Source organism: Chelmon rostratus, chromosome 21, assembly GCF_017976325.1.
Source record: "Chelmon rostratus isolate fCheRos1 chromosome 21, fCheRos1.pri, whole genome shotgun sequence".
NCBI classification, from domain to species: domain Eukaryota; kingdom Metazoa; phylum Chordata; class Actinopteri; order Chaetodontiformes; family Chaetodontidae; genus Chelmon; species Chelmon rostratus.
In genome coordinates this window covers 7,913,009-7,985,097 of record NC_055678.1, presented here as the reverse complement: position 1 = coordinate 7,985,097, position 72,089 = coordinate 7,913,009, and the positions used below count along the sequence as shown (strand labels likewise).

The window sequence follows — 72,089 nt, the reverse complement described above, 5'->3', positions numbered from 1 at the left end:
TGAGCTAATGAGCACCTTGCAGGCAGACAGAATGCCTGACCTCAATAAAAAACTGAAGCGTTAAGGCAGTAATTAACACGAGGAGTGTTCATGGAAATGATCTTAGAGAGCACACTAGAGTGGCGGAAGCCGAACAGGTTTTTTAAAAAAAGCCTTGTTTTGCTTTTTCTCGATTGGGAAATAAAGATTTCTTAAATAAGTAGCTGCTTTACTTCTAAATAAATGTAATTAGCTGGACTCAGCTTGGTAATTATAAATCATCTTTCTGTGATGTGGTGAAAAAACTGTGAAACCTGACATTTTCTTTAACTGACTGCCAAAATTGTGTTGGAATCATTTAATCTCACGTGTATACAGTAATATTCTGACATTTCTTACGTAAATATGTCCCTAATTGTTTTAAAATAACTGTAAAATTGCTGTCATGCTCTGCGGTCTTCAGCCTAAATCAAACCTGTGTTCTTCCAGTTCCTAGAAGATGGGACTGATTAAAAACTGGGTGAGAGTCATAACGCACTACTGCCACCTGCTGGTCTTCTGGTTCACTTCACCCTCATTTCCTGACAGTCCCTCTAGTCCTGGTAGCTCATCAGAGTCGGTGCAAGTGGACTGACCTGAGGAACGTGTCCCAGCAGGGCCCACAGCGAATCAGCTGACAGGGTCTTGACTCTGGTAAACTCCAGCGTGTCTGTGTCCTGTCGGTTGAGAGCGATGTATTGGCAGCCCTGGTAGTCTCCTTTCAGCTGCTCGCCACAGTGCAGCCGCACCAGATCCCACGTCCCCACCCTCCTCAGGACCTCCCGCACTGACTCCATCTGCCTGTACGACAGATGACCTGCAGGACAAAAACAACAACAAGTTGACCTGGTAGCATTCCTGTCACGCGCCTGTTTAATTAATGATATTGTACAGTGGAATAGGTCAAGTTGTTGAGTCCAAAGAGTCTTACTATCATAAAACAACTGAAAAAATCTTCAACGGCGGTGAGATTATGATTATGTCAAGGATTTTCTTTTAGGATTTTATGTCTTTTTTAGAGTCAGGGATCACAGGAATTGAGGAGGGAGAGAGATGGGATGCAACAGAGGTCCCTTGTAAAACTCAAACCAAACACATTTCGATTCATGATTAGCGTCTTGCTTCCAAAAGTTATCAGCAACAACTGCACTGCACTGCACTAGAACTTGCACTTAAAAACAGCTGGATTAGTACTGAAAACAGGCTGAATTAACAAGAATCAAGTGTCAAGTTTTCTACATGTTAGTGCAGCAGTCTGTCTCCTTCTGTCTGTTTTTTAAAAAAGCTGAAACTGCAGCAGCACATGTTTTCGGACTCACACACAGACAAAACCTACATGCAAAAATCAGAGCATCAGTTGAATCCTTCTAGCGTGGACGCATATATTTTGAGGACCCACTCACCAGAGAGCCAGGAGGGAGTCAGTGCATCTGATATCCAGGCCATGTAGCCCTCCCTGAACGACCTGAGGAAGTCGTCTATCTGGCTGTGGGAGACCAGCTCCCTCCTCTTCCTCAGCTCCTCATCCAGCTCGCAGTCTGGAGAGAGGAAGATAACCCTGGGGAAGAAGAGGCTCTGGCGCACAGACACTCCACTCCTCTTCAAGTGGCCACATAAGTTAGCCGTCTTGGTCTAGAGGGGAAGAATTTGGGGATGCAAGTAATGATTATTTTCATTATTGATTTGTCTCTCAATTAGTTTCGGATTAATCATTTAGTCTGTAAAATGATTGAAAATGAAACGAAGCCTGAGTATCCACTTTCCAATTTCTAAAAAGCATCCATTTAAAGAAATTATCAACTCTAAATTGGCACAGCCGGTCGGGCTCTATCTGCTTTGTGTAGATTAATGAAGTTAATACGACCGACTCAAGCAGGACTATTTAAATACTGGCGTGTGTGTTTGCCGTCAGACTCCGGTCCAAATCGAGCATCTATAGAGATGGAAATGAATGACTCCTACAGACCCAGGCACATAAGGTGACAGCTGTGTTTAGGCACCTGCCTGCTTTCACCCCCCCGCTCATGAACACAATTATGGCCTTTCAAATGGAGAGCAACCACTTGGGAAGTTTAGGAAGCCCTGCTGCAGTGTTTGAAATTTCCATTTAAATTGTTATGGTGACTCAGAATCTCTTAACCCCGCCGCAGCTTGGATGAAAACAACTGATTGGACCTTGGACACGAGTGTGCCAGACAGTTTGACATTTAGGTTTTCATGACGGCATTTCAACATTTCAGCTAAATGTGTGTTTTGTTTTTTTTTGTTTTTTTTACCATGATAGCTTTGAGGGGATCTTCAAGCTGCTCAATGCAGGTATTGGTAAAGTTTTGGTCCTCTTCTTTCACCTGCACATGCCAGTTTTGGTTGTGAGCGGACACTGTTCCTCTCCAGGGTTTCACATCTATGCAGAAGATCCCCTGGCCTTAGGGAAAAAAAAAAAAAAACGTGACTCAAAGTGAAGATTTACAAACTCAGAACTGTATTGTCACACCACATATACTGTAAATTTATTATTTCCTGGATGGGAATTAGCACTGGACAGTATTAACCAGCTCAAATATAGTGATATTTTATATGCACAAAGAAATTCAGTATATTATGTCACAATTAGCGCTTTTGGAACACCACCACCACAGTAAGAAAACCCCAAGTGAAAATATAAAATTAATGATGGCTGAAATTCCTTTAGCTGCTTCAGTTGCTTCAGCTGCTTGCTGGCTCACTGTTGTAGCTTACTGGGGCGATTGCATAAAACCCCGTTAAGTGGCAACACCTGTGCTTTTCCAACTATGACATGACGCTACTATTAAAAAAAGGCCTGTTAGAATGCGTCACTGCTCACCTACATGTAACACAGCCTTAAAGATCTGGAAAAAGAAATACATTTAAAGGTTGAGTGAGGAGGATTTTTGTGACATCCACCTTCCCCTGCGATGGCTGCTAAAATGCGAAAAATGCATAGGCGCCCTGTAAAGCCAGTGTTTGATCTGTCTGCTCTAGGCTACCGCTCAAACATGGTGGTGCAACAAGCTGGACTCCGTGGAAGAGGACACACTCCAACTGTAGGCATAAAAAGCTCATTCTGAGGTAACAAAAAATATTCTTATTTTCAGGTGATTATACACTAATGAAAACATAATTATGAGGATTATCTTCCACTTATGCTAAAAGATACCCCTAAATCCTAAACACTGGTCCTTTAAGATAAACCAAAATTCAGTTAATATTGAATCCTATGATATGATATTAGCATTATATTGATTTACTGCCCAGCTCCATCATGAAATGCCATTTGTTCTCGATACCAACCTGTGAGGATAACAATGTTGATGTCAACTTTGGTGGCCTGAAACTGGTCGGGGACACGCAGGTTGCTGTAAAGATCTTCCTTTCTCAGCCCGGTGAGTTTCCTACAGTGACAATGCATAGAAAAAAAGAAAATATTAGCTTCGATTTTGTACGCAAGAACAATCCATGCATCAAATGTAAAAGTTAAAGCTGTATTGATTGATGTGATTTTGGCCTCTTGGGGGCAGCAGAACAAGCTGCAAATGCCGCATTGACATACTATCATCTAATAAAGTGAGGATAGTGAACATAATGTGAGTCCAGCAGACACAAAGCAACTTTACCATTCAATTGGAGTTATGTTTCTGTCCGATATTCACGCTCTGTTTTAGCCTCCACCAACCCCTGAGGGAAATGTCCTGCTCCTTAGCTAATAAACGCTCTACTCTGTTACCTGCTAAACTTGTCTGTCCACTGCAGGTTAATCATAGCTTTTTGTCAGTGAAAACAGATTGACCAGAGCAAAACTGTGAAATTTAAAAACTCTGGGCTGAAAGACGCTAAAACACCCCCGCAGAGCTAAGGGGAACCGACGAGTTGGGTGGTGTCATTATAAAATATAAAATGTTGAGTTTTATGGTTTTCACAACACGCACCTGACATGTTGTAAAAAGTCAGGCAGTGCTGGTGTCTGACGTGGGCTCTGGCCTTGAACACTTTCTGAAGCTTTGGAGCTGAGGTGAAACAGGCTTCCAAGCTGAGGCATTCTAGTCTTTATCTGAAAAAAAGCACATAAACAGGCAGACAGTTTGTTTACGAGACAACATAAACAGTGAGATAATGCAGCTGAAGGCAACAATTTGTCCAGATACTATGTTTGGCTTCCCTCAGTTACATGCTGCTGTTAAAATGACACAAACATGGTGTTCAAACTACACCAAACATTGTTGTTCCAGCCAAGTCCAGCATGTCTGTGCGCTAGTTTAGCTCAATCCAACACTATTTTACATCTGAATCAAACCTGTAGCTGAACAAATCCGACTGGAAACACTATTTCCACTCCTTCCCTATCGTTGCCATGCTGAAAAAGCATCCTGGAAGCATGCTAGCTGCTACATGCGGGCTTCACAGCGTTGTTGACGCCACTTGAACCTGAACTTCAAGACCCTGCGAGGGGAACAAAGAGCGACGGCAGCGCCGCGCGCGCGCCACTCGCACGAGCTCGAAAACAAAACAGTACGTACTGATGAGGTCTCGCGCCGTTTAAAGAGCCTTTCAAGAGGAGAAATGAGGGAATTCAGCGCGACATTTTCCCGGCGTTAATGTCTCTCTTCAAACGCTGAGCAATGTAACTCTATCCAGGAAAGCTGTTTCACAATTCGACCGCTACCCCCCCTCCTCTTCCTCCTCCTTTCCAGCAGCGCTTCCAACGTTCCTGGAAGAAGTAAACAGCGAACCACGTGCACCACCTGCAGCATCATATTTCGCCCATGGACACTTGACGTAACGATACGTCAGTCAGTCCTGCAGTGTTTACATGCTGCGTTTTGGGAAAAGTTATCATTAGTCTCAGGACAGCAACATTATGCTTTACCCACAATTTCTCTATGTTTGAAACTCTGAGTTGGCAGGGATATGATTTTTATTGCAGACTTACAAAATGATGAAGCTGAATGAAGCTTTCAAAGAATATCGGACTCCTGGTGGAATCCTTCAGCTGATGAGTTGTGGCAACTGGAACCTTTGTTAACACAATTAATATTATAAGTCACAAAGGCTACTAATAAACACAAAGGAATTATTTCTTTAGCTAAAGGGGAAAAAGTTCATGGGGGAAATGTATATATATTGTATAACTCGCCAAATTTCCGAAGTACTTTGAGTCTAGAATTTGAAAAAAGTTTGATTTTATTGGCTACATTTTAAGTTGTTATTTTATGTTTTTTTTTATTGCATTATATTCATCCTGTGTCCTGTTGCCATGTTGCATATACCCTCACCTCACTACTCAATACCCTCAATAGGACATTGAGAGTGGAGTCATGTTTTGTTATCCTTATTTAATGATGACACCTAAATGGTTTGTGTTTATGTCTTCAGTACATGTAAACAAGTATTTGCAGTAGAATTTATGCAAAGTACTCCCTATGATGTGTTGCTGTCTGATGAAAATCTTGTATCTCCAGCTGAGAAAACAGTAACATTGCCAGTTGCCACTGAACAACTGTGGATGAAGATCATATGATATGATCAAAAGCTCCAAAACATCTACTAAATGGACTGTGGTGAGATATTTCTTAACTTTCACTGGGCAAGAAAAAATACTAAAATACCCCAAATGCTTTTTTTTTTCCAGAGCTAATAAAAAGCTGACAGTTAGAGAAAGTTACTCATGTGCATGTTAAGTCATCATCTGCAAAGTAACTCAGGAATTGTAATGGAGTAAAAACTACATTATGAAGAAAATGCTCCCAAAATATTAGCCAATATGCTCATACCAATACCTTAATTTGTATTTATACTGGAGTAAACTTTTAATAGTCAACCATAGTGGGAAGTGCATTCAATATACCGGTTCATCCAGGCTTGTTTGTGCGGCAATAGAGCAAGGTTAGCATAATTCCTTGTTGCGATAAAATAGCTTTTTTTTTCTTGTGTTCAACACCATCATATCTCAAGGGTTTTATCACAGTATGCAGGTGCATAAATGGTGATTTTGTGTTTGAAAAGAAGTTTTCTATTTTGCTTCTGGAGCATTTTTGTTATTTGATTGCGTATCCTGATTTGTAACAGTCCACTTTATCAATAATTGTTGGTTTGGGATTTCTGTTTAACATGAATCATCATGGAATTTAAAATGTTTCACACAAAATACTGCAGTATAACACTAGACTACTATAATCTTTCTATATCTGATCAATATGTTCCTCCTTGGATTGGTAATGAAAAGTAGAGAAGTGATCATATTTTTCAGCCTGGCCTTAAAAGAGAAATACAGAATAATTCAAAGAACTATATAGCTGGTTTAGCAGTGAGTTATGGATTTACAGTATGTATAATCCACTTTATTCTAACATATATGATTAAATTCCTGATATAGCTGCACAGGACGAGGGTGAATTAAGGAATAAAATTATTATTCATGATTATAGGTGACGCTTTAGAGTACAGAGCAGACTTATTACAATAATGTAGAGAGGTTTATCCAGGAGTTGGCTGAAAATAACAAGATTTCACAGCATATGGGAGGACACTGATGAAACATATATTGTAGATAGTCTACTAAGAATTTGCTGGCACATCCAACAAGATTCTCACATCCTGCATGAGCCTACAGAGAGGATATTACAAAACTGATGAAGAATATTTAATTCAGCAGTAAATACACAGTGAATATCTCAATGTGGTGATAAACAATATCCGGATAGCACCAAATACTATGAAAGAACTTAATATAAAGAACAGATAGCCAAATCAGCTCATATGGGCTCAATGGAAGCCAATAAACAGAGGCACTCTGCCTCTCCTGACCTTCACTTCTGGTTGAGATCGGGGCGATAAAGCAGGCGCAACCTCAATAAAACCCATACAATGGAGTAAAATAAATAGATATTAAATTAAAGCAGAGGCAATACTGGCTGAACTGCCGCAGGAATTCGAGAACAAAAGCTTCTTTGTGGAGTTTAATATTGTCCACAATCACCGCCTCATGATACATTTCCAATCATTTCCATCTCTTGCCTTGACGTATCAACACATATAATCATCTTGTATTGGAACTTGCAAATGACTCGTGTGTGTGAGCAGCCACGCTTATATATTAAATGCGCCTCATGCTCCTAGTTTGGCCTTTTCGGTCGGAGTTAATATCAAAATCCTAATCTGTCTCATCTCTGACTGTCCACCGAGGAGGTGGAGTTTGTGGTGTCAAACATTGTCATGAGCGTACGTTTGTCTTGCACAAACTTTACCCCGGCTATATTTTATGTCCCTTTATGCATCAGGCTCAGCAAATACTCACAGTGAATCAAATGAATTAACAACTGCTTGTCATTATATACGCTGCTGCTGAAATGTCCACGTTGTTGTCTTCGGCCTTTTGTCACATGGTGAAATACAGGCCCTCTTCAGGTCCACTGCCTGCTTCAAGTGGTTCCTGAAGTCTTGCTACCTTTGTCAGTGTTAATGTCATTTTCACCTAATGCACCTGAAGAGCTCTGCTGTGTGTGTGAGGAGTTGCTGAGCGCTTTCAGGTCCCCTCTAAAGTGTAGTTAGGCATCAGAGTTCATTATGGGGGGGCTTAGCTATTATTGTATAGAGGGCTATGTGACCTTAGTAGAAAGAAACGAGCATAATCTGGAGAATGATAGCGGTGTGAATTTCATGGATTTGTCAGAACCTGAATAGACTGTCATGTACAAGCAGATGAAATTCAGTTTCTAGTACTGTAAAAAAAAAAAAAAAGATCAATTTTCTCCATATTTCCATTTTCAATCTTTCAAATCAAATATCTCATTTGCAGAAGTAATGGCTACATGACGATCCGCTCACTAATTTTTGCTCATTTCCCTTGAATTATTAATATGAGAGATTCTCCATATGCTCTCTGAGCATTCTTGTCCATTCATTCCAGAGAGAATTAGCATTTTACAGTGAAGAGTATAAAGAGCTTAACTGCCCCAATCAAACCAGGTGATTTAAATCCTGTCTAATCAAGATGTTTAATAGGGGTTGCAGCTGGATGACCTGAAGTAAATGGTCTGAAAATGTTCCGGGGTCTCAATCACCTGTATAATTAGGACCATTTCAGCTGAAAGAGCCTGGGTGCTGAAAAGAGGTTCCAAAATAAGACTGTACAAATGAGGTGAAATAACCCTTTTAGAGGGTGGTTTTTTTTTTTGCTAAATTGTTGAATGCAAAATGACTAACAAAACAGACATCTAACAATCCCACTGATATAATAAACCCAGTTAAACCTGAGCTCGAAAACGAAGCCTGAAAGTGTGAAACACAGTTTTTGGTATCGACCCTGGAGAGGCTTCTTTGTGACTGGTCTGCCTCGGTAATTAGTTATGCCATATGAAGAGGTAATTTGTATGCTAAAGTTTAATTGTTCAATTATCACTGGATGTGAGAGGAGGCCTTGATGCCATTTCATCAGGTTTGAAAATAGTGTTGAACCCCTCGTGCCACATATTCTAATAGTTGGCAATTACAGAGAGAGCCCTCTAACTAAGTTGATGCAGGCTGGCCCTGCTGAAAGGCCTTTGCTACCTGCCTGGTGCAGTCGGCAGCGGTGAAGAGTTGCTCCATTCAGCCCGCAGAGCTCAACCAGCCGGGCTCAAACTGTAGAAAAGGACAAATAGCTGCTGACAGACAGCATAAACACCAACCTTGTAAGTACTGAGGAGGACAACATGCTAAAACAACATTATTACAAAGTAAACAAGATAAGTTGAGCATTCACTGTTATTGGGAAGTGCCTATAAAGACTCTCTCGTTTGCTCACGCTAGATAACAAAAGGAGAGATGAGTTCACATGATGATCATCAGCTTTTTTCATGATTGGCTGTTTGCATTGCCTTCATTGGTTGGGTTGGTGAGGTTTAAGCAAAAGACGCATATACTGGCTCATGTAAGAATATAGTGTACGACGGGTCATCCCTTCACAGCATTTGTAAATTCATGCTCCTCAGATATATAAGACTCATTAGATGAACCAATAAAGCAACACAAATGATAAAGAAATTATAATACTTTCAAAGAGAGACACCATTTGCCTTCTAGGTATTCTGTGGGACACTAAATTGCATTTAATCAATATGTTGCATGTAATAGACTCTATGGGAAGCGAGCAAACAGGAAAGAAAAGCACGTCTCTGTCCGTGATGCTCCTCTTCTGGGAGTTTGGGAGGTATATAATACTGACATTTATCATGTAATTACAGCTGATTATGGGCCATTTCGTGCCTTTCAGGGGCCCAGATGGGAATCCAGGAGACAAAAAGGGGCCCCTTCACTCTCACACAGCAGCTTTTCAAGATTCTCATTAGCGCTCTGAATTGAACCACATGTGTCTGATTTGTAATTAGCTCTGATAGAACAAGAGGTGACAAGATGTCTTTGATGGAGAAAAGGTGTTTTCTGTTAAAGGCCAACAGCAATAACAACACAGGGAGGTTTTTATATACAGATATGGACAGGACTGAGAGTTTGTTTATTTTTTACTTAACTTTTTTAATTTTCTCCTCCTTTCAGCTTACAGGAGGAGATCAAAAAGCCATGTGATCATGACTAATAAATAATAGAGAGTTACAGCCAGGCAAGTCGAAATGTACTACATGTTAAAAAACCCTGTAAGTCTACACATTAGCAATTAAATAACTGCCATGAACAATATTATTAAACAATGCCTGATTTGGGGGCACATAGAGCAGCTCAGCTGTGAGTGAGGACACTAAAAAGTGATGATATGTCAGTCCACTGTCGCCAACTCATTTTAGAAAGCAATATGATGACCTCATTAGCGCTGCACCTCCTCCTCCTGCACCTTACTTAAGCACAAGGTTGGTCAACGTGGCTTTTACAGCCCCCCAAAAAATACAAAATGTCAAAATTATCATCTGAGATCAGCTTGAAAGAAATTCTTGAATCACCTGGTTACAGATTCACCAAGGAAGTCACGCTTTCAGTCCTTTATTGTTTGTCCCGTTCAAAAAGTAGTTCAATTAGCTCCATGCCAGCAAGCTCCAGCAGTAAAATGCAGCTCACACATTCCTGCATCAGTACTAACAACCTCATAATGTCGCTTATAATGAGGCACAGATGCCATTTTTCCTTTTGAGACTCATATATTTTGCTGATTATTCTATCTATGTGGATTTTGAGCAAAGGACTTTTACTTGTATTTCTATATTGTTGTACTGGTGCTTTTATTCAAGTGGAAAAGCTCAGATCCACATTTCTACACATTTTCTGTCTGGTAGTTGGAGTTTGCAGCCTTAACAAAGATAAATGTGTTTTCTAGTCAACCAGCAGCTTCTGGGCCTGAGAGTTATATAATGCTCTTTCATTTAGGTGATGAAATACTACGAACATACTTCTTCACTTGAACAACATGTGGCGGCGACAGAGACAGACCCTTTGATGAGTGATTTGTAAAACCTGGGGTATGACAACGGGCATTTTCAGCTCTTCCCAAACAGAAAATGCTCCTTTCATGTTCCTCCAACTTGGTGCTCACAATGTGAAACAAGGGTGCAATTGTGGTTGTCACCAAACAATGACGTTTTTTCTTTCTTTCACTCTCTAAATTCCCCATATCATCTCTACACAGATGAGCAATTTGTCTGTCATGAGGTCTGGGGCATCGGCCCACTCCAGGCCTATTTCACTGACAACACGGTTATTAGCCGTAAGCCGAGCCAGCGGCAAATGAATCTGTCTACTGTTCAGGAGGCCAGGGCTCTTTTCAGCGATTAATTTGATAAATATATTAATTATGAATCTGGATGACAGTACAATCAGATTGTCAGGCTTCCAAGCTTGGCCTTTGTGATAAGTCGGCTTTGAGATTGGGTCTCCTCGGGTTTCAGGAGCTGTCATCCCCGGGGCTCAGCCTCTTATCAGCGCCTGACCCATTCACTCGGTAATTTCCTGTGTGTTGTAATTAAATGGAGGCTTTCTGATTGCAAGTGACTCTCTTTAAGAGGTGCTTCTTGAGTTTCAGGTGAAAGGGATGTTCTTGGACTGGCTGTCTCCCCTGCCCTCTGCAGGACTCAGCAGGCACTGAGTGTCCTGTTTACACAGCAGTATGTGTCCCTTTAACACATCTGCTTTAATGGGAATATCTTGTTTATGCTGAAGAAGACCTACTTGCTATCTGGGAATATTCAACAGATGAGTAATATACAGGCTGGTTTGTCTCATCATCAAAAAACCCAAAGCAAGAAAAACAACCTCAAATTTTATTTTCTTCTTCTTGTTGCCCCTCAGGTTAACTCATGTCACTCCTACCATATTAAGCACAACCCAGTCAGCTCTAAAACCTTTTTTTTATTATACTATTATATAATATAATATACATATATTATTGAACGATGGCCTTTTTATTGGTATGCTGGGACTTGTGAGCTGCTGCTTCGAAGTGTAAGAAACCTGCTGACGGTTGATTATGGACATTTACCGTAGCGGCTGACCCTGCCATCCATCTCCGCTTCAATACTGATACAGAACTGGCAGAGGGACATCCTGAGGCTGGCATGAGGCCTGCAGCAGTAATCCTCAGTCATTATAGTCTGAGAAATGGCTACAAGGCAATGGAAGCGTTAAAAAAGTAGGGCAAGAGTAATGCTCGAGGAAGCAAATACAGAAGAGTCTGGACTTCTCAGTGATGCACTTGTTGTGTTATTTTGCTGCTTGAAAGAAATAAAACATGTGAATCATAAGAGATGAATGAGAGCTATTTCTTATAGAAGTTAAAGGGTAATTTTCACATTTCAGTTTCAAAGTTGAACTGTGAAGGTCTAAGCCAACAGAGGGACAGAGCTCAGATCAATAAATTGTTCATCACAGCCTGCAGGAAATGGCAACATCAGTCAGTGATTTTGTCACATAAAGAGCGATGATGGAGGAATAACTCTTAAATGGATAAATAAATCTTATCTTTGGTTAAAAAAAATAGAAATAAAAACAAGACAGCTCAAATTTCCACATATTTACTGCATTTAATAATTTCCCATTTTAATTCACCAGAGGTAAAACTCTTTTTTTGCAGAGTGGGATCCAATGAAGGCTTGAATTAGCTCGGCTGCGCTGCCTCTGAAGGCTCAAAAGGTTTCCCCGCTGCCCTCTTTCACTTTTCCTCTCTGGCATCACCAAGGCTTATAATTAAAATCGCGGTTTTTTTTTTCATACGGCCGGCGAGCGCCATTAATTCAGAGAGTAGTGCCATTATGGAGGTTGTGGCTCCCAGGGTAGCACTGGGGAAGAGGTGGGGCAGTGGCTTTTCAACACTAATGCCCCCCGTGTGTGCCTGTTATTAATCTCAACAAGGAGTGAAGTGGCTTCATCCCAGCTGCAGAAGCAGGACAACGCCTCCCAAAACACTGCAGAGATTACATTGAGTTTTGTCTTGGGCCCTTTACTCTGACCTGTGACATTTAAAGAGGTTCTAACAGCAGGCTCACCTTTACTTTCCACTACTTTGCCCATAAAATCAGGAACACCATTCTTTTAAATCGCTTTTCAGCATGAGCAGCCTTTTAATTTTATAAAGAAAAAAAAATATGTGAAAGTAGGCCACAAGTATTTGGACAGAAACTGATACAGCACCCTGTTATGTTTTGTAGAATTAAAGAAAAAAACAACTTGCCAATAATATTTCAGCTTGTCAAACAGCGTCTTGGCTGAAAGCCCAATCCGTAGGTCACGTCTCGTTTACTCTCAAAGGTGTCAAATAATTCACATGTCTGTGACGTGCACAAGATGCAATTTACAAATGCCATTCAACAAGGCCTGGAAAATGACAAAGCAGATAAAAAAAACAGCACTGACCTTGCTTTGCCACAAGGAGGAACCACTGATTAAATGTTGCTGCAGCCATAGCTCATCGCTGGCTCGTGGAGCAACAGTGCGACAGGGGCTTTGAGTCTGTTTGTAATGCTGCAGTTTCTCACTAGATGGCAGGAGCGCATGATTTAATGACTGTGCTGGTGTCACGATGGCAATGAGCTTCCAAGAGAAGCTCTTCAGTTAGCCAAACACCTGAGCAAACAGGAGAGTCACTGTATTCGCTTTTTAATCTGGCCAACAGTGATTGCTAAGATGTAAAACAGGTGTCTATATATAATATGATGTATAACAAGGTGATTATAAGTCATGTTGTTTGGTTGTAAATCCCAAATTTTCATGTAACCATAACAGCCTCCATCTTAATAGATCTTATCCTAGATGGATTTGATTAAGTAATCATCTGCAGAGCATCATATAAATCATATGCATCACAGAAGCAGTTACCTTAATGATGCATTCATGGTTACATCATTGTTTGAGAGCTGCATGCTGGCGAGGGGACGCCGGAGGTTAATTGCAGTCTCCTGCAAGCCAGATTGCACGGCTCCATGCAAACAGGGGTAAAAAAAAAAACAAAACAAATTACACTCTCACATTCATGTAATCACGCTGATATGAAATTAATTTTCCAAAGCCCAAAATCTGCTGTCATCCCCTTGTTGCATTGTGCTCATGCTGGCTACGTTAAGCCGAAAATAAAAGATTAAGGTTTAAGGTTTTCTCTCAAAGGTGAATGGAACACTGATGGAATTTTTTAGGTATTTATTAAATTACTGTGAAATCAAATTAGGGGAGCACATTAATCCTTTGCAGTGAGTTAGATCAGTGAATGAGAAAATTGACTTTTCAACACAAAGCAGGGGATGAGAAGGCGGGACTGGTGTGAAGCACCGACACACTGCAGGCTGCTGGGCTCAGATGATTATCAAGGATGGATGGAAACAGCTCTTGTTTAACTGAAGCTGTCCACATGGGCCACATTTCTATGTAGGTGGAGCGGAGGAGCCATAAAAAAATCCACATGAGCAATTCTCAATTTCATCATATTTGCTTTTTTTTTTTTTTTTATCTCAGAGAGGCAAGACAAGTGCCCTTGGCTCCCCAGTGCACATGCCGCCTGCACCTTGATTTATCCTCCCAGCGACGGGCTGTACCACGATGCCGTTGTCTCCCAACGCTGTATTTTCCAGGCTTTCCCACAATGCACTCTGAAAATCTATCTACTGTTTGCAGTGATGCCCAAAGGTGTGCATCCCAATGTAGTCACATTTTCCTTAGCGCCTGCCAAAGCACTGTTCTTACCTTTTAACATAAAACTGCTACAACTTGAAGATGAGGATGATAAAGATGTAAATTAGCCTCGAGGCAAGACACTGCACTATTGGAGCTTGTATATGGCACAAATTGCAAATTTGGAAAATAGACTTATGCGTTTCTTGTAGGCTTAGATCAGTGCCACTTTTATAAATACAGAGCAAGAGCCAAGAGGCAATTAGCTTAGCATGGCATAAATAGTGGAAGCGGGGGGGACAGCTTGCTTGGCTCTGTTCACAGTTAAAAAACATGGCTTTTCAGCACCTCACTAATCACTATGTATCTCATTAGTCCAGAAAAAAGGAAATTTGAAATGACAAATGCTATTTTAGGTATTTTAGCTAACAACTTCTCCATGAAGAGTCGAGCAGTGACGTCCAAGTTATTACAATTCCTGTTTTGAAGTGTGAAAACTATTGTTACTCTGCTAAGACCGAACAGATTTCATTGAGCTCACCGCATGATTTCCACGTCTTGTTTTGTTTTAGGTTCAGTCGGTGTGTTACTGTGAAGCAGTGTTCACTGTCCACACATAGAGCAGAGTGTTTTGGTCGTTTTTGTTTAATAAACGTGTATTTACTGAGTATTGTCTCCTGTTGTGCTGTCTGTTCACTCTCGATGAGGCGCTCCCAAAGCTCTGTTCCTGAAAGGCATGGCCCTGCTACAGCAATACTGAATTTTATGGAGTTTTTTTTGGATGTCTGTGTTTACTGTCTATGAAGCAGGTTATAGTTTGTTGTTTTCTAGCTTTAGGGGGTCAAACAGTTAATATTGACAAATACTGATTACATTTCCTGGGTCACAAAAATAATTTTCCCTTCAGGTGTAACTCTCATTATTACGTATTTTTTGCTGATCTACACTTTTGCAACTCACTTAAGGTTGGACACAAATATATATATATAAACTCTCATTTTATAGGGATGTGTGGGTCCGTTTTTATCAGGGTCAGATAAAGGTCAAAGTTCAAAGATTTTTAGTCCTTGCTCCAGGCTTTATATCTCGAAGGCACTTGGACTTTGATTATTTGTCAGGTCTGCTCTTTGACTTCTACCCTGGCTGTAAATTGCATTGACTGGCACAACAGGTTTATTAGAAAACAGGATTGCTTTCCCCTTCAAATTGCAGCAATATGATGCATTTGAATCACAAACTGGTGTCAGGAAGAAAGATTTTCATCCTCGCTGCAGTGTAGAGGAGAAATCTAATCAAGCTGCAGCTACATTACAAAAGGTACAGTTTGTGCATTTCAGTACATTGAAAGCTTGTGCCCTGGAAGCACAAGACAACAAGACAAAACCCTCTGTTTTATCTGGATGGTGCTGAATCCAAACCCTGCAGCTTCACAGCAAGTCTGACACTCGGTACTTTGCTGTAGAATCGCTAATAAGAAGATCAATACATTGCAAATTGTTTGCTTTCACTGTCTGATGTAGCACAGGCTTCAAAGAACAGCCGATAATGACACTGTGAACTCATCTGTGAAATAAAGAGATGAAAGACAGAATAGTCTCCTATCTGAGTTGCCATATGACTCGGATTGACGCATTCACGAGCGAATGTGCAAAAACATCTGTCTTTTATTTTGTGATGTGATGAAAATCCCGCTGGTATCAACCTCACTGGCCCTTTCTCTTCTGTCAACATTAGCGAAAAATACAGCTCGTTTCAGCTCTCTCCTGTAAGGTTCAACAGTTTTGCATAATTACACCATAAATCTGACTCCATCCACCAGAGGCCGAATGGCAAATATTTGCAGGAAACTGTCCAGCTGCAGATAATAATCACAGCTCAGTGCTTTACGGTCCAAACGCAAACATGGAGGCTCAAAGCAACTTGCCAACACCTACTGTAAAACAGTGACACCATGCCATACTAAAATCCTTTCCTGTTGCCTGTGACAGTTGCCCATTTGCAGATTTGAGCATCCTGTCACACTGCCAAAACCTCCCAGGATCCTTAATGAGAATAAGCTTGTACCCAATAGTTCAGTGCCTGTATTAACAGTGTTCTGATTAGAAATTGCTGATGGCGAGCTCCGGCCTTGGTGCTGGGTTTCCTCGACATCGCCACAGCTAATGTGAAAAGACAGGGGCCTAAGATTGTTCAGGAGGGTGTCGGTGGTGCGCTGCCCAGCCAGGCATGCAGATGGGGGACGTGGAAAGAAGCCAAGACAGAACTGAACAGAGCCACATTTACACAGAGAGACATACAGAGTGGAACCATCAATCATCATGCTTATTGATGATTACTGATCATCAGTTACATCAGGCAGCAAGTTCGAGGCTTTGTTAGACCTTTGTCACACCACATGTGCTGCACTGAAATACCCATGTTATGGTCATACTGTCCAAAGTCTGAAGGGAAGCCAGGAGGACTGACTACACAAGCCGCCCCTCTTACCTCCTGGGCCACAGCGGCCCCCAGGTCGGCCTCTCTGACCGTGTCCTCACTGTGGCGCTGCTCCAGCTGAAGGCTGATGTTCTGCAGGATGCTGAGCTCCAGGGAGGCCAGCGACCCCACTGGAAGAGCGCCTCCAGAGGCCCCGCCCCTCACCGTCAGCTGGTTGCCGTAGACCAGAGTCCGAACCTCTTGACGGACCTGAGAGACACCAGTACCACATTTACTCAGCTGTCACTCCAAAGATCTGATACTTGCTCTATGAGGGAGGACAGATGTGATTCTACAGCAGTTTTTTCTTCTTTGTGCTCGTTTTGCAGCCATTATGGAAGGACTCTGTCCACTCATGTTTAGAACAAAGAAAAATGCTGCTTTATATCTGTTTTTTTATATTCAGCACTCAATCATTTAACAACACTAGAATAATATAGCACTATCAACGGTCATACTGAAAACTTTATTTTTACATTGAAGTGCAATTTGGAGATAACCTGTACTTTTCAGTGTCACATTTTCAAGATGTGCAGACTTTTACTTTTACTTAGTATTTTCACAGTGTGGTATTGATACTTTTACTCAAGTAAATGATCCGTCCACTGCTTGTCAGACAGGCAGCTGTTATTAATTTTAAAAAAATCAGGCATTATAAGGTTAAGGAGTGGCTACGTTGTGATTGACAAGTCGCGACAGCAGCGTGTCCTCAGTCAGATCCAATCAGGACAGAGGGAGAGCGTTGAGTATCTGTACCATTTTGGTCACAAAAATGTCTTGTTCAGTGTTTTGGATCCACTGAAAGACACTCTAAGGATTTGGCTGCTCATTTTTTTCTGGTAAGTAGCTCCAAATTTTGTTTTAATCCTGTTTTTTTTCTATCCAAAATTAGCATTCCAATTAATATCACAGTCAACGTGAATTACAGATGCCCCCTTGTTAACCAAGCTAGCTAGCTACTGCTAGCATTAGCTGCTAGAAGTTAAGAAAAGTTTTTGTTATGCTAATAATACCTGCTGCACTGGTAACCTGTGTTAACCATAACTTTACTCAGCTAATTTTGGAAGGTAGCTTTGTTAGCTTACTTTGCACAGGAGCCAGTTGCAGTCGGGTTGGTGGTGTAGGTGGGCGCACATAGCGTCCTTGGGTTCTCAGTCTGATCCACCCCTTGCTCCTCCACCACCCTGCCTTCAGCTCTTCCAAATATGGTCATTTCTGGTTCCAAAAAACCACAATGTGTGGGCGAAAATGTCAAATTGAGGTTTCAGAGTCCACAGACCAATCAGTGACGTCGTGGTAGCTACATCCGCTACTTTTATACAATGTGTGTTTCCAGCAGTGTTGACCAGGCTCGTTTTTGAACAATGCGATGGGTACGATACATAAACAGATTAACTACTCCACCTGTTTCCAGTCTTTGTGCGAAGCTACATTAGCCAGCTGTTGGCGGTGGCTTTAGATTTAACGAACAGACCTGAAAGTGATATCATCTAACTTTCAACATGGCGGCAAAAAGGTATATTTTCCAAAATGTTTTACTTTTCTTTTAATGTAAAAACAATCAGCAAGTGTACAAACCATAAGCTCAAAATTTAAACCATAAGATACCAATAAAAAAATATTTTAATCTTACACCAGCTTTGCAATATGATCCAGGGATCAAGCTTTGGTCAAATTAATTGTCCCAATATAGTGTTTTAACATATGTGTGAGCTGTCGTGGCAAACTCTGATCAGTATCTATCAGGTTTCAGCAGTGATGACTGAACCAGGGGTAGCAGAAAGCTGACATCTCAGCATCTTTAGCTGTGTCAACACCTTCCCTGGCGTTCACTGGCAGGTTGGCATTTCACTCTGTTTGTGTAGAGCTTCTTGTCTGAGCGAGTCTCACTCCAGTCCTCACCTCTGAGACCTTTGTGAGCCATAATACTGCTGTGCCACTAGCCATGCAGTGTGTATGCACTCTCCCGAGTTACACAGTAAAGTCTGATTTTCACAAGTTTTCCAACTGTCAAATTTACACCAAATTTCACAAACTTTTTCCTAAAGTGAGTTCCTCTGGACTTGACATAGAAATCCTGCATCACAAGCTGAGAATATAAGTTAAAAACATAAGTGACAAGTCTATATTCAAAAGGTGAGTCTGCAAAACGTAGAAGCTAAAGCATACATCTAGGTTTAAAATTTACGCCAGCCTGCCAATCCGAGGCAAGTCAAGTGTGGAATTGGAGCTGGCAGCAAATTCAAATCCACACTGTCACAGCGAAAAGGAGGAGTGCTGCAGGCTCTCTCTCTCATCCTGCCGTCTCTCACAGTCAAGTCCTGCACTTGTTAAACCTTCTGACAGGAGGAATTACCTTCAAAGTGCAGATCTGCAGACTTGAGATGTCTTGACTTGTCTCAAACGCAGCAAACATGATGGATTCCCACCAAAAATTCAGATGCTCTGTGATACTCAATCCATCTTTGCGAATTTACACAGTTTAGGAGCTAATCAATAATGACGGTAGTAGGAGTTGGATTAAAATGCAGCCAGAGGTGTGACCACTACACATCCTGAACAGAAGGAATGTGACCATGAACCAAACTGTTAAAAGCAAACCAACCAGCGCTAAAAGGTCCAGCATGTAGGATTTGGGAGGATCTATTGGCAGAAACGTGGCATAATATTGAGAATTATGTTTTCATTATAGTCACCTGGTGAGTAGATATGTTTCTTAATCTTGTGTTAACCTTATTTCAGGCGTCTAATTAGGGAACCAGAAGTGCAACTTTGCAAACTCATTTCCGAGGTTTAGGACTCATTCCTGCAATACTCTTGACAGTTGGTTGCAGTCTGTATCCTCACCTAAAAGCCACTGAAATGACGCAATGGTCCTTTAAATGTTTACTCCATCAGCCAGTAGTTTTGATAATCGATTTTATATTGTAGTGTATTTAGCGTATTATGCAAATAGGCAAGAAATTCACTAGTTACAGCTTCTCAAATGAGATAATTCACTGGTTTTGTCCTGTTTTATGTATTTCTTAATTGAATATCTTTGGGTTTGGGACTGTTTTTGTTTGTGATGGTCATTTTTAAAGATTTACATAGTCTGAAAGCTTAAAAATCACTCTGTAACTCATCAGTGTTTTGTGATGGATGGGTGATGCAATCAGTCAGGGATGACGGCTATAACCTGGACTAACTTCATTAATGTGTACATCATGAAACTATGCAGGCATCCTTAATATTTTGCGTGATTATTGTGTCTCCGTATGCCGTGATTAATTTGTGAGACGTACTCTCCCAACACCAGACAAAGGAGCTGGTGTGCTGTGTTAATTCAAGGAGATGCTACCTGAGGCCAGGAGGTGTCAAAGCCCGAGTGTCCACCTCGAATCACGCCTCATTTGCATGGCTCTGCATTAACATAATGCTCTCCTCAAATAAAGCCTCTTTCAGGTGGAATGAAAGACAAACAGCATCCATATTTATCAAAAGCTATTTCAGTATACGTCTGTCTAATGTGGCCTGGCGCTTAATGGGGATGTTTGTGTGGCTTTGTTCTATCTGATGCATCTTTAGCAAAAATCTGTTTCAAAGAAAAACAACCCGATACATCCTCTCACCCGGGTGCATTAAACCCCCATCCATATCACTCAGTCCCCTCAAAGCTATATTTTTAGAATGACTTTTTTTTTTCACAGACGTTATTGTCTAAGGAGCTGGCATTCAATTATGAAAAGAATAATTAAAGCGGCTCCTACAAAGAGCTGCACTTGCGGCTGAGATCAGCCGGGGGCTCGGTGCTGATAGGGCCTCTGGACTGACAGGAGAGGGCTGCACAAGCACTTGCATGACAGCGCTGGAGTGTGCCTTTCTCCAAAGGCTGATTGCTGCATCGCATGTGAGAGCATAACGCTGGAAACGCATCCATCACAGCCAAAGCCTTACAGAACTACAGGCCAAGATGGAGCTGCGTTTCAGCTTAATAATACCCAGCACAGGCCGGGTCGCCTGTCCTTCCCCCCGCAGCTGCCTTCTCTTTGCATGTTTGGCCTGATAAACATCAGGCTCCACAGACAGCATCACAGGATGGCATTTTTAAGGCATATCTCCTCTTTCTCCTCCTCCTCCTCTTCATGCTCATCTTTTGCCACCAAGGAGAGAACAAAGAGAACACGATGGCCTGCATTATATCACATCTCCACAGTCAAACACCATGTGCATGTTTGTTGCAGTAACAATAACTGTTTCCGCCCACACGCTCTCACTCCGACTCTCCCCTTCCCATTTATTGCAACCACAGCCACCACCTCAGCCTGCCTTCGGTGGCTCACGTGCAGCAGCACACTCCGATGAGTCCCACGCTTCGCAGGAAAAATTCTCCACAGTCAAGTCCAGAGGGGCAGCAGAGTGTGGGGGCGTCATCCGGCTTCCAGGGGAACGGAAGATGTTGCTCCTTATCAATCTGATGAGGCATACTTGATTTGTAAAGATATTTGAGTAAATCATGAGGGGGTGAGATGCTGCAGGAGTGCAATGGTGTTCAAAGCAAGACTCGACCAGCTTAACGTGAATTCATTTACCTTTTATCAATTAGTTTTAAATGCAAAATATGATTTGATTGAATGAAGCAGCGTGGAAAAACTCATCCTGTTTTTGCTTTTTGATAGTTTTGTAAACTCAGAAATGGGCTTCTGATTCGGATATTGTTGTGTTGCAGCTTCCTTTACCTGAATGTGGCACCTGTTTTGTATTCGTTGTCATGACACTGCTGCCTCCTCAGCGAGGTTTCCCTTGAAAAGAAACCAAAATGAGACTTTAAAGAAGAAAAAAAAAGCACACCTTGAATGCATCAGTGTTTCAAGCAAGAAAAAATAAAAATCAGAAACACAAACATCAGCTGTGTCATTTATTAATTCATGTATGTGTTTGACATTTTTTTTCTGCAAGCATAAGTTTGGATTATGTGGCAGGAAGGAAGTAACCCCTCCTGGGAATCGGTGCAGTTTTCTTTTTTCTTGCAGGAATCCACGCTTAACTTTTCCCAGTGCTCTTTCTGGTTTTAGTGTTTCTTAGAGGAGAGACGGGGGAGAGATCAAGTAGCCCACACACTGTGCAGCGTGCGCGGAGGGGTGATGCCTCGAGAGCGCATCACAGGACGACAAAACCCCACTGCAAGACGCAGTGCCAGAGGAGAGCAGCTCTGGCACGGCAGCTGCTTTCCTGTACTTTACGGGAAAAGAGGGGGAGACCGTTCACGCGAATCCACAAACGGACCTCCTGTCATGCCGGAATCCTCCTGATCATCTTTGCTGGCTCGCGTTCAGAGAAAAATGTAGCGGAGAGAGGAAGAGGATCTCCACCGGTGGAGAGATGTGGGGATGCGCGGACACGGCTATGGGTGATTAGAGCCATTTTGCAGCTGCAAAGCAAGATTGGATATGCGCACAAAAAGTGAGGATAAGTGAGTTTTCACAGGATGGACACTGCGGAGGTATTTCTCTCTGCGCTGGTGGTTGTGATTATCATTGTGTCGTTGCTGTCCAACGTCCTGGTGCTGATCTGCTTTCTGTACAACCCGGAGATCCGCAAGCAGGTCCCGGGTCTGTTCAACCTCAACCTCACCTTCTGCAACTTGTTGCTGACCGTGTCCAACATGCCGCTCACTTTGGTGGGACTTGTCAGTAAGGCTCAGCCGGGAGGGGACGGCTTCTGCCAGATCGTGGGCTTCCTGGAGACCTTCCTGTCCACCAACTCGATGCTGAGCATGGCAGCTCTGAGCATCGACAGGTGGATCGCGGTGGTGTTCCCCCTGAGGTACCACTCCAAAATGCGCCACAAAGACGCGGCTTTTGTGCTCGGGTACACGTGGGCGCACTCCATGTCCTTCTCCACGGTGGCCACCAGCCTCTCGTGGGTGGGATACCACCGGCTTTACGCGTCCTGCACCCTGTCCAACCCGAGGGCGAGCAGCCGGACCCAGTTTGTTATCTTCACCGTCTTTTTCCACTCCTTCACTTTTCTCCTGTCTTTTATAGTGCTGTGTGTCACATACCTCAAAGTGCTTAAAGTGGCAAGATTTCACTGTAAGAGGATCGACGTTATCACAATGCAAACTTTGGTCCTGCTGGTGGATATACACCCCAGGTGAGCACTCCTGTCTGTGTTACTCCTGCATCAGACACATCTTGCTACTCCACAGCCATCTGCAGTGCAGATTCACAGCTGGAAAGCAAATAAGGACGTTTCAAGATTGTTCACTCAGAAAGAACAGACTGTACGAATCAACCCTCTGAGCAAAGATGAAAAAACTGGGAGCAGTCAGTGTTGTTGGTGCCATCGTTCCTATTCGTACTGATGCTGAAGCCTGACATGACACTGTTCTGTATCCCTGCACAGTTAACGATGCTTTGCCATCTTTGCACTGACATTTGAATTGTGGCCTCTGTGCTCAGAGGGGATGCAGAATCTGAGTCTATTGAAATGTCATCCAGAGTGATTGCTTTACTCTGCCCCTCCATACAGTACAGCTAAAACCAATAGCCTCTGTGTGTGTGTGTATGTGTGTGTGTGTGCGTGTGTGTGTGTGTGTTTCTAACGCCTGCCTGGATTTACTCCCACTGATGACCTCCATTTCATAAAATATTACTTGAAGCATCATCATGACATCACAGCCGTGGTGCACACGCACACATGCAGGGTTGAAACTGTAATCCTTGAAGTGGGGATCCTCTCTTTGAATTACACCACACTCTTTGGGATAAATCTATTATTTTAGCCTCTGCTTTCTCCTCCTATATGTCACCCCTGAACACCAGAAATAAACAGAGGCACATCCACTACTCGCAGTCTTGTATGAGAATTTCAGAGGCGCTTTGTGGCCTCTCCCTGAGTGCGTCCTGCTGATTCTCCTGAACTGTCTGTGTTCCCAGTGTTCGCCAGCGTTGCCTGGAGGAGCAGAAAAGGCGACGACAGCGAGCGACGAGGAAGATCAGCACCTTCATCGGCACCTTCATGCTCTGCTTTGCTCCATATGTGATCACAAGGTGAGTGTTGGAGAGGGGTGGGGAGGGGGGGCACGCTGGTACACTGCAGCCCTTTTTGTTTTGCTGGTATCCCCCAAACCTCCCACCTCTGCTGTCAAGTCTGCCACCACCACCACCACCTCCTCCCCGCTTCCTCTCTGCACCGGCCGGAGTTGGAAGATGAGATTGGCTGACCTTGTGATAAGTAATATGCCTCTGCTCTGCTGTTGCTGCTGCATTAGCACTTTTCTGCTGGAGTTCGCTGGGTGCATCAGTGGTCAGGTAGAATCCGCTGTCATCAATCACTGGACAAAGAGACGATGTCACATGAGGCCCGAAGTGAGACAAATAAGTGACGTGCGAGTGGACATGAGAGGGAAGTTCAAAACTTAGGACATAAGAATATAGTTTAAAGAAGAGAGGAAAGAAACCCGTGTTCTGTAAGGCCTTAAGGGTCATTTCCCTCAAACTACAATAAAAGATATTGCATTTTATTTTCTAGCTTCTCACTTTCTTCACTGTCACAGTTTCTGTTGTCACTATTTCCAGTTAAGAAACAGCTCCTGTTTGTTCTGGGCGTTATCCAGAGTAACAGGGACACTGTTTTTGGAAGAAGATGTCGCTGTTGAGCATTTTAAATGTCCTCTTTTCAATGTCATGAGCACCTCCAAAGGAATTCCGTCCACCTCCGTTGCAATTGGATGGAGGCATAAATCTCAGAGACAGACCTTTTTCAAAATGTGGACACATTAAACCAAAATTATTTTCATGGCTGGGCGATAAGTGAGGTAGTGAAGTCGCAGTTATTGCGTGATTTCCTGTGACTGCAGAATAGGAGCTGTGCAGTGGTGGAAAGTAACCCAGGTATTGTACTTAAATACAGTTAGCTTCTTTTTTATTTGAGTTTTTCCATTTCATGCTACTTTATACCTCCACTCCACTCCATTTCAGAGGGAACCAAACCCATATTACTCCACATACTACTTCTATATGGTGTGTGACACACTAATTGCCACTGTTTCAGTAGTCAGTACACAAACAAAAATGACGTCCTGATTTACGTTACGCTAAGTGGAAGTGATACAATAGTGCAATGTCAGACATCCACGAAACTAGATGGAAAGCAAATTGTCTTTCTTAAAATGAATTACTTTTCCTTCTTCTGCATCATCTTTCTGGGGTTGGTGCACCAGCGTCTGCAGTTTATTTTCCTACTTTTCCTGCAGTTAGCAGCTCATCTATTTACTTTGTGCATTGAACTGTGCACCCCCAGAAATCGACTGTGTTTAGTCTGCAGACAGTCTGGTTTGGTGTGGTTACACAGTAAAAACCTGCTGAGAATCAAAATGCAGATTTGGGTTCCAGTGTGTTTGCTTGTTTTTGTAATTTTAGTGAAATGAACCTTTGAGAACAATTTTCATCAAATGAAAGCAAAAGAGTCCATAAATTGGTGCGTCAGTATCTTATTTAAAGTTGACTTCTGCTCATAAGTTGTTGGGGTGATGAAGATGAAGATTAAATGAGTGTCTGGTAGGCTATGAAATTAATAAATATTAAATAAATCAATAAAAAATAGTAAATATTCCCATTAACATGTTAAATTAGAATATTAAACTGGACGAAGCTGGACTTTGCTGTTGAGTTTTTTCATGCATTCGGACAATTTGTTGTGTTGCCAGTAAGCTGGCGGTAATGAATGACCACAGCAGCACTCATTCTGCAAATGGCAGTTTACTAATTACAATCTGAATATATTACACTAAAAGCTCCACCGCTGCCTCCTCTGATGCTCGTTTGTTGTCGGGGTCATCACACGTGGAGTAAAAGCCCTGCTGCGCCGTGTGGCGGCTGACTTAACCTCCCGATCGCTCCGGTGCTGTGGAGTGTGTGGGCTAATGCCAGTGATGGCGACTGGCCCATGTAAGGCCAGTGTTAATGTGCTGACAGAGCCTGATCGTGGACAGAGTAATCACACAGAGTGCAAGAGTAGAGGATCAGCGATTTTTTTTAAACGCCTTTTATGACACCATGTGCGATGAAATGAAAGCACCAATTTTCTGTCTTTACGAGCGTGACTGAGATCAGCTTTGAGATGCAGACAACAGGAGCGGCTGTAAAGCTCATTAGGTGCCTCTTTAAATCAAATATACAGTATTTTAAGGAGAGAAGAGTGTTTCACAGTCTCACAGACTGCTGTAAGGACTCGCCGTCCTCTGTCCTTTAAGATCCCCCGCTTAGCCCTCAGTGTAATACTGCATCAAATGACAATCAAAGTTAATTGGCTTGTTTCCAGACACTCGTTACTGCTTGGACAGGTCTGTTTTACGCCTCTGGTGGCTCTGACTTCTCGGGCATGAAATACTGCCGGCTGCAAATGAGAAATGAGATGAAAAGTCGCCCCACACTGTTAATCCACATACAAGAGGAAAAAAAAGGAAATTCTTCACATAGTTTCACTTGACAGCTGCCTACATTTTATCTTGTGGCTGATTGCAAATAATAACTTTGACAGAATACTTGCTGAGATGGCTATAAATAGAAATAACCACTGGCTTTTTACATAATTACAGTAGTAAAGAAGCACCCTGCTTCCAGTGATTAAATAATAAGATGTTATGTGCAACATTGTCCTGCAAATGTATTTCTATTTCTGCCTAATAAGCTTAAGGCGTGCATGTCTTTTCCAGCATGTTGACTGGCCTTTCCACCGCTCTCTCTCACTGCCATCTCTTTCTGCTTGCCTGCAGGATCGTGGAGTTATTTCCAGCGGTGCCTATCAACCCCCACTGGGGAATTGTCTCCAAGTGCTTAACTTACAGCAAGGCAGCCTGCGACCCGTTCGTGTACTCCCTGCTCCGCCACCAGTACAGGAAGACGTGCACCGACATCATCAACAGGCTGCTGAAGCGTAGCTCCTTGAACGCGTCCGGGCCCAGGCAAGAGAACCACGGCAACAGCATACCGACGGCGGAGTGACGGGGAGCGGGCTGATGGGATACGGTCTGAGGGTTGACCTGGCAATTGTCAGGGAAATATGAAGCTTATTTATCGTCAGTGAAGAAGAGGACAAATACTGGTTGTTCCTGTCCACGTCTGCTCGAATTTGGTCTGACATGTCCAAAAAAAAAAAAAAAAACAGAAAAGAAAAGAAAGTCACTACAGACAAGGACAAATCCCTGCACAGTAATACCACTGTGCTTGCATACTGAGCGCCCAGAACAGCAGATCAGTGCAGTGAATTTGTTGTGAGGACAATAAGCAGCGACAGATTTCACATCCACCTGGAGAGACAGATGTGCTCGCCCAAGAAGAACGGCCGGTTCACAGCCTCGTGGTTTTAACTAAGGTAGCTTTCTGTCTGATATGAGACATGTTCATTTTGACATTGCGGTAGTATTATTCATATTATCTTTGGAGAAGGGGAATGGGTAGGGAATGGCTGTGTCTCTGTTTTAGTCTGTGAGAGGTTCACACTGTATGTAGCACTGACAACTAGCCTAACCAAAACTTGATAGAAAACAGAGAAGTCCCCTAATTGTATTATAGATGGAGACACACAGCAGACAGTCCGGCTCAGGTTTTTTCAGGCTTGGTGGCGCAAAAACACATTCCCAATTAAAGTAATTCTAGGTTACTTTTATTTTTGTAGTACATCGCCTTGAAGTGCACGGGCCAGTGGAGGAAAACGAAGCTTCACCCTCACAAGCTCAGACTCTAGATACGACTGCTTCATCTTTTATGCCACTTCTAAACCATCACTGATATACTTCTGTAACCGTATGTTTGAAGGACGACAGCTTTGACTTTTGAACACTTCAAACAGCAGCTGCCTGAGCCTTTTACTGTCAGTACTCACTGCAACATCATTGTACGTTCCTCGTAGGGCCGTCTCCTCAAATCTGCAACCCTCACACAAGACCCAAGTTATGACTTAGATCAAAAGAGTATGAAGGGGAGTAATTAGACACTTGCCCTCTTTGATTAGATTCCGTCCTCCACACGGTTAATTGTCTCGGCGACTTAAGCAGTGGAAATCAGTCGACTAGAGAAGCCACAGACATGCTCAATGAAAACTCAAAGGAGTAGCAGTGCTATACAGAGAACAAGCTCCAAATATAATTAAAAATTGTGCACTAGCGTGTCAATACTTACATCCCCTTGGACAAATGAAGACTCCCCGTGGCACAAAAAAGCCCTAATTAAATCAAAGGTAATTCCCTTGACCTCACTTCAGACAAACCCTGCAAAGAAATAACAGCATTTTAATCAAATCACAACCTATTTGGACGAGCCAACAGTTTAACGCGACCGGCTCGTAGCAAATCGTCGTGGCAAATAAGGGAGAGGAAGCAAAGATGCACTTCAACTAATAATGAGTATAGTCCACGCGCTGACATGAGGAGCCACATCGATTTGCTATGAGCCGGTTAGCTTAATCTGGTGGTAAATGTACAGTACAGGTCACAGTGCGTCAGTTAATACATGCTGCAGCTTCTCGAGACCAAGAACAGTCTCAAGTGCTGGAAAAGTGAAGGGGGGTTTGCTCCAAAGCAACCCCAACCAAATGTAAGAGTACAAAAAAACAGATCTAAGGTTAAGGTACATTGTTGTATCTGTTATGTATGGTGTTCAAAGGGTGCTATACCGAAAGTATTTTGCGGAAACACGGCTATAGTGAGCTCCTTAAGAGAGGAGCAAACCAAACAGGCCAGAGGGCCGTCACTTTGTTTCATGTGCGTAAAGACATCGCCTCCGTTTGTGCTCTCAGCAGCTATTGTGAAGGACTCACTGACCCGGCCAAGCAGAGCTTTAATGGGAAAAATGGGCCTTCAAACCTTTGCTCACATGACTGACATGTGCCCCTCGGGTTGTTTAGTCAAGTGGAGCCTGATTGACTGTACTCACACGGATTTGTAGGAGTAACCTATGGAGACTGCTTCATGCTTTCTCACACATTTGAACGAGATGGACAAGAAAGGAAAAATGTATATGATGTCTTCACTCTGATGTCTATATTCAAGCAATGGCAGCCATCCGTGCAAAGATGCAAACACTTCTCAGAACAAAGCAGCTCTGGAAGCAGAAATTATATTTTTGCTTAAGTCAGCGCTAACGCTACATAGTCTCTGCTTTCTGTTTCTAAGCAACTAATGCACTTTGAATGCGTGACAGCTTCTGACAGCACCTTGAAGGCACCACTCATCACAATTTATTGAACATGCTAGTCTATGATGCAATGGTGGCAATTATCACGCTCCTAATTTTGGGCCTCAAAAACAGGACAACATGCTTATATGACCACAGCAGTTATACATTCTATAGGCTAGAATGACCTTAGCTGACTGTGGAACGTCAGCTAAGCTAACTAGCTAATGCAGATTTCAGTATGGCTGGATTGCAATGTTTAAGTTACTACTGCAAAGACTAGAATTTTAGCATTAGCCTTCTCTTCTGATCCTATCTATAAAAACAGGATGTCGCGTCTCAAATTAGATGGAGCAATAGATCATGTTGGAAATCATCCCATGATGATCATAGGTATATAAGCAATTCCAAAACACAGGGTACATACTCAGTTTTTATCGGTAAGGCTTTGGCACATTGTGTTGTAGTTAGAATGATGGTTCACTTTGTGCTGTTAGCCTGCTACCTCACAGAAGACAGCTGGAGGGCACAGCTTGTGTGAAATAAGACTACATTTCCCATGAAAAAGCCTCGCTTCACTATAAAAATTTTAACTTTTTCGCTTGCTACAATAACTTCCAGGTCTGCAACAAACAATTGTTATTAGGCTGGAACCATCACTAAATTTCGGGCAATAACTAATAACTAATATTCTTGACTGAACCGTTAATTGACTAATTGTTTCAGCTCTAATGATTACCCTGGGGAATGTCAGTTAGAAGGTTTATATGAGCAGCAGTAAATTATGGAGGATAGGGGGTGAAGGGGGTCATCACAGAAGAAGAAACCCTAGTTTTGTTACCTTGTTAATCTATTTAAAACTAGAAACCTGTTTGAATTGATGCTGTGTTCTGTGGTACGTGTGTTAAGCACTATTGACTTAATTCAGCTCCCATTTTAATTGTTTTGTTTTCAGAGCAGCTTTGCTTCCCTGAAACATTTCTATAACTAAATCTCCATCGGCATAGTTAAATATATCCATGGAAATGAACATTTATAGTGCGTTTAAGACAGACACCTGGCAACCGGCATTGCTACAGACATGCGGCAATACCACCTTTGAACTCTCACACTGCATAGATATGTACTCTGCATCTTCATTTAGGCTCATTGCTTGTGCAGCGTAGAAGTTTTCAGGCATTTCTTAAAGACAGGTTTAAGCCCATGAGCCCTCTTGCCTGACTACTGTCCAACCCACTACATGCTGTACCTATTATATCGTTCTTTTCTGTATCAGAAGCCAGGCAGCTCTGTATCAGAGGGCTTTTGACTGGGCTGCACTTGTTATAGAGTTGGCTTATTGCAGATAGAGGTGCTTCAGCGCCTTACGTCAGAAAACAGGACGATACAGAACGACACGAATCATGAAAGCCCGATTTTAACTCTACGCCGTTTGATTGGGATTTTTGATGAACCTGCATGTATCATAAAGTTAGTGCCAAAACTATAAATGATGCCCAGTGAGCCAAATATTAGCAGCTGCAGTTTGTTTCCTGAGAACATCGGAGAAAATATTTATGTTATTACTTATTATTATTTATTTGCTTTGATTTCCCGTCCTTGAGCCTAAGGGTGAATGGTCATACAGAGGAGAAATGGTTGTCTTGGATATATGATACAATGTGCAGTGCTGTATGGCACTCCAAGACACGCCAGATGCCTTAATTCTGTTATATATGGTGAGTTTTTCCATTCAATGGCATATGGATATCTTGAACAACAGATAGAATCAATCACTGCCTTATTCGTTTCTGTTCATTAATCATCTGGAGCCCGCCTCTGTATTTCTGTACCCTGTAATTCTGCTTTCCATGGTTAATCCCTCGCTGATGTTTTGCACTGATGTGGTTATTTTTCTCATAAATGAAGACTGTGGTTATTGGTGAAAAACTAAACATGAAACGATAAGTGTCGACAGATTTAGATAAATGACAAACGTGAAGAGTATTTTTGTGTCTTTTTGATATGCATACGTGTACTTTATGACAACACCGTGTTCGTTTGAGTGTTACAGAATGTGCTGATTCAAATGCAAATGAAGGTTGACCTGTTGTTGATAGCTGACAGTGAATTGAGTGTAATATACCTCATTTTGTTGTGGTGACTGACTTGACCGCCTGAAGTGTTCTGTCATGTACCTCCTAATTTATTAAACCATCGGCTCGATGCTGCCGCCGCTGCTGCTAAAGACGGTTCGGATGACGAACAGTTGACGGTGGTGATGTGATGACAGGTGATGGTGATGATGCTGTTTCCATCTGTTGCTGAGAAGATGAGAATATGAGGTTTTGATGGTGACTGTTTCAGATTTTGACCACTATGATTAAAGTAAATTGTAGACTTTATTGAAATTGTCTGGTACTGTTGTGGCAAAAAAAAGGGTTGATCAAATTCTCTGTGAAATCCTGCTCTCAGACTCTCAGTATTTAAAGCTACATTAAACTTTTTTATTCGTCAAATAGGAATCTCCAGAACGGCCCCACAGAAACACAGCTCAGAACAAGCCTCTGCTCTCATCTGTTAACCAAAAAGCTCATCTTGTTCCTGAAGTTTTCCATCCTTCTGGAAGATAAATGGGTCAGAGGTCTTCTTAGGTCCTAGCAACCGCGTCTGGCTTCCTAGTACACAAGACGTGATCTGGGACCTGAGTCGGGTCGGGTGGCTTCACTGTGCAGCTGTGCAGAGAATGTTAGGAGATGTATGGCCACAGGGGTCTGGCTGTCCTGGGGTCATATTGGATCTGGTGTCTCTTTTTTCTTCTTAAAATTAACACTTTGTCCACACTAAGCTTTTTTTTCTTTCATTTTCGGCCCTACGTCCAGACTAAAATAGTATTTTTCTCTCCCCAAAAAGGTGCAGATCTTAAATCTGAAAACACCTGCTCTGCTTTTCAGTCTGCACGGGCAAAACTAAGCTTTTGCAAAATGAAAGCATACGCTGCCACTGAAGGACAGGCCTGTGCGGCAGTAAAGCTGAGAAGGACTTCTGTCGCCTCAAACTTTCTCTGTGATTGTTAATTTTAAATGTCAATCGACCCAGCTGAAGACGGGATTATAAAATAAAGACTTTATCACCCAGCGCGGAAGTGTGGGACTGGCTGCAGGTTAACATGAAGTATTTATGAGCCGTGATTAAATTACTATATCATACTCTTCCTGTTGCAACAGAAACAGAAAAATATATGAATCAAAACAGCTTTATTGTGCAGTCATTTGTATTAAAACAATAATGGACAGGAAGTGGCTGTGCGGAGGAAAAAGCCGATCACACAGCTGTTATCAATAACCTGCATTGATGATGACTTTATCAGATGACACCGAGCCCATAAAATAACTGGTCAGCTGGGCCGTCCTTCACAGATGTTGGCTGTGATGTGCATTTTTGTTGCTCGCCAACCTAAAAAAGAAGACAAAGAAAAAGATATTGAAGACAGTTTTTCTTTGTTTGGGTATGAAAAAAACGACGGGGAAAAAGCTGCTATGGACGCAAAATTTTATAATTTAGATAATGTACCTATGTATGTATTGTAGACATAGTTGAAGTTATGCACACTTGGTTCTGGTGGGCCTGTTAGACCTCCATCATGGGTACCTGCTACCTGTTAAGATAAAATTCTTATTTCATTAGTGTTCAGCAACTACATCTCCCATGATGCTTTGACAGCTTGCCATTGGCTCAAAAAGCCTGAAATATGTTGTTAAATGCTGTTCCTCAAACTAACAACGCAGTGGTTTTCCTCAAAATAAACCTCACAGTCTATGTTCACTGTAATGAAGGAATACGTCACCCAAACAGAATGGTGCAGCTTTTTGTCTCATGTGTTTTTACTAGTTTTTGGACAACAGTGGAGATCTATGGCACAGACCTGTAAGTTAGGCTATATTACGCCCATGCAGACAACCCTTGTTGCTGTCGTTGTTTGGTCTGTTCAGGAGATAGAAAAATGATTTAGGAGCTAGTTTAACCATGGCGTCAAACAATAAATCAGTGCTATAATCACATCTTTAATCCTCTTTGGATTTGCGGGATAAATCAGCGCGGGCGGTGGGAGAAAAAACGTGAGGGCTTGACGAGAGTGAAATGACTTTTGTGTCCGCAGCAGTTGCGACTGTCTCCACCTGCAATCAGTCTGAGCCAGAGGGAAGCGATTGTTCTGTTCGCACCACAGCGCAGGCGGTAATGAAACAACATCAGCGGCTGACTGAGATGGCCTCGGCCGCTAATGACCGGCATTCTGCGCACTGATTCCCACCCCAGGAGCCGGTGATTATCTTCAGGTGGGCCGCACCTATCGTAACACACCGCTTAATCACGGCTGGCCTCGGCCCACTCGGTCAACCGACCCCCTGAGTGAGAAATAAAAGGGAAAGAGAAGAGTGGACACCTCGTTCTGTAAAACAAAGGGATGCTTGCTGTTTTTCCTCTTCATAACCCTTTGACTCCAGACCAGGAAACAAAAATAGGAATAACAACACAGGTCATGTTTCAGTCACTGGATGCAACATATCTTCAATCTGTGTAAAGCTATACTCGTGCTTTCAAGCGATTTGGTGCAGCAGTGCAGGGAAGATTTGTATTTTCCTGATGTGTGAATGCGAAATGACACATTCATCCTGCCACTGGTATATAAAAAAAAAGAAGAGTAGAATAACATCTCTTTTGACAGGTACTTGGAAAACCTCAAAAAAACAAAACATGGAAGGAATGAAAGGGCCAGTGATAGCAAAGAATAAATGCTGTTTTCTGCTGCTGACCACAGAATTATCAAAATGCACAAAAGACTCGAGTGAAGGCTTCGAATGCTGCTTTGTGTTCCGTCCAAACTCCAGAAACCTCAACAAACTTCACCTCGGCTTTTGCCTCCACATCTGAGCCGAATGTAGGTGAATTTGTGGTAACTGCGATGGAGAATCCAGCATCTGCTCCGAACGTCAATAAACAAAAAGCATGTGGTGCTTATTATTCCACTTGTTCTCTTGTTTCTCTCACATATGCCGCAACGTGCTTTCTGTTTGACTGTGTGTGTTAGAAATTGTGAGGCTCGCATCGGTGCTGTGCAGCTCTGACATAGTGCTGCTGCTCCGAAGTGTCATTCATGCACTTCCACAGAGGAAGTTTGGTTTTGTTTGTTTTATGCTAGGAAATCAAAATAAACAACATATCTTAATGAAACTCAGGACAAAGTTGTACAGGTTGGTTTTTGGTGCAGATCAGGGTCCAGTCGTATCATTATGCATCCATCAAATATAATGGAACTAGATGTCACTCTGCTTGGGTTGCTCAAAGCACCAAAAAAGCACATTTAAAAAACACAACAGCAACGTCTCTTTCCAATAATCATGACCCGCTTACTCAAATAATACTTGGATCTTGTTGTGAGCAGTTTCTTAGAGGGACTATTTTCTTTCTACCGACCTACAGCTGCCAATAGTATCACTGCGCAGACGGAAGTGTGCATCTACTCCTCTAACCCTGGTCTGACATTGCTTGTGGTGTTTATAGCTAACAGCTAATACCACTGGCTAATGTTATAGCTTAGCCGAAGAGGCCACGATTCGATAGTCACGATAGTGAGCCTCTTGTCCATGAGTAGGTGCAAAGTCCAGAGCAACACGGCTAACTTGAAAAACACCTGGTGAAACATGAAATATATCCAAAGGCTAATATTTGATAGCCTGAAAGCCAAGTCCTCTGCAGTAGCTGCAGCTAACGTTAGCACACTGGCAGCCAGCGACGAAGAAGTGGAAAAATGGCCGATGAAACTTCATCATCAGGTAATTACTTAGCTAGCTGGATAAGTTTTTGGAGACAACTCTGCTTTTTTCACTGTCTTGGTTGACGTCGGCTTAGCATTTTTAGCATTAGCCAACAATTCCTCACCAGCATGCATGAAAGCAAGAGTATGTGAATTGCAAGCATTGTACACAGAAATATTACAGAATGCAAACACTGCTGTAGTGACACTTAGAAAACTCACCCTGTAATGTTTATTATTACAGGGTGAGTAAAGCACCAAAAAAGGTACTGATGGGTACTGGTACTGAATTCCAGGTACTCGTACCAGTATCAGTTCAAATGGGAACGGTACCCAACCCTAACAGGGTCCAGTACTGTGCATGCTGTCTCAGTGATATGTCGTACTTGGGCACCTTAATGGAACAGGGCCATTATTCATTTATGCTTAATTAATCATTAATCTTATTAGTCACAGCAGCAATTTTTTGTTTGTTTGTTGTTATTACTGTTGTTTGCTTTTTTGACAAGGGAGTAGCAGAAAAGTGTCTCACACTCTGGCACCATATGCATTTCTGTTTTTCTCCAAGATCAATAATCATGTAGAAGATGGCCCGAGGGCCAAAATGTCATCCCTATTACAGAGAATTGCACATGGAGTGTGCAGATTGCGACACATTCTCTGATTGTGATCAGCACCTCACTACAACCCTTGGTGTGCATGACTTTTCTACTTTTCTACTATATATTTTATTGACAAGCCGTGCAGTAAAAAAGGTCTATGAAACTTGGGTAACATCACTAAAGTGTACAAAACTCACATAGGTCTAATTAGAGATGGTAAATTAAAACACCTGTGTGTTGGTGTGCATGGCCATGAGGTATAGAAGCACAATTTGTGGACGACTTTGCTTCAACACGATCAGTGTAGACCACCACACCCTTTTACCACGTTCACCTTCTCCCTGCCCGGCCCTGCACGGCCCTGCACGTTCAGATACAATCCCCCAGATGTTTTCATTTACCTGCTTGATTAAACCTCTTCCCAGGCAGCTCATATCGGTTGGAATTATTATTAGCGGACATTTCTGCACCGCACATCGGACGCTATCATTTTGATGTTATTCAAGTGTTTTAGTTGCCTCACCATAATCATACTTATGCATTGTTTATTCACAGTAGCTACAGATTGTACATATTGTACTTTACTGACATCTCACTCTCTCTCTTTTATGGTTTTCTCTATTTGGGTGCCACGTACCATGCAACTGTCTCAAAACAGTTTAACATTTAGAGGATCCACTATGTGGGTAAGATTTAGGGTTGAGTAGGGTGGGCTTTCTAGTTGCATTTGTAGATAAGTCTAATTATTATCTACAAAACCTCCCATGTAGCCGCACTATCACATGTTACACAACCCAGAGCTCCTGCATGGAGCAGCTGTGTCTGGTGACTCCACCCACAGCGTGTGTCCTGAGCTCTGCCCTGCTCCTACTTTGGAGGCTGCTGGTGGGTGGAGTTGGTTTGCTCATTACCTAAACGTATAACATCTGTGCTGGGGCTGCTGCAGTTTAAAAGGACTGGCTCCAAAGGCGGTCACCTCTTGACTTCCTGGCAGCCTCCCACACAACAACAGCAGAGCTTTACTCACTCGTACTGTACGCATGCTGCTGATCTGTGCATGATTCACATGCCTCACAGTTTGGGTTTGGTGTTTTTTAAATTGCTTTTCAATGCAATTCCCATTTTGTTGCTTGAGTCCGGCAGCAACAGTGGATAATTATGTTTTTGTCATTAACAAGGATTTGTTTGTAGAGTCAGACTTCTCAGATTGAAAGAGCGAGCAAATATTGATTCTAAGACATTAAGCATTTGTGTCTTGATTGACTTTTATTTGGAAATGTGGTCACCTGTTAACAATCTAATCAAATAGTTTGAAAGACACATGTTTTGCTTGGAATGATCATCTGCTTGGTTCACTCATATTAAAGGGCTACAGTCTGTGTCTTGTTCTTAGTTATGGTCCGCCACTTTTGTCCAGACTGAAATATCTCAACAACTACTGGACGAATTGTGATGAAATTTTGTGCAGACATTCAAGGTCCCTGGAGGATAAAGCCTATTGACTTTAGTGATCCCTTGACTTTTCCTCTAGCGCCACCATGAGGTTGATTTGTACTGTGGAGTGAAATATCTTAACTGTTTGATGGATTGCCATAAAATTTGTCAAACACATTCATGTTCTCCCAAGCACCGACCTGCTGTGCTGAAAAATGAAGCCAATGCAGAACTGCAGTTCCTCAAATGTCCACTTGAGGCTGCCTCCAAAAGCAAATCAATCCCCATAGACCCCAAAATTAAAATGCCCCCCTTTAAAGCAGAAATAAACATGTTTACCGCCTGGTACAAAAAAAATGTTTGTCCTCGTTCATGACAACTGTATGGGGGTGAAAGTTAACTCACTCGTTTAAATTACGCTAAGGCTTAAAGTTATGCATAATTATTAGCCTGGCTGCTCAGTCAGGGAGACAACAGCCATGTTTAATACAATCTTTGCGTTCCCCTCAGGTGGAATTGTACTAAATGTAGTGTTCCCCTTGCTTTTAGTCTAGCGCCACCATCAGGTTGTAATTCAAATACGTCCAACACTTTGCTTTGTGACCCAATACCTGAAAAAAAAAGACATTCCAGTCACCCTCCGCTGCACTTCGTGTTACTAATTAGCAAATGTAGCATGCTAAGATGCTAAACTAAGATGGTACAACAATACCATCGTTATGATAAAGTCTAACTCACCAAAGTAATGGCTGGAGACATGGTACCATCAACACAACATAATCCAACAGGACGAGAAAGTGTCACACATTCGTCACGTTCTCTCAGCAGTTACTTTCAGTATAACCTGCAATAGCTATAATGTTATTATGGCCATTGGGGAACTATGGTCAGGTTGCAAGGAACTGGATTTTGCCCGGGGTTTAACTTTAGACTTAACTTAGAAAAGTTAAAGAAAATATTTCTATCTCTTGCTCATAAAGGAGCAAAACTGAACACTTTATAATGTGTCTAAACTGTCTTTCACGTCCATGCAGCCAGCAGAGAGTCTAATCTGTCTCAGAGGCTTCAGAGCAGCAAAGGTTAAGAGCTGGTTTACCGACGCTGCGTGGCGACTCACTCCCGCGATATCCAGGCCGGCACTCTGACACTTCAAAGGCTGGACCGACTTCTGAGGAAGCACTGGCCTTTCAACTGCTGGCAAGGTCAACTGGTGCCTGTGTCTTCCCACACATCTGTACTGTATCACAGCTGCAGGCCACAGCAGCTACACTGCACACCCTGCACACTGTACGACCCCCTCCCCCCACCGCACCACGATCCACACCCACCTTCACTCACACGGATCGTCTGTATGTCAACATGGGAGAAGTCTGGACCTCAGTTTGATCCGTCTTTTTTCAGTAAATGTGTGCTTTGTTTCACTGAAAAAACAGTAATTTATTAGCCAATCAAAGATCAGTGATTAAAGGAAAATCTAGTATATTTATCTGGGTTATATAACTTATTGTATGAGACAGTCTGAAGTATCAAACATCTCACATCTGGTGAGAGCACTTTTACCTCCACGGCTTTCTCAACGGGTTTGTTTTGAACGCTCGATTCTCCCATTACCCCGCAACTCAACAGCAGTGCTGCATTCAAAAGTTGGAGATTTCAGGCTGTGAAAAACTTTCAAGCAGGATGCAGATAAGACCTGTTGGACAGAAACATAAGCTATTGTTTTTAGCCACACTAGCAGCAGCTGTCAGGATGGATTGCTGTGACATTTTGTCCAGACGTTCATGGTGCCCCGACATGAATCCTAATGACTCCGGTGATCCCATTACTTTCCCTCGCCAGCGTCACCAGCCGATTGACGTTTGAGGTTTGCACGAAAGCAAAACGAAAGTAGCTTGTTTTCTTGTTTTCTTTTTTTTTTTTTTTACGTAAAATTGATTTAACCAGGAAAAATTGAGATTAAAAATATCCCTTCAAAGAGTATCTTGGCCAAGTTTCAGATATACAACATATGACAGTTAAAGACAACAAGATTTCAGATCACAGCACGAGTGTGCAGGATTAAACATCGTGTCCTGGATCACACGGGGGCAAAGCAAAGCATCTACAGCCTGCTCCGCCTGCCTCCATCTCCTTCCATCTAGTTTTGAAAACATCTGAAGTGCCAAAATAACCAAATCATTCAGCAACAAATTCCAAGCTGCAGGAGCTCATGCCTTAAAGCCATGATGTTGGGAACAGATAGCAGGACTGAGTCCTGCAAATATGGGTCAGACTGGCATGAAATTTGGTCCACAAATGTTCCCCACAGGATGAATTATAATAACCCAGATGATCCCCTCACTTTTCCTCTTGCACCATCATCAGGTCGGAATTGTAATTTCTCCAATACTTTGTTTTATGACTAAATCATTTCACACATTCCCATCAGCTTGGTTTTTTGTTAATTGTTAGCAAATGTTAGCATGCTAATACACTGAACCACAATGATAAGATGGCAAACAGGTTTCATAAAAAGAAGTTAGAGGCAGATTAGGGTGCATATTTTTTTAGATATCAGCAAGAATATTAAAAAGCTGGTGGTAAAGCTAGTTAGAGTCAGTTTATTTACGGTTCATGTTTGTGCCTGTACATATACATACAAATAGCAACAATGCAAATCTCTGTTGACTTCTACAGCTATGCTGCTTTTAGTCTTGTTTCCTGATGCAGCAAAACAAATGCTATATCGTCACAGTATTCCGTATTCCAGGCCTTTTGCAGACATCCAGCGACCTGTGTCTCTCACTGTGTCTCGCTTGTGTGAGATATATAAGAAACTCAGGCAGTGTGGCATTATCCAACCACAGTCCATACATCTATGTTTGGCTGGATGCAAAGCCAACTCACAAAGGATGCAGGACGCTACAATACGACATAACTGTCCCTGTCTCGTCTTCTCAACTGAAGCGTATCAGGAGAGTCACTGTGACAGGAAGAAATTAGATTTATTTAAAGCCAGTGGCTGTCATGGTTTTCTTTGGATGCTCTGCTACAGTGTGTTTACTGGATAAAAACCTGCAGCATCGTTTAATATGTAACACCCCGCAGTCTGCATGACGTACATTCCCTCTGTTTCACTTTCAAAGTCACTGACTATGCAGCTACAGAAAGCACAGTAATATTAACAAGCTCTGATATGTCTTATACTCTCCAGTGCTCTGAGATGGTGACAGGTGCGGGAGCCTCTGCTCAATAACCTTTGGAGGAAGAGATAAGAGGTTGAGGTCTTCCTCTAATTGCATGTTGGCCAGAGAGGAGGAAGGCTGGTGTTGTTGTCAGAAGCAGCCAGTGATCTGTGAAAGCCCCAGCAGTGCTCTGATAATTAGAGCCTTTCCTCCTCTGCACTCCCCGAGATACGATCTCACCACTGCAGAAATCAAACGAGACCATGCTTAAAATTAACCACAACGGTTACAACTAAGTTATAGGAATCAAACAGGGGTTGATTTCCCATTAGGGATGTTTAGTCAAGCAGGGGTGAGTGTAAAATTTGAGTAAATTTTAATGTTAATCATACAAATAACCAAAAACAGCTCAGTGCATCACTCTGTGCTGCAAATGCTTTGTTTTCATTCATCATTTCACAGCCTTGCTTCAATTCCTGATCCCTCTGATACGCTACAGACAAGCTCCAGTGAGTGACTGTCAAGTTAAACATAAAGGAAGAAAACTGATTCACGAAAGAATTTACACATTTTATAAATTACATTTTCTTTAAACTGTAAATTTATGCACTTTTTGTCATTTGATTTATTAAAGTTTACCTTTTAATTCATTGAATTTAATCAATTTTACTAATTTTAATATAATTGTGTGTTTGTTGGTGCATAAGTTTGAGATCTTTTTTTTTTTTACACTTTCTACTCAATCAGTCTTATTAGTTTGGCCTTTAAGATACTGTGGTGCTGCTTAATTTTACAGTGAGTCATTTCTGGATAATTTCGTGCTAATTTCTTATTTCACAGGTCATATCTTTCCCAAAGAAATTCACGGTAATTCTTTATTTTACGTGTGAATCATTTCAGAATAACTAGATAATTAAAAAATGACACTAATACCTAAGTGTATCTTCAAACATTTTGCATTTTTCATTGGAAACTTTATTTCCATTTACTAGGAAATAAAGCTTGAACTAGGTTTTTTCATTAACATTTCTAACATTTATGCATTTTTCATTTTGCATGTTCAGCTGCCGGGCTGTGTACTGTTGAAAAGACTTTCTAGGTTGTCATATGGATTGGACTTAATTAAGGGAAAGTGTAAAAATTGTATACTGTTTTCTCTATAATTAGAACCAAATTACTTAATTACAGAAATATTATCGGAAATTTACAGAACCATAAAACAAAGCACTATCATTAAATTATGAGTTATACTTTCGAAATGAATTAAGGTGCTAATTAAGCTTGATTGAAGTTTCCTAAAAAGCAATTAAACAGTTTCAATCTGTGCAAACATAGTCTTTATTTGATAACTTGCCAAAAGCAAAGTGTATAAAAAACTAATCAATGACGCACAAAAGGGTCACTGAGTCCACATTTTGTTAAAAGACAGAAAACTGAACGAGTGCAGGTAATCAAGCTTTTGTAATGGTTTACATAACTGTGTTACATAAGTTAATAAGTATGTACATGATGACTTATATCAATTTTCTTTTATTTAAAAAAATAAGTTCTAATGTGATTATATTCTGTTATCTGCAATATCAGTATTTACCGCATGGCTGATGTCACAAGGAATGGTGGGAGATTATAGTGAAAAAAGGGGTCATAAACGTAAAAATAGCCTCTGACACAATGAAATACTTTAAACTGGAAATCAAGAAAAGATGAGATGACAACAGTGAACGGAGAGCGAGCTTGTGCCCGGGGATGAAACAGAACCAAACCGAGAGAAAACCAAATAAAGCATCCCGTTTAAATTACTCCATATTTTTTAATCTTCAAACACTAATTCTGCTGACAGCACTCTGGAGGAATCTGACAGAGGTCCAAACCCAGGCTTGGAGTTAATCCCGTGTCTGATCAGAGCAGATGTTTGTTTTTCATTCTTCCTCCCTCTTCCTCATACAGTCATTATGTTCCCAGACGTCTCTCTCTGGACCTGCGAGCTTGGAGCTGCCTGAGGGGCAACCTGATGGGCTGCTTGTTGAATTTCTCCATGATTTCTTTGATCCGCGACAGGTTGGTGCGGCCGATGGTGAAGTCGCACCTGGTGGCGCCCATCTCGTAGCCCACCTCGCACTTCTTGCTGGTGAGGCTGTAGCCCTCAGCCCTGGCTGTTACTCTGTACTCCCCTGGGTTCAGCAAGCGCCAGTAATCACCGTCGGCAGCTGAAGATACACACAAAAACATTTATTTTATTTACAGTAGTTTCACTGAGTGTTTGGTTCGGGGTGTTGCAGGCTCAATTTAACCTCGCCAGTTTGCCACACTGACCTCCAAAAACACTGAAGAGCACTTTGAAATTTTACAGTCATGTTTTGAGCAGATATAAGTTGCAGGTTTAATGGCCTCATGAGGAGGGAAAAACTGAAAAAAGGGGGACCAGCCACCAGCCATGTATGATAAGCTGCTGAGAAACGCAGAGCAAAGCTAGCACAGCTAAACATTGCATTATCTCAGATCAATAAAGTTTCAGTTCACCACTGACATCAATCAAAACAGAAGAAATCAGATCATGAACCTAATCTGAAAAATAAGGAAATGTAGCATCATATTAGCTAATTCATATGATGATAAATACAATATTTTCATATCACTCTGTCACCTTGTCACTTTTTCTTTTTATCTTTTAGCTGAAGAATTTGAAGCGTCCAGTCCCAAACTGAGAGACTCCCTGTGAACAGTAAGCAGATCCTCATGTGCAACGTAGGTGAAGTTACCCTTTAAATCTCATTAGCAGAGAAATGGATCTAACTCCTGTTGCCATCAGCAAACTGCACTTTACTACAGACGTTGCATCATTGAGGGTTTTACCTACACGGGCCCATGCAAACATTACGTTCAAGTTAAACCACAGCAAGCGTTAGCAGTCCCACATTATTTGTGCAACTGCAGCAATATGCAAATCTTGTCCTAGAAAGCTGAATTTAAACAGCCCACTTAGCAGTGGCAAAAAGCAAGCCTCCCAAAAGCCTCCATCTGAAGCCTAAAATAAAAGTTGGGGAGTTCTTTGTGCTCTACTTTTGAGAATTTAGAGTTTTTTAAAAATAGCTCTGCTTTGTCATGTCGGCTCTTCTTGGTTTCTCCCTGCTGAAGGCCGCCTGTACGTGACCTGGGAACACGGGTGCACTGAGCAAGCCTTCAGCTCATTTACAGAGAGGACAGCGTAGCTTCCCTCTGCTCATCCACACACCTGACACGTCTGAATGACCACCGAGACAAATGAAATATGATGCCGGGCCTGTCTGCAGTTGCACACGGACATCTACGCTCACATGACTCACACTCAGACGACAGAAGGGGAATCTAATTGTTTCCTGAAGTGCTTCAATATAAAATGCTAATGAGCTAATGAATTCTCGGTCCAGGCTGTCTGCCCTGCCTTCTCAGTGCCCACAGCTGATTCATCCTGATGGAACAACGGCCGCTTTGCAAATGTCTGTTTTTGAATGCGGCTCCAAAGCAAATTCAAAGCAGCTGAAAAGGTGCAGCTTTCAAAATAAATACCCTAAAATCTTCCTTGACTGCAACTGAGAATAGCAAGGATTTAAAGAAGAAGCGGTGACTTTTACTTCCAGGAATAATAATAATGGCTAATGTCCTTTTGGACATTTGATTTCACGCTCTAAGTACAAAACTACTTTGGCTTTGAAGGCTGCATTTTTTAGGCATCAGCAGAGATTGACTCGAGGGCACACAATCAATAGTCAAATTCAGAGCAGAGGGCCTCATCGACACTGGCTTTGACTGTGAGTCAGACTCCGACCTGCAGCACTGCTAAAATACATCACCTGCTTTTGTTTATGCCTTTTCTTCCATCGTACATTAGAATACTAACTTACAGTGAGGGTGACTCACTCCTGAGTCAGCGAGGGGCTAAAATCCAGGCTTACTCACACAGAATTTCAAAGATGAAGTGAAACAACATCCACATGCTGCAAAACACTGACTGAACAAATGTTTGATGTGAGCATGTTTGTCTCGTTAAGAGGTGAAATTATCCATGAGGATCAGGTTAAATGCAATGTTTTACCTGTGCGGATATCATGGCCGATCCCCTCCACAGAGATGATTGCATTAGCTATTCCGCGACCTTGCACGTCCCTCACCACGCCTTTTATCCCACGATGCACCTGCACACAAAAGCATGACCCACGCGAGTGCGTGTGAACCCTGCTTTAAATTTACCACATCAACATCTACTTCATCATCTACATGCATGATGTGATGATATGATGAACGATTTATCATCTTCAGTTCAACAGTTGAGCATGTTTACACATCTTTCCCTCTTCATCCAGCTTCCATATTTAAATCCAAGCTGCGTCCCAACGTGGGGCCCATCCCTCTGACGTCCATATCACCAGAGACAATACAGCAATTATTATTGATTATTGATAAATACACTCACACATACTGGCGTGGGCCAGTGAAAAAGACAATAACTAAAGGAATAATTTTGTGTTTCCCCATGTTATTGGCCATGCTTTAAGAAGGTACTTTTTATGCTAATTTCCCATCATGTCTTGTAGTAACATGATGCGTCATGAAACTGGGGAATTTACGTCAGAAGTTGTGTGCACCATGAGAATAAATATATGAGTTTACAAGTGAATGAGGAGCACCTGAATGCACCATTAGTTTTCCTCTCTGTGAGGTTAGGCCGTCTCAGGTCGGGGACGAGGCTCAGGTTCAGCCTGACCTTTAGGTTTTCTGACAGACCCGCGTTTGTGTGCTGTGTTCTCAAGAGGCTGCCAGCCCGTTCTCCTTCCAAGGTCACCAAATACCAATGTTTTCATGCCCTTTCACGTCTCATGCAGTCATTTTTATACTACATCACCTTGCTCTGTGCTCTAACATTGCCGCAAATGGGTTTACATTGGAGTTGGAAAGTCTGGTGTGTGTCATACAGATGCTAAAGGGACAAAACATCTGTATTTGACGAGAACAGTGTTTCAATTTCAGAAAATGTATCAGTTTTACTATAACATCCATTCAAGTTCTCCTCAGTACAGCATGTGATCAGCTCATATGGTACTGATACAGCACTTTTTAATAAATACTTAAAAATGAGAGGAACAGGAATGAATTAATAGTCAAATATATAAATATACTGAGGGGGCTGCTTTGCCTCTGTACCTGCTCCATGAAGACAAGAAGAGACTCGCGATTGTTCTCCCACTCCTCCGGCAGTTCGCTCTCATGAGGGAATTTGTCACAGCCCACAAACATCGACAACTCAAAGCAGTTGGTGTGCAAATAGCTGAAATCATTCATACCTGCCAAGAAAAGAGAAACATATCTGTAGGCCAGCATCAACTTAGGTCGGCATTTGGTCCAGTTATTGGCCAGAGTTTGTGGTGATAATTAAGAGTGAAATGGATTGGAATCGCTCTCACTCTTTCCTTTCTTGGTCTGTCTGCCTTTGAATTGCTACGCGATGCGTCGAGCTTAAACGAGCTTAAGCTTCGAGAAGCTCTGGAACAGCCAGAGGGGCTGGGTGCTGAATATGCAGATGTGCACATGGGTGCTAAACAAAGCTACAGCTCAAAGGCTCAGAGCCGAGCAGAGAAATCCTGCATAACACAGTGTTAGGCTGAGCGAGAAAACACCCAGGAAGCTCTGGACACTCACTGCCGGCTGCAGTGTGCCAGGACGCTCCGTTGATGGTGCCGTCCTCCTTGGCAAAAGCCTCTGTGTGGCAGACCCTTTGGTTGGCATCAGTCATCAGGCGGTGGGTGGACGCATAGGAGAAGGCCAGCCAGCGGAAGACGTGGTCATCCGGGGTGGGGGTCTGCTCTCTGGTCACCCCTTGGGAGCGAGTTTTGTCATAAGGGAAGGTCACCACCAGCTCCCCTCCCTGGAGGTTGCTGCCCAGCACAAAGGGCATCTTCTCCATCCACGCTATCAGGGCTCGTGTCTCCACGGCAACCTGCAGCAGGGACACAGAAGAGGCGAGGATAATGTAATTTGTGCAATCATCTCAGTGTTGTGGTTGCTAAATTAACTCCCTCATGCTGAAAACAATTTCACTGCAATGTGCTCTCAAGAGGGAGTGACAAAGCTCACACACTCACCACTTCCACTAATATTTATTCTGAAACGCGAACAAATTCTCATCAAGAGGCAGCAGGACATCTACCACCTAATGGCTTGCATTTGCATGTTCCAATCAGGATATTGATAAAATTGCCCCTGCTGTTTGGGCTCATCTAATTAAACCAGCCCTGCTATCTCTCAGCACCGGTTGGGCCGGTCAGTGAGGCAAGGGAGGACAGTTTTCACAGCTTCCTGAGCACAGATGGGGATCCCAGCTCTGCAGCTGCAGCAGCTATTCTGGGGGCTCTGTGTGACTCACTCGCGGTTCTCGGTAACATCAAAACACTCGTGAGGATGAGCTTTAAATAGATCGCTGGGTGTATTTTAGCTCACAGCCTGTTCGTCACAAATAGCAAACGCGTCCGCTTCTCCCAGAATAGACTGCGCTGGCATGCCCACGTGGCTGCTTTACCCTTTTCAAGCGAAGGATCATCTTCACAGTGGGATTTTTCTGTTAAACTGGAGGAGGTGCAGAACATGTGCAAATGGCCATAATTTGTCACCTGTAGGTGAAGTCAATGGACAATAAATGTCACATAAAAGACAAATTTTTATGCTGTTTTTTTCATATTTAAAACAATAAAAGCTAAAATCTAAGACTAAAATCAAATGTTAGTGTTTAAATCTCTCATACGTTGCAGCCTAGAGAGCCCTAATCTGAAAATGACATGCAGTTAAATGTAGGGATGCTGCAATTTGCACAGTACATGAGTTGAGAATGGTACAGTCTATCTGACAGAGCCAGTCAGACTCACTGAGGCGTTTTTAGACTGGTACCACTCTGGGATGGGCACATGGTGGTTGAACATTTTGCGAGGGATCCACTTCTTGGCCTCGGCTTCCCACAGTATGGAGTTGAGATCGGGGAAGTTGTGGTGAATGTCTATTCCATCATTGCTCCATCGACCCAGAGACCAGCCGCTGAGCTCTGAACCCTGGGTAAAAGGAAAAGAAAGAGATGCAATATGAAGGAAATTCAGAGAAAATAGTAGTTACTAAAGGTTTTAAGATCGCAGATGGAGCTGTAACGTGGTTCAGATGGCGTGAAGTGTGGAGTTGTCTTCAACTCAGCAGTGGTATCAGGTCATAGACAGGTGCAAAGGGTGCAGCAGTTCCATCATCACACTTCGGCCTCCTGTCATCACAAGTCATCCGGCGGCAATATCTGAACAAATCATAACACAGCTGACCTCCCACTTATCACAAAGCTCAAAGTCTACATGCCTGGACAACCACGAACGTGCTGAAGAGCCGAGGAAGGTCAACACTGGCAACCAAGAAGTACTTTAGTCTGCACTAAGTACTTTTGGATCAGTCGGGGGAGAAAAAGTCCAAAACAAACCCACAGAACACATCCTGGACATCCCGTTGGCTAATGAAGTTGTTATGGCTAACTTCTAGCAAAACATTGCTTATGTCCACATTCAGCAGATCTCAGTCTTAAGCCTGTCCAAGCCAGCCATCATTTCCTTTGTCTTGCTGCCATTTGGTACTGTTAGGTAGCATCCACCCTTCTCTGAGATCGTTGGCCAGAAATAACTGGCTATGGGTTTATAGGCGTAACCTTAAAGTCCGAAACAATGAGCCAAAAGAAGCTAAAAGCTGCTAAACCGTGTAGAGATGCAGATCTGGGTGCAGCATTTGCTACTGACCCTTTCACATTGTAGATTAATAGAGCTTCTATCAGTGCATCAGCTATGATAAAACATGATGATTTGAGCTGAAAACCTGCTCACTGCCCTCTTTGGGTTGAATAGGTTCATCTGTTTTAGCTGTGCATGCACATGCAAATTTCAGTTCAGGAAATGAGTTGTTAGGCACATTATTAGCTTTAGAGAAACAGAGTGTTACAGTATGTACACTGCACTCACACATCAGGTCACCAAATGACATGATGTCACCGACTGCACTGAAGCCAAGCTCTGTCAGACTTCCTTTTGACCTTCTTAACTTGTTTCTATTTGTTTCATTATCATCTTGCCTTTCATGTAGCAGGGCTGCAGCTGGTTTAAGAGCAAACCCGACAACATGCGTTTCACTGTTATTTTAGAGCTCCTTTTCACTTGTGTTGCATACATACATTGTTCATTTTACGTATTCCTCCAGATCTTTCAAACCAGCTTTCTGGCATGTACCTGCACCACATGTGCTGCGATTAGGAGAAGCCCTGCCGAGCAGATATGGTGCTGTTTTCACCAGAGGCCAGCGAGCGATATGAGGTCACTAATGGCCGTCGTGCAGACCTACCACTTCAAAGGCTTTCTCGTACCCATCGGGGTTGACAGATGGCAACAGATGGATCCTGGTCTCTTCCACCAGGTGACGTATCCGCTGGTTGCCAGACAGATACTCCTGACACATGAACTGCATCAGCAGGAGGAGCAGCTCTCGTCCCAGCACCTCGTTACCATGGGAACCCGCTGTGTAGCGAAACTCCGGCTCACCTGGTCAACAGGTTCACAGAGATGGGTGGGGGGTGGGGGTAGGGGGGAGATCGAGGGTGATTAAATATGCAGGAGCTGCAACTACATGTATAAAAACATGAGAAAAACATTCCGAGGAACACAGTGTGATGTCGATGCTGTTGTTATTGTGCATTAAACTGAGCAATCACGCCCTCGTGCATCAGAGCGCACTGCTGCCTTGAATGTACTCACCAACTTCATGCTCTCCTGGGTTGTCAGAAATCTCTATGGCGTACATCTTGAGGCCATTGTGGCTCTTTCCTATGTTATAGATCCGGGTGATGTTGGGACACATTTCATTAACCACCTTCATAAGCTGTGGAAGGCAAATAATGATGCACCATTAATGAGTGGTATGAAATGTGATATAAAATGTCTGAAATCAATCTACTACAAAGATGTTTTTTAAGTTTGATTTTTGCTTATTTAGTCATGAACAGTAGGTTTAAGAAAGAAATAGTTAAAATTTGAGGTCAAGTATTTTTACATTGTGGTATTTTTACTGGGTACAAAACAATCTTCATGTTATTGGAGATTTCAAAAACAATATAACCAGTTCTGTGGCACAGGCTTTTATTGAATAACACTCGAGTCAGGGGGGGAGGGAGGTTGCTGCGTGAAAACCAGTCACAGTGATTATGAAGACAGCCTTGTAGAGGAGCTGATTAAGATAACAATAATTATCATTTACCCATATGGGCATAAGTGGAGACACAAAGAGGAAGTGCAGCAGGAAAAGGACTAACAAGCTGTGGAGTAAAGCGACAACATTAATGTCAGAAATCTGTGTTGCACCAGCTGCTGCAGAGGTCATTAACCAGTCAGGAGCGGTGGGGTTTTAATTAAGTCTGGGTTGCATCTTGACTTTTCTAACCAAGTAAATCATTCGACAAAAATCTGCTTTTGTTCATAAAACAAAATGTCAGCGGTGAAATTCCTGCTCCCAGTCTAATAAAGCACAGCGTTCCCTTGATAAATACACCTGGAGTGTATTTACCAGGATCAATGTAGACCATACTGCCATAAATGTGGAGTCTTTTTATACGCTGCCATTTAGGAGTGTTTGTTCTTCTTACAGAAACCTGAACGGGACAGACTGTGTTTTGATCCACTCATACTAACTGTCCTCTCAGGTTAATGTTATCATTAAAGGCGAGCTTCTTGGCTGGGATGTAATGTCAAGGTAATGTGCCGTCTTCCTCTTTGAAGAATGTGCAAAATGTTCTTTCCACCTATGATGTCATATCATGTGTCTCACAAAGCGACGAACCTCGCTCCATCCTCGCTTGCGAACGACCGAGCCTTTCCAGGATGCCTCTTTCATCCCCAATCACGATACTATCACCTGTTACCAGTGAACCTGTTTACCTGTGGAATGTTCCAAACAGGTGTTGCTCCTGTCAGAACAGATATTTACAAAAATCATTGAAGCTGATGAGGTAGAACGATGAGGTTTTTGCATCTCAGCTGACCCCCTCTGTATCTTTCAATTGGCCGCCCTCTCATAAAATTACTATTCCCGGAGCTACTATATGACAATCAGTTGTGGTCTAAGAGAAGGAAAGTTGGTCGATACGGTACCAGGTACCTGCACGGAGAAAAGAAATGTCAAGAGTGAAAATGCTTTCGAAGCAGAGTGTTGAAAATAGTCCTTCCTTCCTTTGTGAAGCCCTATTGAGGCTGGACGCCCTGCGTGACACACATTAGCTTCAAAGAAAGAAAGAAAGAAAAGAAAAACAGGCCATTTAATTCACCTTGGTGTTCCTGGAGTAGCGTTTCAGGCTGTCACGGCAGAAAAAAAGCTGCTGTTTCACAATGAGCCATACGTTCGGAGCGTTAATTGTACTTCGTGTCACTGTGGGTCATAACAGCAGTTTGGGACACCTGTAGTCGACTGTATGGCGCAGGGGAGCTGCCACGTTCCAGACGGTTACGATTCACAACACTTGTACCTTCACAACCACTCAGTCACCGTGTGAGCACTGACAAATACAGCTGTCTTCCTCCTCAGTGCGAACAGGCTACTGCTCATGACAACTATATGAATAAGTAATGACACAACCCAGGAGATGCTTTATGCATTTTCATGCGGCTGGCAGCGCTCACATCGTTCGTTACCGCTGCTCACTTTGTTCTTGCAAAGGACACAACTTGTCCTGCATTGGCTCAGAGTCACACAAGTTGTTTTATTGCTGCATGCCCTGGTGTCTCTGCTGAATAAGGAATTAGAGCTGCACCTCTGTAAATCGACTGATACCTGTTGTTTTCTGCTCACACTGACTCACCTGCCTCATTTCTTTGTAGCTGTGGTGTCTGAAGTCCAGCTTGTCTGTTGTTATGACTTCGTTCCGTCTGTGATAATAATTATTTGGATCTGTTGGGAATTGAAAAAGTATATTGTTATTGAAATTTAGAGGTTAAAGGAGGTGGTTTAGCTACTTTTATTCACAATGATACCGAAGGAAAGGAATGTTCAGTCCTGCCAGAAATGCAGAGCACCTGCTCGCTTTCCTCACAAAGATTTTCTCTGGTATCACGAAATGCAGTAAGTTTGTGAGATATCTGTCTTTGAGGTTTCTGCCACCATCCCCACACAAAGGACGAGAAGTTTAATTCAATTTGCTGTGCTCCCGGCGCTCAACAGTTAAACATTAATAACTCAACAGCAACCTGTTTTTCCAGGAACGACGTCCCAGTTACTGTGGATAATCGTGCTGTGCAAAGTTTCCACTGGGGCAATTCTTTCTGTAGCACATGAAACCAAAACTGTCTGCATGGCTGGATACCAGCAGAGGTGGGTAGGCCAGGTTTTAATTTAGTGAACTATCCCTTTAATCAATGCCTCATTCACATGCATTTTTTCCCCCCGCAGAGTTAATGTTGTGCATCATCGCGAGATCTCTACCCTCCAGTGGCAGGAATCATTCATGTGTCCGCTCTGTCCATACAAACCCGTCACCTGGCATAGGACAGCCAAGGATCTCCACTCTCATGCAGATATTGCCGCTGTTAAACCAAGAGCGAGGGTTGACTCGGATGTATCGGGCGACCACTGGCGCGGGGAAGATGTTCCTGACCGGGATCTCCTTTTCCCTGTTGCCACTGAAGATCTACTGAGGCAAACACGATCAAGCAGATGGTGAATAAAGAACAGGCTTCCTGCAGAGTGAATGTCAGTTGATTGTTGCTCATGCAGTCATTTATTTAGCGTGCTTCTCATGGACAGTGCCTTTATCTGCAAATGAGCCAAATTTGGCCTAGAATGCTAATTATCATTGATTGTCCCTGACTAGTTGTTTAAAGGCCCCTTAAAAATCTAATAAAGTTGCAAAATCACCTTGTGCAAAGGACAGAACGTGCAGTAAATATTAAAGAAGCCTTTGGAAATAAAGGCATTCAGTGAGAACACGCACAGGAAGATTAAAACAGACAGTGGAATTTTGTTTCCATGGTTTAGTCCGCATAACCCTTAAACAAACACACATCAAGCACCTGCTGAATGTCATTAAACCCTGATACCACTGGGAGTTTATTGTAAATTTTAACACCCACAGTGATAGTTCTTCTCTGCACCTTTTGGCATTTTGAAAGACCAACAGCGCAGCTTGGCATTTGGCATAAAAGGTGGGCGGGTGGGTGAGCGGGAAGCTTGTAGCAGAGACTAAATTACTGAAGGGGCATTATCTCCCACATGGATGACTCCACCAGCCAGGGGAGTATACAGTTACAACCAAAATTTCATTAGCTGGGACGTGAACCACAGTGGGGAGCGACGAGGATACGATTTCCCTCAAAAATATCATCTTAATCTGATCTGTTCATTGATAATAGGATTGTTAATGTTGTTATTATTCCGCAGCCGAATGCATCAGCGATCAGTTGCTGCTTTAGTTTGCTGTCAAGGCATCCCTGTATTTAGTTTCTGTCTATTCAATTTCATGAAGTGCCCAAGTAGAAAAGGGATGAACAATGAGCCAGGGTGAGGTTTCCATCTGCTTGAGGATCATCAGTATTTACTATCGCCTCTCAGCTCATTAAGCTTGGAAATAAGCAGAGATCTAAATCTTCCTCTGTAATTGCTCTAAAGCGAGAATTCATATTTCCTTCTGGTTCGTCAATCAGGAGCGAAACAAGACTCTGTGTGAGGCTGGTTTACACACAGAACAAACAACAAACAACAACATTTGAGCCGATAGTAGAAATGTCTCTGCTGCTACTCACCAAGTCTTTCGAGCCGTTCTTCAGTGTTATCCAGGTGTGGCTGTCGTTGCTCACCATGACCCTGTACGAGGTCACCCAATCACTCCTTTAAGAAAGAGGAGAAGAAGAAAAGAAATGTTCACTTGGGCCAAATCCGATGCAAATTGAGCTCTGAGGCGACTCAGACAGCAGAATTGTCATTTTGTTTCACGTCATTCAGTCATAAATTGTTCATTAATTTAAATCGCTGAGCTAACTCAGTGCAATATATTATTCATGTCTGTGAGTGATGCTACCGTGAATTTAAATGTACTCCTGCGTTTAAGAATGAATAAAGGAATTGCTTGATGTTTTGGGACTTACACTCTGTTTCTCTCTTGCTGAGAGTTAGCTAAGAAGATTGGCACCACACTCAAATCTCTAGGGTAGATATGAAGCTAGCCAGCTACTGGTTAGCTTAGCACAAAGACTGGAAGCAGGGGGAAACAGCTAGCCTGGCCAGATATTAAAAATAGGCCTGCCAACACCTCAAAAGCTCAATAATTTACACATTATATTATATTTTTGTAATCTGTTTGCAGATCAAATGTTAAGTTGAGGTTTAATGGGCGGTTGCATGCTGGACCAGTGACTCTCTCTGCTGGTTGCCTGGCAACCTCACATCTGAAACACCGACATCTCACGTCTAGATTCCCTTTCTATAACCAGGTTAAGTTCCATGCGGTTTTGCATGTTTTAGCCCTTTTGCTTCAAAGCGGTCCAGTCTGCAAACCCATGTTGGTGTGTTTTAGTTATTCTAATCTAATTTCCATTGATTTCCATTCACCTCCATACAGTAGAGAAATCCATTAGTGCACTTGTGAGTTGTGTAATCCATCAAAGTGAACATCAAATCTACATTAAATTTTGTTAAAGTCACAGTACTGGTATGATTAGTATGCAGTTTAATTTCAACTGCATTAGTATGCAGTTTAAGTTAGGGGCCATAGCTGACGCTGAGGGCACTTAGATCTGAACATTTGAGGGTTGCAGTTAACTTCCACGATTAAAAACCTACCATGGCTAATGTTTTACAGGCTGATTCCAGTAATTCACAGAAAATGTGCTGAATAGTCAAATGAATAAATGAAACAGGAAAAATCCAGATAGCCTGAAAATGCTACACTTGGAAGACTAAAATTCTGGCCAAAACCCTTTAAAAAAGTACAACATGCAGGTTAACATGTGCAACACGAATGTACAGTGTGCAGGAGTTGCAGCTGAGGAGCAGACATCCTGGTATTGGCCTTTAGAATAAGCTCAGTGAGATCACAGAGAGTTGAAACATCCAAATAATTTTTTTGTCTGTCAGAAAACGACTGATGACTTCATGTCCCGTCGTGCCTCACAGAGCTCAGTGAGTGCAGTACATGCTGGCAGCGACTCCCATGCTTCTGGATAAAGACATCAGTGCTGAGCTGGTCCAGCCTGGTAAGAATTCCCAGTTCTGCTAATTAAAGCGCTGTTACAGACAGAAGCCCCCGAGCTGGCACCGCAGACAGCTACATGCCCTACAGAGCTAATTGTGGAGATATTCTTCGCTGTCTTCTGCGCCCTTGAAGGAAAATTACAAACTCAGCCTATAAAGAATCTCCCCATGCTCTCAAACTACACAGCAGTTTCCAAAAGTCTGTGCCATCCTCTTCAATTAAGAGTTACAAAGGCCAAAAGTTGCCAAATATTTCAGAGCAAAGTTGGTTGATGGTAGGGACAGTGTGAGCAGAGCCAGTTGTTGGTTTTCGTGGTGAATAAAGGATTATGGTTAAAGTCAAATACGACTTTTCCCTTCAGTTTGTAACTGTGTGCGACTTAAATCATTTTTAGTCATTTTGCTCTTATATCTAGATTATTTATTTTTTTCGTGTGCATTAGTTTTTTTATTAGCTAATTACTAACATGTAGTTGCATACTTGATAGCTAATAATAATCTGAAAAAACTTAAAAACGTATTCTAATAAAAATCAATGACATATTCCAGTGTTAAAAAGCCATCAAGTCTGCAGGGAGTAAGTGATAGTGAGGGTTTTCTCTCTTTACACACCACAACCTGGCAACCTTAATGTTGATTTCTCTGTATAAACCCATTAACTACAACTTAGAAACCTTAAAATATTCCTAAAATGCACCTCAGCGTTTGAAAATGCTTCTCCAAAGCCATTATTAAAGTGCAATTTAGGCCACTAGGCTCTAGCAGTGTGTTCTTCCCGAACAGGTCAGGCATAATGGAGAGTTTGGTCTTGTGGAATAGTGCCGGTTGAATAATTCAAGGTGAAGTACCGCGACTGCAGGTACTCCAGAACAAAACACACACGTAATCCTCAGTGAGCTCAGAGTGGGTTTCTCTAGAGCTCAGAGAATACTGAGCTCTAGAGAGTACTGTACAGACTGTGTTTTCGGTGTGTGTGTAAGCATAAATGTCACACATTAAAAATCACAAGGTCGACCAAACATCTGTATATCATCGCTACAATATTCGGTTAACTTTACCCAGAGCCCAGTGGGTAGAAAACCAGTGTGTCACCAGTCAAACACAAGATATTTAGTTGTTTTAACCCAGCGCCAGTGTTATTTTTGTATAACTTTTAGGATATTTACCCAAATTATGATGTTTATGTGTCTCAGCAAGGAGGACGTGGTCTGACTCTTTTTACTTCCTGGGTCCACCAGATGTGGGAATGTGTCACGTTTTTTAGATCTGCTGCTTGTAATCACCTTGCGCCTACATTTCAGCAGATATCTGACCAGTTTTATGATATATCGAACAGCGTATTTACGATACATAGCCGCACTAATTAGATGAGTTCTCTGAAATAACTCTGGAATCAGCTGGTCATGTTACTGCTATTAAAGTCATGTATTTGCATTTGTGTTTTAATGTGTGTTTGGAACAATATGTAATAACAGTGACAGAGTGAGTGACTCATGTGGTCTCACACAGTCCAGTTTTCCACGACATGAGCTTAATGTTGCATAACAAGCTAATTATTCCAAATTATATCATCAATAAAATCTACATTACATCACACAGCGGGTGTGTTTTAATGGTAAATCAGATTCCAATGTGTAAATCAACTGGTTTAGTTTAGTTAATAATGTTAATAACTTAATAACCTGCATTTTCATACTGTAGCGATACATTTGCATCAAAGCCACTGAAAACTTCCCCCTTAGAAACAGCCAACAAGCTAATTCAGCTAGTTATAAGCAATACTTAACACTGAATGCAACTTAACTATCAAATGTAAATAGGCATAATATGTAGAACCTTATGTCTTATGCATGTAATTTTGTACAACTTCTGCAGCATTTGTTACAGTTTTATAGCAAAGCTTGAGCTTGAGTTTTGAGCACTTGGTCAAATTAGCCATATTTAAGTTCAGGGGAAATAATACAAGTGTAATATAAAACAATGAAAATAACACTGGGTCAAAATAAGCTTGCCTGGTGACCCAGTGGTTTCCAACACATGCTGGGAAAAGTTAAGCCACTATTGCAGTGCTTTATTGACCCAAAGAAAGAAAATGTGCTACTCTACAATTACAAATGAATGTATGTGTTTTAAGTTGACCTTAAAAACATGCTGAAGTTATTTACGCTGTGGCACATAAATCGAAGTGATGGGGAAGTGTTCTATATTTCAAAAATGTCTTCCCACTGAAGCAGACTCACGTACTGACGAGCCCAGGCAGTGGGAGGTGAGATACATCCCTTTGTATTTGGACGTTAAGTGCATAAGACGCCATGGAGATCTGATGCCACTGCAGCTCATATCTTAACACACTTCACAGACGCTGTTCGCTGCTGGATGACTCATCCCATACTGCAGTCCGTAAACTCTCGCTGTAAATGTAAAGTATTGCAATTTGTACGGTTTAAAGAAAACTGTTTGCTCGTTAAATCCTTTTTTTTTATACCATCAACTCAGTGTGGTGAACAGGCTCACAGCGCAGTAAAATCTTTTCACCCCAGTGTTATTTTTATAATGTAGTGACCTTTTAAGAGAGATGAAAGAATGAGGCTGCGCTCCAATCAATCACGCTCATAAATCCTTAATCTCACAGCGAGGGGATAAGAGAAGACTTAGAAAAGGGCAAACACCAGTGAAGGTTCAGCGCCATGTGGACAAGACTGAAAAGCTTGTTTTTTTGTCTAGGTTTGTGAAGTCCAATTTTCCAGCTGGGTTTAGAGTCATTAGAGTTCTAGAGCGATTATTGCTATCTGTCTACTCCCTGTGTTCCTGTATTTGACTTTTCATTAGCCATGCTAGCGACATGGCTCTATGGATGCAGTTGTTGGTCTGTCGCTGGGTCCACCAATTTGGTCCAAATGAACTTTATCTCAACAAATATTAGATGGATTGCCATTAAATTTCGTGCATACATTCATGGTCCCCAGAGGATGAATCCTGCTGACTCTGATGATCCTGCATGTTTCCTCTAGTGCCACCATGAGTTTGACATTTGTGGTCTTGAGTGAAACATCTTAACCACTGTTGGATGGATCATTATGCGATTTGGTGCAGACATGCATGTTCCTGGACTGCACTGTACTTTGTGTTTGGTGCTAATTAGCAGATCCTGGCATGCTATACTAAGATGGCAAGCATAGCAAACATACATGCTTAAGATCAGCACGTTAGCATTGTCACTGTGAGAATTCTAGCATGCAGACGTTAGCATCTAGCACGAAGCACGACTGTGTCTACAGGAAGTGCAGCGTCGCAGTGCTGCTATGTTTGTAGACTCTCTTGTTTTTATACAAAGTTCATTATGCCAGCCTGTGCTTTAGATTTGCTGCTGATCTAAATCTGTCACCAATAAACAGGAATGTAGCAATAAAGGTTATTAAAGCAAAAAGCTTTTCAAGAACTATCCTGGTTGAGACTCCCATTCTTCCTCGCAGGTGCCATGTGATTGACAGACCACAGAGCGTGATATTATGTCTACTTCTCATCTTTTCCTCATATGCTGTCTTTCCTGCATGTCTGCAGGGTTTCTACTCACGACCAGAGGGAGCTCCTGCCTTGTGTGATGACCCCGGTGAACTTCGTCAGCCTCCTGGCATCCACCTCGAACCACTGCAGCGGGTCATCTCTCCCAGCGCACCAGGCCCCGTCATAGAGGTCATCTTCATAAAGGCCGGCCTGCAGGCCAGAAACACAGTTTTATTCCAGATGTCCATGTGGAAACACAAACACGCAGTCCACATATGATGCAGCACGCTGGCTGCTAAAACCTACGCTTTGCTTGCATTTGTTTCAAATTCATCAAAGGTTGTTGCTTAAGTGCTGACAGTGGAGAGGGTGAAGTGTGCAGAAGACGTTTAGTCATCTGAATCTGTCTTTTAACACAACACAGGCGGGTATAGTGCAGACTGCATTGCTCAAACTTGACTGGATCATACTTAAATGGGTGTAAGAACAGCAAAACAAAGCCAGGGAAGTTACGGGAATGAAAGCAGGACACATCTGTGAGACAGAGCTGACTGTTGAAGACAACTTCTGAGATTTCTTTTCCCCCCGTTCCCCAGCATTCCTGAATTTTCTGCAACAGTTTCATACATTTTCCTGTATGGTCCAGCAGCAGAAAATGTCTAATCACAATGCATAAACTGCTGCTCCCTCTCCATAAAGCCCGGACCAGATGACACTGTTGGCTCAGGGGGAGATGTGTGAAGAGTCACGCTCACATGCTGACAGGCAACATTGTTCATCCTCTCCATCCGAACGTAAACATTATGAAGACATGCTGCACTGTGCATCCTGAGTGCGTTATGTCAGTACCTCTTTATCAGAACTGTCACGTCTCTAATTATTTACAGATCTGAGCACAGAAGAACTGGATGTGACAGATCTACATTTAACTCCTGTTACATTATGTAATCTTATATTGGATTTGGGACTATACGTTTTCTGAACCATGTTAGGTTCATATTCAACATCATCCTTTACATTTGGACCATTTAAATGTGTTTGGAGTTGAGATGTCTCCACTAAATGTGACATATATACTATAACTACTGGAAATTAAAGTCTTTATTCAAGTCTTTATCATAAAAAAGTTAATTATTTAGAATTGGTTTTGTGCATATGATGAGTCCTCAAAGAGAAACTATATTTCCAGAATCATAGTTCTGCAAGTATACATCTCTCTGGGTCTCTGTGGGTCTGTGTCGGGGCTATACAGGGAAGGGTGTAGAGGAGCCAAAGCAGATCTACCACATCTTAACATGTCGTGTGGCTTTGTGCTTGAATCAAGCCAACTGGTTGATCCAACTTCCTGTCAGGATGGAAGTTAGAAACGGAAAAGAGAGACATGTTCGCTTGCATTGGAAAGAAAACATGAACAACTAGAAACGATAAGCATGCTTTTTCCTCGCAGCTAGGACAAGCATGTTCAAGCTCTGAGAAGCAGGTGTTTCGCTTCCTTGAACAAAATTCCTGAAGCAAAAATGCTCTATTTTACTGTTGAATGATTTGTGAGATCGGCAAATAATTCTGCCAAGGAGAGTGTCTGTTTTATGTCCTGTTTGTCTGTCAGTTAGCGGAATATCTGAAAAAAAATACTTGTTAACAGATTTCCATGGAATATGGCGAAGCTTTGGCCATGGAACAAGCGATTACTTCTTTGGTGCCAGTCCAGATCCAGGTGCAGACCTTTCATGAACTACTTACCTGAAGGAAAAAAAATCTGGCACATGTATCCCATAACTGCCTGTATGCATTTTTCTGCAGGATAGGGAAGCAGTTCTTACCTTTCTAAACATATCTATTACAATATGTGCCGTTTCTGTGCCTTCTAGAATTTCATTTGTTCATGTTTTCCTGCAAATATGCATCTCATAATATCGAAAGAAAGTTATATTCATCACAGAACTGTTGGTGTCTGGAATCTAAACAAACTGTAGCAGCCACAAAAGTGTAAGTAAACCAAGTTCACTGGCCACAGGCCCAGTTCAACAGGGAACATCTGCTTTCTATGTGTTTCCCCTGATTTACAGATAACTGCTCACTAGAATGGACAGTATCGCTGTCCCTCTATGATCCCTGACTGGCGCTCACAGAGGTGAACGCACAAACCAAACAACAATTCCTTTGTTTTGTTGATTTCCTGAAACATAATGCCTGGCCGTCTTGAGCCAATTAAGAGCATGTGTGTGTGTGTGTCTCATTAATTGTGGAGTTGCATTCAGAGCAGAAGATGAGGCCCGCTGCAGACCGTATGCAGGCTAATACCCTCGTAGCACAGCTTGCACTAACAGGAAATACCTCATCTCCCAGATGCCAATCCTCTTTATTAGGTTTGGGGATGTTCCCCTGGTTTGATAGCAACACTATTGCTTTCTCTGTTGAGTTAGCTTTGGAGTATTAAAATATGCTGCGAGCTGAAAGAGAGTGATAATGTCATCCATATTTAACTGAAGCAAAAGCCAGTCATCCCAGATCCATGGAGCTTAAATATGAACTCAAGCTCATCCTGAAATTAAAAGATGCTATCTCTCAATCATATCTATATATTTTTTATATTGCTGCTTCGTGGAAAAAGATGAAAGCTGCCAAGGAAAGGTGAAATTGCCCTGGGTATGATGCGAGCCCAAACATTTCTGGTAAGCGTGCCCAAGCTACGCCAACATTTTACATTCCTGTCTTACCTGGATGTTAAGGCGACCTCTGTGCGCGCCAAGGCCGTAGCGTTTTGTAGTTGAAGCGTGAAGCTGGAAATCATCAATCTTCAGTGTCTCCAGTCCCATGGGAGGGCATTCTAGGTAACGAGAATGACAAATTGGCTTGTGATGGTAATGTTATGTATCATGTGTTGCATTGCCTCAGGAGCATTGCTTTCTGCACAGCGTAGCTCCTGAGTCAGGGTCCATGCATTTGTTAATAGCCAGACTCAACAATAATGAGCAATTTAGACTTTGCTCGGTGAGCTCAAATGTGTGAAGCAAACAAGGCAGCAGCTGCACTCTGTGTTCGTTACTGAGAAGATCTAATAATAGGTGCTCTATACAGAGAGCCTAATGTAGTCAACACAAAGAGTACAGTATCATCCAAATAATGTGAAATGTTTCTTCGTTCTGCCTGCCGACCAAAAACAGTAATAAATCAAGATGGAAACTCTTCCATCAAGCAAGTCTCCCTTGCAGCAAATTTGTTCACCCGCAGTGCCCTCGTCACACTTTAAGCGTGAATGGAGACAAATAAGTTCACGTGTGTCAAACGTTACACACTCGTGTGTGTAAACAGCTCATTTTCTCCAAACCTGCAAAATCAGACTGCGAAAGCTGAGCCTCGGCGAATGAAATGGAGTTTAACAGCGTGACGGAGGGTTTGATGTCTAAACTGCAGTGAATTTCAAAGCTTGTCAGTATTCATGGCTGATTAATGACGGTTTACTATGAGCGCTTCCTTTTTGTAATTTTGCAATGCACACCTATCACAGCCATCTAACTGCACCCTGAATACATGATTAAATTGTTGGAATGACTAAAGCAATGTAATGAAAGGGAGAAAGGGAAATTGCAGCAGCTACAGCTGCAAACCTGTCAGGCGTATTTATTATGATCAAAGGAAGATCTTTCTGTGTCAGAAAGGTCTTCTGACATAGATACAGAATATGTTTTTCAGGTGTTATGAATCCACAGATTGTAGAATTAGACAATGCCAAGGTTTGATTGCTAACATTCTCATTGTGCTGATCACCTACAGTTGAAGAGCTCATTTGCGAGAACAGTTAAAAGCCATTCTTAAAATAAAATAAACCAGCATCAGTGTGATTGATATTTCCAGCAGTGCAAAAAAAACCCCCACATGATTTATGAAAATAAATCAAAATGGAAATATCTGTTTTTGCAAATGTACCCTTCATTTGCTTAATGCATGCCCACCGTGTGCTGAAATACTGGTATGCATGCTAGACTGAGAGGGTTCTGGTGCCAGTCATATTAAAAGGTATTGGATGAGGTGACAGATGGGTCAAAATCATAAAAAGTTGTCTGATTCTGTAAGACCTTTTGTGCAACATGTCTCTACTTCCTTTATCAGCACTCTGAATCCTAATGAATTGCGCTTCCGTAGGATTGTGGGACACAGATTGATAAAAATAAATCAAAGCAGCAGAGGCTGAGATATCCTGACTTTTGGTCCATAGTTTGGGTCCAAAAACACTGGAACATAGATTTTAATTTGTTTACATTTCACGTGTTCATTACTGTAGAGGATCGTACTACACTTTACTGTGCAGGTGTCTGCCCAGCCCAAACCAAAGGACAAGAGTAATCTATGATGCATTGAGTCTCATAGTTCATATCTTTCCTGGCAGTACTGATGGCACGATGGAAACTAACAGTCATCAATATGAATAATCATCTTGTAATTAACTCCTTGAGCATGCCACTTATCCATTAACACCCACTGCTGCCACAGCAGTGGTTGGCAGGCATGCAGCCGTGCTCAAGGCACCCTGAATTCACTTTGGAAAAACACAGTCTTTAAAAGAGAAAGCTGCACATCAATTAAAAACGTTCTCATTTGCTGCTGGAGGGAGTTTGCAGTTCATTCGAACAAACGCCTGTCTTGAAGTAATTGCAGAAACTGAGATGGTGTTCACTAGAAAGAGGTCTTTGTGTGAGATTGGCTCATCTTTTACACTACAATGAATATCACCCAGTGAGGGCCAAATGGGCAAATCAAGGTTGACGTGTGAAATCCCCTGTGCCCAACGGCTCTTTGGGTCAGATCAAGCTGTTTGCAGACTTCCCTGGATCACAGCGATGGAATTTCATACCAAGAATTTCCGATTGGGCATCGGTCTGTTTGTACATGCAGCATATGCTGAACATGTCGCTGTCACACAGCCAGGACCGCCTTCACAAAAACTGAACACCCAGGAGTTTAACATTCGCAAAGGAATTTTCTTACTGTAGATCTTTGCTTTTTCTTTTACAACATGTGCACTTGGACATAGGATTCTGCAGTAAAGTATATTTAATCCATAAAGGAAGCTCGCTTTCCACTGTATAACTGTTCCAGCAGCCTGATATGTGTGAGACACTGAACACCAATCAATCACATGCTTCAAAATTTTCAGAGCAGCCAGAGACAAAGATGATCAGCATCCAGAATACACACATGCATGACACAATTTATGTTTGGTGCATAAAACAAACATAGCTTGAGACTAAATTCATTTCTGCTATAAACCTTTATGTAAAAGTTGTTTAACAAGCCAGAGGCGAAGCCGATGGTAAGACCAATTACAGTAGTATTCACAGTAACTCTATACAGCAATAAAACACGTGTCTACTTGTGACCCTGTACAGTATGACTAGATTTAAAACCCTCTTGGCGCCAGACACATACAGTAAGTCGGCAGGCTTTCTGAATGGAGTGATCGCAGCATATTAGGGACAAATTGGCCCTTGAAGCAGCCCAAAGAATCAAGGTCAGCAGGGCAAAAAAATAGATGGGTGCCTGCCATGTTGCAAAGCCCTAAATCATTATCACCATCTGCAATCCTTCGTAAGAGAACCCACACAATCTGGCTTCAACAGCAAAGTGCAAGGCCACTTGTCATGTTACTGCATGTTAGGCCCAAAACAGTTCATTTTTGTGGATACAGTATTGATGAGCGTTGTAGCAACTTAAGTATTTTCCTGCAAACTTGAAATATTAAAGCAAGACCAGGTAACTTTAGCTGAACAGCGACCCCTGTGGCCACAAGTTGCAAATGCAGGAATAGCAGCACACTGGATTTCTTGTCGGAAAAACTTCTTTTGGCGTATGCACACAGTGAGCAACTCTCATTTGAATGAACCGGCATCCATCTTGGAAGAGTTTTCAGTTTGTGTGACTTGTGTTTTCTTCTTGTTTTATTTTTGTGGTAAAACCATTGCAATATTTAAAAGTCACTTTCAAAAAAATTGTGTAATAGTAGCACAAGAGAGAGTATAGACGAGCCATAAAGTCAGCAAACTAATTTAGCATTAGCCACCATAAGCTAATGGTCATACCAGACCAAGTAAGGCTATAACAACAAATCTCATCAGTGCATTCAATTGAGGAACAGTTATTTTATTGACTATCAGCTCAGGTTTTCATTATAAGAAGAAGATGGTTATGTCTTCTCTCAGATGTGACAGTTTCACTTCAAAAGAAAAACCATTGAATAACTTGATGTGACAGACTCCACCTAACGAATCATTATTGCAAACCTACAGCCTCACTAATACAATTTTAACTTTCCATCAGCCCAGTCTTTCAAAAACTCAGTAGCATTTTATTAAACTCAGCCTCTGTGGTTTGATTGTGCACATTACAAACTGTTATGTCTGAGCAGAAACATCTTGTTTCAACACGTTTCTGCTCATCATTTCTGGAACAATGAACGAGCTGATGAAACATCCACTGGATCAAACTTTGATTGCTGATCTCAGAGACCCCAGTTGATGAGTTCCCTATTGCTTTGGCATGAGCGGATGTGGCCAACACTGAGGTTTGGCTACATCTCCAACAATAGCCGACTAATTAAAAATTTGGAGGGTAAAACGTTTCAAAAGCTTTGCGATGCTCTGAAAATGCTGTTGATTTTTACAGTGATGAAGCAGTCAGAGCGTGACCCGGGTGAATCAGCTGCTACCAGGAGACGCTGAAACAAATTTGGAAAACAGATTGGTGTTGAGTCACTCTTTCAGCCGTGAAAACATGGTTTTGGGAGCCTGAGCCTTCCAGATTTTGACTGTGTGGGCGTCATTGTGCCAGGCGTGGCGGCACTGAGTTCCCATTTTCCAATATACAAGAATATCCAACTTTCTGCTCTCATTCCCAAGTGGCAAATTAAAAACGGCAGCCTTTCTGTCTGTCTCGGTAGGTTCCTTACAATAACTTCAATATAAATGCTGAAATAGACTACAGCATGGACTCCGCTACAGCCGTTCTTAACATCCCAGCATTATTAAACACAGCTTCCAATTGCTCTACAAATGTTCGACACTGTGTAAATAAGTCTAATAAGGAATAATGTTCAGTGCTGCGGAAAGTCTGAGATCAAAGCACATGTGCTTTGCCCCGAATCACGCTTTCAGTCGAGCGAGTTTAATCTGTCATCGTCATGACAGGAAGGCTACTGGGCATCCTGGCTTCAGTTTAGCAAATACACTGTGATCCATGGAAACCAAACACAATGCTTCAAGAGCACATCAGTGCCTCTGCGGCTTGACTCCACTTCTGAGAGCATCATTTTATATTGCCAGACTTTTTCCTCGCAGGGAAAATACGCTTTCTGAAAACTCTTCTGCTTTCCAAAATATTTGTCATCTGTGAGAGAGTTTGTTTCTTTTTTCCCATCCTTACGGCTCCCGTGAAAGCAGAGAAACGATCCCAGCGCACTGGAGGCAAGACGCATTTTTATGAGACCATGAATTTCCCATAACAAGTGAGAGTGACATCGATTTTTCACTCACCCTCTTTTAGCGAGGTGTACTGGCCTTCTCCTTCTGAGATGCTGTTTGGGGTTTTCAGGGTGCTCTTCTTGTTCTTCTCTGCCTTTTTGTTGCCCATTTTCACTGAGGAAGGAAGTGACATTAGTACAGGAACAAAAGCTAAACTTGTTAATGTTTAAAAGAGGCTTTGACAGGCCGAATCACCTTTAAAACTGTTCATTCTATCATTGTTGTGAACATGGAGATAAAAAAAAAATCGTTGACAAAGAAAATAAAGCTTTGGCTGGATTCAGTCCTACACACATGGATAGATTCAGGACTGGGGACCGAACCAAGAGACAATCTCTGGGCACAAGATTTGAAAACTTTAAGCTCTTGTGCTCTTTGTATTCGATTGCAGTATGTCCCTCACTGACATTAGCTTAGCCAATACTGCTTTTTCAATTTGCACTGTCATTTCTTTAATACTGTGATATCATGTATAAGATAACTGCCTCCAGGTTCAAATCAGTCATATAAGAGAGGCAGGGTGGGGGCAGGGAGTCACATTGGAGATGGAAGAGAAGCATGTGCTTCTTATTTGACTGAGTGTCAGGTCAGAATAGGTCCCACGTGATAACAATCCTTCTCACATCTGAAAGTCTTTATCCTCGTCTCGTTCTGGGGACAGGTTAAATCCTCAGCAATGCTCCGAGCCGCATGTGTGCTTCAGCATAACGGATACAGAAGGCTCTGATCATTTAGACGCCGGCGAGGTGCAGGCAATATCCTACTCATGGCCATTTCGTGTTGATCAAAGTGGTAATAATACAATAAATACACCATGCAAGTGTCCTGTATTAAAAATGAAACCTTTACGGTGTAAAATGCACTCAGATATCATGAGATTTTAAATTATGGGTGGTTCAGTGTGTACCAATGGATGTAAAAATGCAAAATTTTGAGAGAAAATGAATTGAATGAAAACCTTGAGCACTGAGTTTTCCAGGAAAAATTAAGATTTGAATTGAAATACTCAGTTTAGAGACCCAGGGTTTTGTGCATACTTTGGACTATTGAACTATTTCATGCTTTCAGATGAATTGAAGGTCCACCAACGTCTTTCCCCGTCTAAATCATGTTGGATAAAGTCAAAAATTGTGTGTGTTCAGTGTGTCATAAAGCTGAAACAAAACTGATTTTTTTAATAACTATTTGATTATGAGCAACAAAATCTATAAAATGGAAACATTCAAAAATCCAAACCACGAAACTGTACTTAAAGCTGCAATAATTGGGTTTTGCTATTTATATACAGATATATATATATTTTTTTGCTTATGCATCTATTTACCAAATGGGGCGGCAGAAGGTGTAAACACATGTTTTTGGCCACCTGGCAAATATATATCAAATACTCATTTTAAGCTCTGTTTTGGTCTCCACCAACTAGAGTGGCAAATATATGAAACAGGTAGCTCTAACTGCTGAATGCTCCATGAGCTAGTTGCTAACTTTCATTGCAACATCCAGCGCTAAGCAGATAGTGTACAGTCAGTTTATTTGAGGTTTTTGTTAGTTAGTTTAGTTTTATTGTAATTGTCTGCAGCAAAACCAAAACAATGAGCTGAAAGGTCTTAAAATGCTCTGTAGAGAACTGCAGATTAGTTCATACACTGTGGGTTTTACATTACACAGTCATTTGATCTATCATTAATATGAAGTTATTAGTGCAGCTACAGTGCAACACTGCAATTATTCTATTGAATTACTTCCTGTCTCGTATGAAGAGTTTCCACTTTTTGTTCTACCATAATGTAAAACTCGAAAGTCCTTGCAGTCCATATTCATTCCGCCTATAAAAACACTTTATCTTGTGTGATACAGTGTGATGGAGATAAAAACCAGCAGCTCTGTGTGGCTTTTGCATGTTTCATTGTTAACACCTGTTATTCTTCCTCTGGTCCCACCTGCAGCAGGTATCCCTGCAGAGACACGTGCAGCCAGATGCCTGAAACATGAGGTCACTGCCGACACAGCTGCTCGAAATTATCTGCCACCAACCAACTGAAGCCCTCGCGCCTGTTACTGTCCTCCAATCCCCTGGCAGGCTTTCAGACATACCTACAAACCTGCTACTGCATGTGCTGAGAGTCCCATGCAGACACTGTTGAGCTGCACATTTCTGCACGAAGAGGACAGCACTGCTGTGTCTCTCTGCTGCGTGGATTTCACGTGTTCTGGCTCTGACATGTATTGCAGTCCTGACCTCTGCCATGCGTGAGGCTGTTAATCTTGCTCTTGTGCAGAAACCACACAGAAACATGACTCTGATCTATGTGTGCGAGGGAACGGGGAGGAGGGCTACCTGTGGAGGTCATTGTTATTACTCTGCACATATATCACCATGTGAATTGAATTCAGCTGCTCCTCTGAAGTCCCTCAGTTTTCCTTTTTGAACTCATCATCAACAGTGTGAGTGTGTGCGGCTCATTTCTGCAATGTCAAAGCAATTCAGCAGAAACTTTCTGAATACTAACCTGCGACTTTCAGCTTTAAGCTTTACGCTGCACTGCAAATTTCACTAGAAAAGCATCAGGTGGTACAAACTTTTTACATTTTACTCTTTATTTACAAAGCATATCTTTTCTTTATCTATTCATACTCTGCTGTCCTGTTCATCCTATTGAAAAATCTATAAAAACTTGCCTAAAAAAAGCTCAAATGATTAGCCATACACTGTCATCTAGTGGCAACACTGACTCATAAGGTTGCTCAAAAGTTTCAGCAGAACTTCAGTTTTTTAGCTGCAGCCACACAAACCTCTCCCATCACATTTAAAAAGATAATTAATGCTAATTGATTGCTCATTTCATGCTTTTGTGCAGGATTACTCAAGCAAGAATAAAGTCTCACTACTGTATTCACAAGACAGCTTGAGACTGCGACTGTAAGAAAAGCAAAAACAGTAAAACATCATCCCTCTAAGAGATGGCATTGATTTTACCTGGTTTTGCATCAGCTGTGGTTTTATCCGTCTGCCTGCTGCTCTCTGCCTTCCCCTTGGCCACTCTCTTGCCAGGGTTTTGGCTGGGGTGCTCATGCCTGTCAGGTATCGAGGCCAGAGGCTTCTCCAGCATTTGGACCTGGTTGTACTGGTCTCTTGTCAGCAGCTCCTGCATGTAGTAATCCTCATCCTCACCGGCAGAGCCATGGCTGAGGTCTGCAAGCCCCGCGAGGAGTCCCAGCAGAGCCAGGGGGGTGAGGAGGCTGAGGCGCTGTCTTGTCATGACACGGGGGGATTATCTCCAGCTGAGAGTCCCGTTGCCGTCTCCAGAGGAGCCTGCTGCTGCTGCCGGGCTGCGTCCCATCAACTGCTCCTCTTCCTCTCCCTTCCCACTCCAACACGGAGAGTTCACAAAGTTCTCAGAGCGCTCCAAGTCACTGACGAAAGCAGCGGAGCCAGAGGGTCCATGGACGCCTCAGCCTGGGAAAAATGCAGTGAGGGAGGGAGAAACGCAGAGAGCAGGAGATGAAGGAGAGGAGAGGGAAGAGGCTGGGAGACAGACGGTACAGTTCTCTCCTTTAGATGCTGACTCAAAGAGAAACAGCTTTCCTTTTTCTCTTGCAGATGCAGAGCTATTTTATTGGCGTGAAGTGAAATAGGGACAGATTCAGGACCTGCTTTCATTGTCATCTCCTTGCACTCTGTCTGGCACAGGAGCAGCTTTAGCCAGAGGAAAGTTCCTTCTTTCCTGCAACTCCAGTGCTCAAACAGCTCTTAACCAGTTTTGAATTCTGTGTGTCCAAAGGAGAAGCAGAGGCGAGATTCCTCATACATGAATGGGTGTGTTTGAAGTCCAAACTGGCTCAAAACATGCGTTCCCAAGCAAGCGGCTGCAGTTTAAACAGTAAATTACACTGGGTGTGCAGCTGCTTAGTGAAAGTGCACTTACTGCGTTCAGTGACAGCTAACGCCACATGATACCCCTTTAGCGGCAGAGATAATGAACTTGTTGCTCCTCTCCAAGCGGCCTCGCTCGCTGAGGCTGTTCCAGTTTCAGCCGAGACCCGTTTGGACTCTTGAGTCATTTACACGTTAACAAATGGCTGAAATTTAACAGAACAAACTCTCGGTGGAGCATCCAGGCATGTTCCAACGCAGGGATGGAGCGATGCCCCGCGTGTCACAGCTCATCACATCAGCGCTGTCTGTTCCTCATGAAGCTCTTTCTCTCCTTTTCTCTCTATCACACACACACACAAACTTGACCACGGCAGCCAGCAGAGCCCATAACAAATCCCAAAGCCAGCCGTCACACTGACACATGATTAAAACCATATTTTGTCAGCTACAAAGACTTATTCTTAAGTGGTCCTAACATCTCATCTCTCTCATTTAAGAAACATTTGGAGTTATTGTTGAGTACAGAAATCCTTGCCTTGGGCTTTAAAGATTTAGTCATATGGAGAAGTGGGATTTCATGGAGCCATTCGCACAACTAATAAGTACAGCTTTTGACATTTCATCAACCTGAGGCAAGACAAACTAAGGCAAAGATAATAATCCCCTAACATGCCCGGTGCCCCGCCTGGACGCTGCCCAATTTAAATGCACCGGTTCATTACACATAACTGATGTCGATAGACATTGCATACAGAAAAGTCCAGAAAGGTTGCATGGAAGTCAGACTTTACACCTGAGACTGAGGGAGCTTCTGGGCGGAAGCTGAAGGAGGCTGAGGCTGCAGGCTAATCACAGAAGAACAGGATCTGGAGTGGGTGGACAGCTCGAGGCTGGAAGACTCCGTGCTCGGCTGGCACAGCGTTTCGCCAGCGAGGCAGACATTCGCCGTTCGCCCACTGCTCATCCAGACTACACCCATCCTAATGTGTCTGGGAGGAAGAAGGAGGGAGGAAGCAGAAGGAGGGATGAGACGCGGGAGGCAGCCAAGAGAGCTGTCGCGTTTTACCTCAGAGGCTTTGAGACACGAGATATCCTCCCTCCCTGCAGACCTCAAAACAAGCGTCCCTCTCGGGGTGTCAGGTCTCTCTGAATGCATGACTACACTGTAGCCGTGATGCCTCTGGAGACAGGTCTACATTACAGGAGTGATTGCTTTATGGCACGGTAAAGGGTTTGCAAAACAGCACCTGAGCATCAGCACCTTTATGTCTGCTCGCCATCATTCAAAGATGGTTGCAGTTTTGTTGTGGCTTAAAGACGAGGACTGGAGGAGTCCTGTGATGCAGCTGATTTCTAGAAAGTGCTATTTGTCCAGGATCTCAACTCTCAAATAAGTTCTGTTGTCTAATTATTTTTTCACGGCTTACAAAATCTAGCCATTAGTTTCTTTTATAGATCACAAAAAAGGCATCCAAGCAGTAATTAGGCTACTTCCTGCTCAGACTACTGTAATTCTGCCCTTAGCCATAAATTTCTTCCCTGCCTTCAGTTTAAAATGCAGCAGCAGCCAGAGTCCTATTAGCATTACACTGCATACCAGTGCATTCGAAAGTGGATTTTTAAAACTTTCCTTTCTGCCCTTCTGTTAGTTCCAACAAGTCTTTTTGGTTGTTTTCATCTCTGAGTTAAAAGTTTATGGTCGCATTTTAAGAAGAAACCAACATGTTGACTGTTGGTGGGAGACCAGAGACAAATGAAACACCCACTAGCCAACCTCCCACCCTTTATAGTTTGACAACTTCTTTGTCTGAGAAGGGACTGTCCTCATTTTCATGAATCAAGAAACTGTGAACAAAGGTCTGTCAAAGCATTTGAACCAACAACTGCCGCTGAGGACGAAAGACGATCGCACCAGAGTTCAGACCGTTTGGAACAACTTCTCTTCCTCAAAATCTTAACTCAGATGATTTACTTATTTTTTGTTTGATCATGCCTCTGTGCAGGCAACAGCTGTGGCTGGAGGCTTAATGTTTTCAGGTTGTCCGTCAGTCGGTCCAGTTCACTTTAACATGATATCTCAGAAACATCTGCAGGGAATTTCTTAAAATTTGGCACCAACGTTCACTTGGACTCAGTAAATAAGTAAATTATCATTGTTAGTGTTGTGCAAATCTTTAATCTTCTTCTACACCCCAAATTTGCTTAAGGAGAAACCCTTTTAATGGATCATACTTATCTTCCACTGGCTGTAACAGTGATCTATGGCACTACATGTATTGCTTTCACAGAATGTACATACTGTAGTTTAAAAGTTACTTAGACGCAGTCCGTATTTATCAAAGCATGAAATAAATCCCTAATAAAATACCTGTTACGGTCTGAAACAGGCAGATCAAACAGTTGCGGAGCAGAGCAGCTTGAGGCAGGGATGTTGTGACAATAGCTGTCTTCCTCAGTGAAGAACACCCAAGGAGGCAGAGTGATGGCTCTCCTGCCTCTCTCCATAATCTCTTGGGGGTGATCGTGGTGATGGTGGTGGGGGTGTGGGGATCCCCGACTGACTTCTCATTAATTGGACATCAGTGGCCGGATTGACAGGTTAGAGGCTCAGTGGCAAACACCTCCGTGCTGCAGCTTTGGCACCTTTTAATTCATGAAAAAGAGAGAACGGGCTTGAGAAAGGGAATCTGAGGGTGGAAGAATAATGTATAATGGTGCTGAAGTGTTCAGCAGGATATGGCACGACAACCTGTAGTGTAGTGACGCAAAGTGAGACATACAAAAACAAATATCACACACTGACTCAACTCTGCTTTTTAATCATAACATGGATTAAAGTCAGTAATGGATCCAGAGCGGCTTAAAAATGTGGCGCGCTTTGCTTCTTGCATGAGGGGAGAATCTGATTAATGTGTGTAATATCACACATTCTGCACACAAACAGACAAAAGATGTATGCATGCGCACACATTTTGTGATCATCCATCACATACAACCTTCAGACTGTCGAACTGGCTCGTGGCCAATATTTATAAAGAATTCGGATTTTAACAGTTCATTGCGGACAAACAGGTACGCCCCTGGTTGACTGGAGCAAACCCTCCTTGTCTAATTTATTTTTTTACACGTCCATGTCTGTCACTGTAATGTGACATATTTATGGATCCGAAACGTGGCATGTTAC

General features: G+C 42.4%; 3 protein-coding genes across 3 annotated transcripts in view; 1 reads left to right on the top strand and 2 right to left on the bottom strand.

Annotated features, from left to right (window-relative positions):
• Positions 1–4,696, bottom strand: part of si:zfos-911d5.4 — a 17,647-nt gene extending 12,951 nt beyond the window's left edge. The window contains exons 1-6 of the mRNA XM_041963077.1: positions 4,554–4,696; positions 3,966–4,087; positions 3,331–3,431; positions 2,295–2,443; positions 1,422–1,650; positions 615–835 (exon numbers count right to left, since the gene is read on the bottom strand). Of these exons, the coding sequence (XP_041819011.1) occupies positions 615–835; positions 1,422–1,650; positions 2,295–2,443; positions 3,331–3,431; positions 3,966–4,075 (810 nt within the window). The 5' untranslated portion in view covers positions 4,076–4,087; positions 4,554–4,696. The remainder of the gene's footprint in view (positions 1–614; positions 836–1,421; positions 1,651–2,294; positions 2,444–3,330; positions 3,432–3,965; positions 4,088–4,553) is intronic.
• Positions 4,697–22,054: 17,358 nt separating this feature from the next.
• LOC121625182 (G-protein coupled receptor 26-like) lies at positions 22,055–26,576 on the top strand. Its single transcript, XM_041963253.1, has 3 exons — positions 22,055–22,722; positions 23,508–23,621; positions 26,348–26,576. Exons 1-3 carry the CDS (start codon positions 22,055–22,057, stop codon positions 26,574–26,576), a joined length of 1,011 nt encoding a protein of 336 aa, XP_041819187.1.
• A 14,491-nt stretch (positions 26,577–41,067) lies between these two features.
• cpxm2 (carboxypeptidase X (M14 family), member 2) lies at positions 41,068–68,381 on the bottom strand. The gene is made up of 14 exons (XM_041962496.1): positions 68,006–68,381; positions 65,041–65,142; positions 60,232–60,341; positions 57,585–57,724; positions 52,564–52,648; positions 51,302–51,452; positions 50,628–50,716; positions 48,535–48,658; positions 48,125–48,321; positions 46,633–46,812; positions 45,413–45,710; positions 44,918–45,057; positions 43,812–43,911; positions 41,068–41,946 (listed from the first exon to the last, which is right to left on the bottom strand). Exons 1-14 carry the CDS (start codon positions 68,286–68,288, stop codon positions 41,690–41,692), a joined length of 2,256 nt encoding a protein of 751 aa, XP_041818430.1. The 5' UTR covers positions 68,289–68,381; the 3' UTR covers positions 41,068–41,689.
• Positions 68,382–72,089: the final 3,708 nt, after the last annotated feature.

Excerpts from the sequence above, each read along its gene's own strand:
- LOC121625182 (XM_041963253.1), top strand. The coding sequence starts at position 22,055 with ATGGACACTGCGGAGGTATTTCTCTCTGCGCTGGTGGTTGTGATTATC. Across the intron at positions 22,723-23,507 it reads CTGGTGGATATACACCCCAG|TGTTCGCCAGCGTTGCCTGG; the intron begins GTGAGCACTCCT and ends CTGTGTTCCCAG. Across the intron at positions 23,622-26,347 it reads GCTCCATATGTGATCACAAG|GATCGTGGAGTTATTTCCAG; the intron begins GTGAGTGTTGGA and ends GCTTGCCTGCAG.
- cpxm2 (XM_041962496.1), bottom strand. The coding sequence starts at position 68,288 with ATGACAAGACAGCGCCTCAGCCTCCTCACCCCCCTGGCTCTGCTGGGA. Across the intron at positions 60,342-65,040 it reads GTACACCTCGCTAAAAGAGG|AATGCCCTCCCATGGGACTG; the intron begins GTGAGTGAAAAA and ends CTCGTTACCTAG. Across the intron at positions 50,717-51,301 it reads CCTTGGCTGTCCTATGCCAG|ATCCAAATAATTATTATCAC; the intron begins GTGACGGGTTTG and ends AATTCCCAACAG.